Source organism: Lactuca serriola, chromosome 8, assembly GCF_051521515.1.
Source record: "Lactuca serriola cultivar US96UC23 chromosome 8, Lser_US96UC23_V15, whole genome shotgun sequence".
NCBI classification, from domain to species: Eukaryota; Viridiplantae; Streptophyta; class Magnoliopsida; order Asterales; family Asteraceae; genus Lactuca; species Lactuca serriola.
Genome location: NC_136415.1, coordinates 289,818,308 through 289,890,396, shown reverse-complemented (window position 1 = coordinate 289,890,396; position 72,089 = coordinate 289,818,308). Strand labels below are relative to the sequence as shown.

The following is a 72,089-nucleotide window of genomic DNA, read 5'->3' as shown; positions in this document are numbered from 1 at the left end:
CCAAAAACAAGGAATTTCACAAAAAAGAAATTTAAGGTTTCTGTACAGTGAAATGGTTGGTTATTTTTGGATAAATGTTCAAAAATGGTCATTTGGTGATTTGAGTGATTATCCTTATAATATATATGTGAAACTACCTAGCTATTTGCAAGATTAATCAACTGATAATCTAATTCTGATTATGATTTTAATTATTTAACTCGAAATAACTACTTAACAAAAGCATATCCAAACACCCTCTTGGAATCTACAACTAATGACATTTCTACCATCCTAAATGTTTTACTTTTGTTGAGATAATATTTTTGAAAAAGTGCCACTAATTATCAATTTTTTGAAGAACAACTGATTATATTACCTCTATTGCTTCTTCTTGATGCCACAGGATTGAGAAAATTGACATCAGAATACCTCATAAAACACCCTGTATTCAATGCACGCCCTTCAGACCATGGTAAACACTGCAACATCAAATTAGATGCAGTGTCTAAACAACTCCTACAAGAGCTTGAATTCAATGTCTTCCAGCATTGTGCCATTACATAAACTGATTCATTTCCATTTGCAGAAACTGTAACTTCTCTTGCAAAATAGTCAACATTAGTCAACGCATCAGTCACAGATTTCAAAACAGCCTGTCTTACTGAATCTTGAAACGGGTTACTATTCCTTGTGGTATTCCCACAAACAGCAGTGTCGTTAGGTCCAGAATACTCATCGAAGAAACTGTAGTTCTGGAATCGCATAAAACAGCCATCGAGATAAACCCTAGCTCCAGTGTAAGGAAAGCAACGGGAGACAAGATAATGGGCTGAATCATAACAGATGATGCAATCGCTTGTAGAAAGATCGCCATAGCATTGAGAAAGCCCGAAATTACCATCGGGTCCTGTGCCTGAATTTGCTGTTCCGAGAAGAGAAGATTGTACTTGGGTCCCGATCTTATCGGCTGTTTGGATGAAGTTTGAACTGAAGAGTATTGGGTTGTTTTCTATCTGATTATTGCATGATAATTGGATCATTTCGTTTCTAGGAGCCCCCTCTGATGTAGTTACTATAAGTAAAAGTATGATGCAGTTGATAAGAATAGATTCCATTGCTATCGATTTCTTCAAAGCGGAAGTGAATTGAACTTGTTGATCTGGGTTGATTATGAGAATATGATATATGGTTCGATTCCTTCTTCATTTGCAGACGAAATTGCTAAAATAGGTTTTCTTCTGGTAGTGAGGCTGTTGAACAAACAATTGTAAATTAGGTAAATTCTTTGAGTCGAAGCAAAGATAAAGATGATGATGATATCATGGACTATATTTATTGCAATGTTCCCAAATTAGAAAATTCAAGTAGAAATTTACTTGTTCACACAATCGAATAAGTTAATTTTGCTCATTGCAATTCACGAATTCCAACGTTTTTGTATAGATTCGATTTCATTCAAGCAATAAAAAATAGATATATTTTAGTCTCAAAAGTATATAATCAGATAATACATAATCGGTTGGAAACAAAACTGAAATCGAGCAAATAGCAATTTGCAGGTCTGGATCAAAAGTAAACTTGAAAAAAAAAAGGCAAAAACGATATCAATTCAAAAGAATTAAAGAACTAACCAGCATAATTGAAGTTTTCAGCTTCGATTATGGTTTTACATTCAAATCAAATGTATTGATGGAAAAAAAAATGAGAGAGGAAGGAAGAGTAGAACTTCAGCATCGATTGTAGTAGAAATTCAGCTGCTGGATCGAATAGAGCAGGTGTTGGATTTGAATTCTTACCATTTGTTGCAGTTTGAGTTGGAATGGAAGCCCTGTTGAAGAAGAGAGTACAAATGTTGATTTTTTTTGGAAAGCGGAATGATTCAGACAGGAAGGTTGGCTGCAGGTTGAAGAATCCATTCTATTCAATGGTTGTTGACGCTGACGCTATTGACCTATTTGGACCTTCAACACGTTTATTAGGTAAAAAACCATTTTCTAAATCGATTGGCATATATATATTTATAAAAAGTTTTTTCTTTTTCTTTGTTTTACTGTATCTATACTAAAAATACTAAAATTCTAAGTTGTTTTGTCTTAGGGTGAGATGTATTTGGTTTGTAACAGAAAAAACTGAAACTCAAATCAAATTGAAATTGAATTCATACCAAATCAAATTCCAATTCGTTTTTTTTTTTTTTAATTTCAAACAATACCGAATTTCAATGTTTCTTTCAAGCTCCCACCGATGATTCTCCGCTCCCTCACGCTACTTTATAACGCCAATTGTTCGGCTCTTTGGTCTACCTAACTGTCATTCGTGTGGACATTGCCTATGCAACTCCTATTGCTAGTTAATTTATATCATCTCTACGTACCTCTCGCTATATTATTGTTGTAAGAATTCTTCGATATATAAAAGGGTGAATGTTTTGTTGCTTACATTTTTCATCAGCATCCTCCTTGGAGCTTTGCGGGTACTCTCATGTTAATTGGAATGAAGATGCTATTGATCGTCGCTCAACAATGGGTGATTGTTTTTTCCTTGGTTCCTCCCTTGTCTTCAGGCATAGTAACCAATCTCTCACTGACTGCTCTTCAACAGAACTTGAATATCGTGTTATTGTTGACACCACCCAAGAACTTGTTTGGCTTCGATTGGCATGGGTATCGCTCAATCATCCAATACAGTTCTTTGGTGCGACAACTACAATGTCATTTGAATACCTCATAATGATATTTTTCACGAACGTATCAAACAAATACACATTGATTTTCATTTTGTTCACCAACATGTTCTTTATGATATTATTCGCCTTCTATCAATCTCTACCACTAATCAAACAGATCTCTTCACCAAAGCTCTCCTGCATGGTCGCAATTCTCCAAAGTCAAATTGGTCTCTCATCAAGCACCCCGAGTTTGAAAGAAGGGGGAGGGTGGAAGGGGTGTTAACGACATTTAGAATTTATCAACTTTTTTTTATATATGTTTTGTAATTAGCCTTTTCCTAAGTTAGATCAAAGTTTAAGTCTATAAATTGTCAATATAACTCATTGTAACAAATACATCATCAATACCATCTTTCATATCAAACGTTTTGGCATATAACCGTGGGAGTTTTAATTAACTTAAACCGTCAATTTCTATATGTAAACTATGATATCTTGTTGAAAACACTTAGAATATTTTAAATGTAAGTTATAAATTGTTGGGTCACCCAACAAGTGGTAGATCCAGAACAAAATCTAACTGGATCCAAAAAATACATAGAAATATAAAATTCTAAATAATATACTTTTGGGGTTTTTTTCAATAAAAAAATGTCAATGAGGATATTTAATGAAAAAATAGATGTCAAAGAGATGAGACTTTTGTAAAACTCATATTTTTTTTAAATGCTAGTTAGCGGTAATATGATAGAACACACCTCCAAATAGAATCTACAACACGTAAAAGGACTTGCATCCGCTACTACCCCTAACTAGTGTGATCCACGAGCCTTATCGGTCTGGCCATAATGACTCATGCTTCCATTCGGTTTGTTTGGAACCCTCCAAGGTCAACTTTAAAACTAGAAAACAATTTTATTTTGGCTATACTAAAATTTCAAAAAGATATTTTACGACAAAAAGAAAACACCAAATTACCAACCATTGACTAAACCACACAAGACAACAACAGGCAGCAACAATAATTAAAAATTGGTCACTTTCATGTTTAAAGCTATAAAAAAACAAACATAATGCATTTTTAATTGATATGTGATTTAGTTGATAGATAGATATATGTACTATTATAATCAACCAAATTTTCAACGGTTAGAATCTAAAAGTGTCTGTTATATTAAAAAAAAAAAAAAAAAAAAAAAAAAAAAAGATTAATATTATTTCGATAAAAGTATTCGTATGGGTGCAGAAAATGTATAAATGCAAATTCTATCTCGAAAAAAGAATAAATTTAAGTAAAATTAAAATTTGTTAAGTATGTGGAGTGAGATGTGTTGGAAAGGTCATACATTATATTTATAATCGAAAAATAAAATGGAGAGAAACAGACCTCTAATAATATACATTATTTTAAAATATATGATGAATATGTCATTTTAATTTAGTAAGAGGAGAAAGTTCTATTTTGTATAAAATATTAAAATTTTCTAATGTCTTATAATAATTATAACTTCTAAATATCGAGTTAAATTATAATAGTCTTTCAAAAGAAAATCATTTATTTGTTTTGAGAATTGAATATGTTGATTCTAACACACACACACACACACATATATATATATATATATATATATATATATATATATATATATATATATATATATATATATATATATATATATATATATATATATATATATATTTACTATCTTATAAAAGAAATCTCACTATTTCTAAAAATAGATTGAATATAATAATATTATTTTTTTAAGACGTTCAAATCATTAAACTAATAGTACAAGTAGTTATCAATAACATAATATTAAATTTTAACCTGTGTTTTGAATCCTTATATTTCTCAACAAATTCTATTTTTTTCCCTGAATTTCGGAAAATTCAAAATTTGAAACCATCAGAAAATACATGTTGATTCAAATATCCCTACTGCAGATGGCTCTTTCTTAACAGGTTTTTATTTTAATCCTTACTTGTAATTGATTTCATCATTTTTAACTTTTTGTATTTTTATCTTATAAATATATTGGGTGAAGGCTTTATTATATCAGGTTTGTTCCTAAAAAGGTTTTTACTATGTTTCTTTAATGTATTGGCTTTGCAGGTTCAAAGAACTCAACTAAGAGGACCAGTTAGAGCATTGTATTATCATTAGTTTGTATATTTTGGCATCTTACTTTTGCAATAAAGAACGGTTAAACACAAGATTTGACATGATTAAGGTAGTTTGTATATTTTTCATCTTGTTTAGTCTAAAAATGAAACCTTTTTCATCATTGGTCCTTATAATATCAAGTTTCATCACATGGACTTCCTGATTACGGTGATTATTGTCCTTATTATAAGGTTCTATATAGATTTTGTTCAATATTTTAAGGTTTCGAGAACCAAAATCAATATGAATCCTTGAATTACTTACCATCATTGAAAATGTTTTAATTGTGACAAAACTTGGTTTAAAATCACAATGAACAAGTTGACACCTGAGTATTTTGGCCTTCTCAAAGGCCTATTTATCGACTTTTGAATCACAACACTTGATATTCTAAAGGTTTATTTTTATAAACTATTATTTATATATTTTAGCATTTTACTTAGTAGGACATTAAATTAATAAAGGAATTAAGAAAAACGAAAAAAAGAGAACGATAAACAGTACAATATGGTTTGGGTATGTATAAATGGAAGTAATAACCATTTAGGGGGTGTTTGACAAAAAAACTTATTGCTTATTAGTTTATTAGCTTATAAGTTAATAAGTATGTGTAGGGTAACTTATGAAAAAATAACGTATTAGAGGTTCCCCACTGGAATAAGCTATTTTAATCCAAACATTTTTTAACTTATAGTGATGTGGAACCTAATAAGTTGTTTTAAAAAAGCTTAACCAAACACCCCTTTAATATGGTATGGTAATTCTCTTGAAAAATAGATGTCATTTAATATTCATTTTTCGAAATGAACGCAAAATGGTTTTAACTCTAAAGAGATCAAATTATTCGCCGTCCGCCGCTTTGCGCGGGTAGACGGCTAGTGTATATATATATAGGGTTAGATTATATTGTTTCCAATAACTATTATGTGCCAGAATGCACAGATCTGGATCATTGGATGAATAGAATCAACAATCATGATATGAGGGTCTATGATATTATAATAGGGTAGCATTTATCATATAGTCACACAATTTTTATCAAAAGGGTATTTTGGACAATTAACTACATTTATAAAAGGAAATTTTCGGATTTTTAAGGATGATTAATTCTCCTAATTTAAAAAAATATGAATTTTTTAATTAATTCAATTTCAATTTTTACCGATTTTATTCTATCAGAATATTTTTTTGTTAGCATGATACTCTTTTATAATTTTATTCTAACAGAATGTTACCGAAGAAAAAAAATTCATCAATAAGATGTTCAAATAACAAACATTCTAATATATTCTTATACATCCGAACTTAAATACAAATTCATACATATTCTTACAGACTAAAAGTTTTATACATTTTAATATAATTATAAAAATTCTAAAAGAATATAAACAAAAATGAATAACATTCTTAAAAAAAATAACAACATTCCGCTAGAATACTATCGTGTGCCATATTTTCTTCTTGAATTCTTGAATTCTGAAAGAATATTGCTGTTTTTGGATGTTGAATCTTGAAATTCTGAAAGAATATTTTTGTTTTTCTTCATTCTTTGAGAATGAAGTATCATATATCTTTTTTTCATAAGTTTCCTCATCATTCCTGCATCATCCTAACAACTGCACCTTAAGCATACAAATAATTAATTGCAATTCTTTCAGAATATAACAAAAATATTCTTACAAAATAAACTATTCTTGCAGAATGGTTTTAAATATTCTTAAAGAATTTGTAGCCTTCTTTATCACATCAACAACAGACTTGAAGTGGCACACAAACCACACAGGAGCCCACGTTTGACCGTTGTTCTTCCCGATTGAGTCCCTAAATCATTCCAATTGAGGTACAATTACCACTTTCATGGTTCGCATCACACATCCGATTTTGACATATGCCCCGATTCCAAGACCCATAACACAGCGAACCTGAAAAACATGAAGCACCAAATTGCGAGATGGAATTAACAATGCTTCGATAGCCTATGTCCTGACAGTCTTCAAGGCATCGCACCATTGTAAAGGCTTGTTCCAAAAACTAGATTAACAAACAAAATCGCCAGTTCATTGCAACAACAGCCTTCAATTGTTTAATCCAATTTTGACTTTTCATTCTTTGACCAACTGTTAGACAATTGTACATCACAGGACCCAAAAATCTTGTTCATCCAACACCACGTTAATACTTAAAAGATTAATTTCATTTAGAAATCATTAGCAATTTTAAGAAACAAATGAACTCAAGTCAACAGAAATAACGGGAATAAAAGAAAACGATGAACACAGAATGGATGAGCAACAAATTCAAGATACGTCTTTTACATATGGGTCGATTGTAATAGCTTTAAAGAAACGATCTATATTCAAACGTTTACAGACAATAGCATCAGTCAATCATCGAATTGTTAATTTTGACAAACAGGAAAGATTGACTTGAACACAGAATGAAGACGCAATCGGAGACTCAAAGAAAGAAAATCTTAATAATTGATTGGAGAAGGATAATTACCTGGTAATGAGTTTTGAATCTTCATGATTGATTGTAAAAGAAGAAGCAAAAGCCTTGGATTAGAAACGATGATGAGTTAGATTTAGGGCTAGGGTTAAGTAGTTGGTCAAAGAGATTTTTATGGTAATTCCCATTAATTAAGAGATTTTATTTTAATTATCATTCTAAAGTTACATAATTACCCTTATTCAATTTTTTAATTATTTAATTATTCCTCAATTCCTATTGGTGCATTCAGTCACACAATAGTTGTCAAAAACATTTGAACCTAGCTCTCTCTCTCTCTCTCTCTCTCTCTCTCTCTCTATATATATATATATATATATATATATATATATATATATATATATAGAGAGAGAGAGAGAGAGAGAGAGAGAAAGAGAGAGAGAGAGAGATAGAGAAAGAGAGAGAGAGAGACGAGTGTTATAGATGATACGAACTTGAATGTCAGTTGTGTGATGATCAAGCATCGAAGTGAGAGATTATTAGATATATAGACTTTTCATTAGGACTGAAACTTTAAAGACTGAATATTTTTTATTTTTGGAGCAGATCTCAAGATCTTGGGCGTGCCATGGGCGAACCAATTTCTTTTCTTTTTTGCTTTTTAGTCGGGCTTAGCCCTTTAGATGTTTAGATCAAACTGTCTCATTTATATACTTATGAACGGTCGTATGTGTAACGTTGTAACAGAAAAGTGTGTGGAGTAAAATATATCTCTCTCTCTCTCTCTCTCTCTCTCTCTCTCTCTCTCATCTGACGATAGATGTAGTCTATCGCAAGATAGTGTGAACCAGTTAAATCTCTGTGTTCCGTGTGCTTTGATTTCGTTTCTAATTTCTCGTATTTCCCATATCTTTTTTCGCTTGTCATTGTTCTTTGCCCAACAAAACATCCAAATGAAATTATTTATGGTTTCCCTACATTAACATACAAACAAACATTGAAAATGATATCAATACAAACGAATGCGGCAAAAGCGTACTACGACATATTGATACCTCCTAACCAATTAAAACCATATGAACGTTGTGTAATTTCGAGGCTGTTGTGTACACATATTTCCACAACGGAACCACATGTCTCATTTATATAGACAACAAAAAGAAGTTGCATGTGAAATTGATTGGAATGCAACTCAAACATCACAAACATCCAGCCAAATAGCCAAATAAAGAAATAAGAGTAAATTACACAAATGGTCCCTATGGTTTAGAGTAATTTACACATTTGGTCCCTAACTTATTTTTTTAACTCGGAAGGTCCTTACTTTTTGTTTTTGTTACGCATTTGGTCTCTGTCTTACCTAAAAAGACTATTTTCCCTTGATTTATTTATTTATTTAAATAAACGCACCCCTAACTCCACCCATCTTATCTTATCATACCTACCTTATCATTTTTCACTATTTAAATAATACTATTTTAGGTAAAGCAGGGACCAAGTGCGTAACAAAAACAAACAATAGGGACCAAGTGCGTAACAAAAACAAACAGTAAGGACCTTCCGAGTTAAAAAAATAAGTTAGGGACCAAACGCACAAATTACTCATCTACAATGAAACTAGAAGGTCAAAAACATCGAGAGTCAAACCATGAGTGCAGCCAGCCTAAAAGACGCCCATCCAAAGCTACCATAACCGAAGAAGAGCCATATACACTCTGTCGACAGTTGAACAACCAAAAACGATAACCAATAACCTTACAATGCCACTGGAAGGTCAAAAGCTTCGAAACCAAAATTATTACTATAACTCATCCAAAATTATTCTAGAATCAAGCTCATTGGGACACTCCACTTGCAATTCAAGCTCTCTTCTCGCGACAAGTAAACAAAAGGTTATTTTTAATTAATATTGATTGTTAAATTATTTGGTTCATTACTTTTTTTTTTTTTGTACAAATAGAGATATTAGACAGATAATTTATTAAGGTGGAATCACGTTTGTGGTTAGTTTTGGCTTTTTGCTATATTAATTACACTTCTATAATCGGAGGCTTGCCAAGACGTACAGATTTTAAAAGAGAACAACACTTGATCTGTTGATCATAAACAATCATTAATAAAGGTGGCCTAAAATATACAAGTTAAATTATATCGTTAAATAATATACAAGCTAATCATAAGATATACAAGTTAAACTATATCGTTTTCTATAATAAAAAAAAATAAAAGATGCTCCAAATAAAGAGATTGTCTAAAATATAAATCGGCCTAAAATATATTTATCGTGTGTATAAATGTATAAGTCAAAAAATAAGTTTGCGAGTGCACAAGATAGGGGGCGTATGATATAAATTGAATTGTCATAGCTTTAGCTCCAATTGTTGAAAAATTCTTGTTTCGTATGTTGATCATATGGATCTTATTCACTCAATGAGTTTGGATTCAACCCCACTGTAGTGGGTGTATAAATAATTAAAGACTTTTACAACCGTTTTCAAAGTTTCAAAGATGTTAACATTTAAATAATTATTTTAGTTTATCTTCAAAATAACTTATGCGTTCATATAAGAAAATTGCACAAGTCGATGTGCAAGATCTACATATATAAATGTCAATCCACTAAAAAGCTTTTGAAGTATTGAATGTTCAATTATTAAAGTTTGATTGAAAAGTAAACATTTGAGGGAGTAGTTGATTTCTTTGAATAAAAGACTGATTTTATTTGATTATTGTGATTGTTTATTATAAAGTTTAATGTGTCGAAAGGAACATAGTGGAAGATAAAGAGAATCTCGAAGGAACCTCAAAATGTAAATTCTACCCCTCATTTTTACAACTTTTTTTTTTTTTTTTCCGTTCAATTTCTTTCCACATATCTTAAGATATAAATAATATTATCTCATTTCAAATATATATATTTTTGAACCGCTTTGAAAAACACAAAAAGCTAAAAGGAAAACACAATTAGTTTACGTGGGTCTACGACAAGAATACCAATCTTGTATACACAAGACTATGAAGTTTGGACGCATCACTTTGAAGATTACGTGATTGGATCGGAGGATAATGGATACTTAATCTGGGAAGCGATTACTGCAGGCCCATTTGCTCACTCAAGCACATCTAAGATTGTTAAAACACAGAAAAAAATACAATCAGCTTGTCAATGATGTCAAAGATATTCCTCAGGATGAGAAGGAGAAGTTTCAATGCAACATCAAGGCCCTGAGGATGATAAGGTTTGCGCTGCAGTCGGATACGTTTCGTTTAGTGAGTTCTTGTGCTACAACTAAAGAGATCTGGGATAGATTGAAAGAATTATATTCCACTGACAAAGATTTGGAACATTCAATCCAAACTCTCTTGCTGTCTGAATTTGGTGACTTTAAGCAGAAGCCTGAAGAGAAACTTGTTCAAACTTTTGATCGCTTCAATCATCTTTTAAGTAAGATGATAAAGCATGGGATTGAAAGGCAAGTCATCGAACAAAAGGTTACTTTCATGAATGGCCTCAGACCCGAATGGATGGCTATTGTGTCAACAGTTAAAGCTCATGAACAGTTCAAGTCTTATTCTCTGGCAAAACTAGTGGGTATTTTGAAATCCCATGAGAGTGCTCTATCTAAGGAAACGAATGTGGTTTCCAGTCTGGGTTCTTTAGCTCTTGTCTCTAAAGGAAAAAGTTCGGTTGAAGAAGAAGAGGAATTAGATCTTGCAAATTATGATCTAACCGGTGAAGAATACACCATGATGGTGTCCAATCCCAGAAAATTCATTAAGAAGAAATTCCCAGCTAACAAGAACCGAAACTGGCAGGGTAGTTATAGCGCCGAAAGGATCAAGGAGGAACCGAAGATGGGGTCAAAGTCTAAAGAGTCAAAGAAGGAAGCAAAAGTTGGAGGAGACTCAGGATTCGACTGCTATTACTGTGGAGGCAAGAATCATTTTGCTAAAGACTGTATGTTGAGAAAGAAAGAAGAGAAGACGAATGAAGAAGATGAGGAAGTGAGCCTCCTGAGAAGACTGGAGGAAATAAAGAAAAGAAAGTATGCTGCTAATAATACTACCATGAATGCTTTAATTGTGCAGGATACAAAAAACAGTGATGAATTTGGTGGTGTGGAGGTCTGGTCCACAGATTCTGAGAATGATGAAGTCAGGAAGCCAACTCATGGAAAGGCTATGCTGGCAAAAGAAGAACATGCAACAGGAAGATGCTTTGTGGTGACCGAGGGTGTGTCCTAAATGAGAGGATACACAACCGATGGGGGAGTTGAAGATGAAAGGGAGCGAGAGGATAGGTGTTTTGCTGCCAAGCCTGTCAGTGCACATATCAACGAATGTGATGAGTTGATCAAAAAGATACAAAATATTCTTGTTTCTCTAAAAATTCCTGTTACTAATTATGAAAAGGAATTTAATAACTTAAAGTCAAATTTCTCGAGCATAAGTAGCAGTCTCACCCAAACCCGTGTCACAAATTCTAACCTAACTGATCAAATCAGCAGGATTTCATCAAAGAGTGAGGAACGAAGGATGTGGATTGAGCAAAAGGAAAAGGAGTTAATTGGATCTAAGGATGATTCTATTTATTTGCAAAGAGACAATCTTAAACTTCTTAAACAGCGAAATGTGTTTTGTTTAATTGCTAAGAGACTCTATTTTAACATCACTCAGTTGCATCTTGATTGTGAAATAGGAAAGAAGATACATCGCATGATTTTACCCTTCCTTGAATTAAAGGAGGATGAAATTGATGCTGAAGCCTACAACTGTGAAAGTGTTGTATCTTCTGACGAAGTTTCTCCAGCATATAAAATAGGTATGGACAAAATTGAATCCTACATAAAGTCCAAAGACCACAAGGACATGCTCAAAAATCTATTAGACGAAAATGATAGATTGAAATTGAGAACCGAAACTGTACAAAAATTTGACTCTTTGAATGCCAAGTTAAGTTCAGAAAACAAAATTGATGTTGAAAACGCATCTGAACTTAATGAGGATGATGATTTGAGTGAAATCTCTGTAGAGGATTTGGTGGTCTGTTCTGAATTTGCCAAAAGCGAACCTAAGTCACACAAGAACCTAATTTCTGAAAACTCCATTGAGTTTGCTCGTTCGTCTACTGACAAAACCAAAGTTCTCAAAGCCAAAGCTGTTATATACCAAAAGGTACAAACTACCCCAAACCAAGTCTACACAGTACCGAGTGTCACTCCACAACAAACTGCAGAGTTAACAACTATGATAGAAGAACACAATGCTGGAGGATGTGACAAATTTTTCTGGTCGGCCCCAATAGACAACGCTGATGAGACGTAGGGTCATTCTCAGAAAACTTCATGGAGAGTGAAAGGTAGATACATACCTGAACCACTAAATGAGCCTACAAAGTATGATGTGCCGAGCACAAGTGGCACTAAACCCCCATTGGACGAGCCGATGCAAACCACTAGTGATACCTCTTTAGCAAAAAGTGAATGTTGTGCTCAAACTTCGAAAAGAAAGGCCAACATTCACAGAAATCCAAAACAGGTGGCTGATAGAAAGCATCAAAGAAATCTGAGATACAAGAAGAATCTCTCAGAAAGAAAACAGTTTTGGAATTCCCAAAATCCTAACTTTGTAAGGATAGAAAGGAAGCACAAATCACAAGAGGAACCAAGGAACCGAAAGGGAAGTTTCAGTCCCACGTCGGGAATAAACCAAAAGAACGGTTTCGATCCTCACCAAAATAGCAACCAATAGAATGGTTTCGGTCCCTTTACTGAAAGGAGCCGAAAAGATGGTTTCGGTCCTTCGACCAATAGGAGCCGAAAGGGTAGTTTCGGTCCTTCACCCAACAACAACCGAAAGAACGGTTTCAGTCCTTCATTCAATAACAATCGAAAGGAGAGTTTTGGTCCTTCATCCCATAGCAACTGAAATAGTGGTTTCGGTCCCTATCCATACAAGTCCAATAAGGAAAACAGGGATTCCAAAGTCACTTCTAAGTTCAACTCTTCTCATTCAAATTCTTGTCCTTCAATTACTTCAAAGGGAAAAGGAAAACTCTACCCTGAAGACAACAATCTTCCGAAAGAGAATCAAAAGAATACTAATGTCAACACCACAAATTCCAGTCCTACTAAATCAACTAAAATTAAAGTTTTCACCATTAAAAGAAAAGATGAAACAACTTTAGTTAAACTCACATACATGGTTGATATTTCTCTTACTATTCCCTGTCCTGTAAAAGACTCACAAGGACCCAAGAAACTTTGGGTTCCTAAATCTGCTTAATATTTTGCAGGTTATTCGTGACGAGCAGTTTGATGAAGAATGGTACATCGATAGTGGTTGCTCGCGTCACATGACAGGAAGGAGGAACTGAGGGAGTTTCGTTCTCTCAAAGATGGTGACATTGTAAAGTACGGCAACAACTCATTTGGAACTATCAAAGGCTATGGAATGATCACTAATTGCGAGTTCTCTATAAGGAAGTAGCTTATGTTGAAGGACTTCAGCACAATCTCATCAGTGTATCACAGCTGGTGTTTGGCACTGGATTGAAAGTATCATTCGACGATGAAGGTACGGAAATTGTCGAGAAGAGATCAAACAACATTTTGCTGAAGTCAAAGCGAAAGGGGGAAATGTATCCTTTGAACCTCAACCCAATTCGAGGTAAACTAGCTGTGTGCTTACTCACAAAGGCTCACTCTGATGAAAGCTAGTTATGGCATAAAAGACTATCTCATCTGAACTTCAAGGATATCTACAAGTTGGTCTTGGGTGATCATGTTCGAGGTCTTTCGGTTCTAAAATTTGATAAAGAACATCTTTGTGCAGCGTGTGAAATGGGAAAGCAGAGTAGGAAGAGTCATCCTTCTATTATCAATACTAAGATGATAGAACCATTGGAGTTATTGGATATCGATTTATGTGGTCCATCGTCCATCGAAAGCATTGGGGGGAAAAATACATTCTGGTTATTGTGGACGATTTCTCAAGATTTACATGGGTTTTCTTCCTTAAGCAAAAGTCTAAAGCCACCCCAAAGCTTAAGCTCTTTATTAAACAGATAGAAACGCAACTAAGAAAGGTAGTTCGTAATGTGAGGAGCGACAATGGCCTGGAATTCAAGAACAAGGACTTTGAAGATTTTCTTGCTGAAAAAGGGACGACTCACAATTTCTCAGCCCCTTATACTCCACATCAAAATGGCATTGTTGAAAGGAGAAACCGATCCCTGTGTGAAGCTGCTCGAACTATGCTATGCTTCGCGTCCTTACCTTTGTATTTCTGGGCTGATGCAACTGCTGTTGCATGCTATACTCAAAATAGATCATATTTGAATAAGCGGTTCTCCATTACCCCTTACGATATCCTGAACAATCGAAAACCAAATGTGAAATTCTTTCATGTGTTTGGTTCAAGATGTTTCATTTTCAACTCTAGAGAGAATCGAAATAAGTTCGATGCTAAGGCTGATGAAGGAATTTTCTTAGGCTACTCTCTGAACTCTAAGGCGTATAGAGTTCTTAATAAATGATCAAAGAAAATTGAAGAAACATATTATGTCACCTTTGACGATAGTTATGTTAGGAAAATGAAATCAACAGAAGATGCATCGCAAGAGATCTTTCCAAAGAATGGTCAAGTTACTATCTCTATCTCGAATCTTTTCGATCAATTCATGATCCTGTTTGATGAGCCTCAAAAGGTGATCGACTCTGAATCAACTGCAAAAGACAACAAAGTTGATAATCTGAAACAAGTTATCGACGATGCTACTAAAAAGATGGCTGATGATCAATCCAAAGAAACCAAAAGAGCAGACGCAAGCGAACCTTCAGGTGACCGTCCTAATGTCCAGGGGGAGGGTCTAACTCCTCATCACAATCAAGGATCTTCATTCCAAGGGGAGAACTCATCGCCAAATACATCAAGCTCTACCGAAATTCCAACCAATAAAGGGGATACAAATGCTGGTCCTGAACAGGAGTTATTCTTCGAGGGGGAGAACACCAATGTCGGTGATGATGACATTCTGTCTGAACTAGAGGAAGAAATCAATGCTGAATTGGATCCTATCTATGATCCAAAGTTTCCTCCACTTATCAAATGGACCAAAGATCACCCTCCAAGTCAAATTATCGGTTAATCTTCAGAAACAGTGTTAACTCGCTCTCAAATCAAAGCGAAACAGGCTGCACTCTTTTCAAAAGTCAAGTTTTGTATGTTCAATTCCTTCGTTTCCAAAGTTGAACCGAAGACTGCTAACTCAGCTCTTGATCATTCAGACTAGGTTCAAGCCATGCAGGATGAATTAAATGAGTTTGAAAGAAACAAGGTATAGCGTCTTATTCCAACTCCAAAGGATGCTTTGGTTGTCGGTCTCAAATGGGTATTCAGAAACAAGATGGACAAAGAAGGGAATGTTATTCGTAACAAAGCGAGGCTGGTGGTCAAAGGATATTGTCAGGAAGAGGGAATCGATTATGAAGTAACCTTCGCTCCCGTTGCAAGATTAGAGTCTGTTCGTATCTTTCTTGCATATGCCGCTCACAAGAACTTTGAAGTCTATCAAATGGACGTCAAATGTGCCTTCCTCAACGGTGAACTTGAAGAAACCGTATATGTCGAGCAACTGCCAGGCTTCGTGAACGAGAAGTATCCCGATCATTATTATATCCTTGACAAAGCTATATATGGCCTCAAACAGGCTCCCTGAACATGGTATGAAACTCTCACCCATTTCTTAAAAATGTCTAATTTCAAACAAGGTTCGGTTGAACCAACCTTCTTTCGTAAGCGAGAAGGTAACCATCTTATGATAGTCCAAATTTATGTTGATGACATCATCTTTGGCTCCATGAATCCTAGCTTAATAGCTGAATTCAGAAAGTTGATGGAAACTAAATTTGAGATGAGCTCAATGGGTCCAATTAACTTCCTTCTTGAATTGAACATTAGACAGGGACCTGAAGGCATTTTTATTAATCAGGAAGCATATACCAAGACTTTACTAGCCAAATTTGGGATGATGGGAGACTCCAAAGTGAAAGTGCCTATGGCCTTTCGAACTAAACTTACACCCTCATTGGAGAAACCAGCAGCTGATATGACACTTTATCGACAAATGATTGGGTCTCTGATGTATCTTACAGCCAGTAGACCTGATATCATGTTCTCCGTCTGTTATTGTGCACGATTTCAAGCCAACCCACGAGAACCTCATCTTCAAGCCGTGAAAAACATCTTTCGCTATCTGAAGCGAACCTCCTCTCTCGGTCTGTGGTATCCAGCCAACTCAGGATTCTTCGTTCAAGCATTTTCAGATGCTGATTTAGGTGGATGTGGATTAGATCGTAAAAGCACCACTGGAGGATGTCAATTTCTAGATGGTAAATTAGTCAGTTGACAATCAAACAAACAAACCTGTGTTTCACTGTCCACTGCAGAAGCTGAATATATTGTTGCCGCATCCTGCACATCTCAAGTCGTATGGATACAAAGTCAACTCAGGGATTACGGGCTAAACAAGAAGAAAATCCCACTATATTGTGACTCTGAAAGCGCAATTAGGATTTGTCACAACCCAGTGCAACATTCGAAGACCAAGCATATTGCACTAAGGTACCATTTCATCAAGGATCACATTGAAGATGGTAACGTAGAAATTCACTTCGTCAAAACGACTGATCAATTGGCAGACATATTCACGAAGGCCTTACCTGAAGCAAGCTTCAATAAGATTCTACAAGGCCTAAGAATGATGCAAGCCGAATCTAGACCAAAATCGTCTTCGCTTCCATAAAGGTAACAAGCGAAATAGAGAGAACCGAAATGAACCGAACGTTCGGTCTATTTCGGGTGAAGTTCGACCATGAACCGAGCGTTCGGTCTATTTCGGGTTCGGTCCTTCTAAACTCGTTCGTTTTTTTAAGGCATTTTGACTGTATTCCTCTGTGCACTTTTTAAATACTTCTTTTATATTTATAAAATCCAAAAATATTTTTCTCTTTCGTTCGATTGGTAAATTCTCACAAAATACAAAAATATTTTTTCTTTTTATCTAATGTTTTTTTTTTGTATAAGTGTGCTTCTCAATGACGAAATTAAGGATGGTAAATGGTTTTCTTAGTTAAGAGTCCCTAGAAGCATGTTGTTGTATGTTGACTAAAGCCTCGAAAGATTTTGAGTGAAGCCTTAATAACATGATATATACCAATCATGTTTTCCCAATCCAGGCTATCAAATTCACTTTAATCATGAGCTACCTTACTCTACTCAAATTGAGTTTAGAGTTTTCTGCTTGGTCCTTCTCTTATTTAAAGTAGAGGTACATTCGCTTCTTATACCATCTCCATCATCTTTCTCCATTATAATTCGTTTCATCAATATAACCCCTGACACTTTCAGTTTTAACCACTGAGGTTTATGGTTATAACAAAACTATGTTCATGATCTTAGTTTCATGCCACTATGTACTAAGTGAAACCCAAAGTTCAACACCACTAATGAATTAACAGTGAATTCAAATATTCAAGATCTTACTTGTTATCTAATGAAATCTCTTTTTTTCTTTTGAGTTATCTTTATGAGCTTGGCTTTCACCAAGGCTTCTCTAACCCTAAAAGATCCAGTTTATTATTTTTTTTTTGAGATTTGCTTACTTTGCTCGTCACTATAAAGTTTATCCTACCTACTTGTTCAACATATCACAATGATCTCACAAGTACTTCATTCAGTTTCGGTCTTATGTCAAGTATCGAAATTATGAATTGAAGCGAAAGCCACCCCTTTTTAACCTTTAAAAGATGCCTTTCAATACTTCTCAACAAGTTATTGGTCGTTATTCAATGGGAAACCAAGCAAGCACTTTAATGTCTCTCTTGATTTTGAAGGAAGTGATTTTTGCCCAGAATCAATCATTTTATGTCTACTTACGACATCACAGATTATCCCTTAAATTTTGCTTTATTTCTTTATCTTTTACACCCTATGCACGAAATTTTTTAATTTTCCAAACTCTAGTTCTGTTCAGATTGATCAATAACGTGCTAAAGGCAACAAAGATTCAAACGTATTATGAAGAAACACTTGGGATAAAGTGGAAGCTGACTCAGCGGATATCCAAACGGTTTGGCGATTTGAAAAAGTGCATTTTATAGAATGGCATGTAAAAAGGAAACATCTTTTCTCTTTCCTGCGTCATCTTCGGCATGCCAACTGTTCAGCCATCAAGTCAGGCGCTATTTTTGAGATAATCCAAGATTTCAGCCGGATTTTTCTCTCTCTTCCTTGTACGTATAAAAGGAATTGGAACGGTACTCTCTCAACCTTTATCACTTACCAATTTCTCTCAAAGAACACCGGAGATTTTCTGCTACTGTTCATCATCTTCTCCAAGCTACTACAATGGCAGACTCGTCATCAGTTCACGATACTTCAGTTCGTCAACCTCTACTCACCATCAAACCCCAACAGAACATGATTATCGATCTCACCCCGTTTATCTATGAGCCCTACATGCTGTATGTGGTTGAGTGTCTTAAATACTCACCGCTTGTCGACATGCTGACTAAAGTCGAAGTTGTTCCAATGTCGTGATTGTCTTTTGTCTACTCTACTGCCTTCTTCGACAAGCTTAATGAACGAATTCACTTTGAACTCCACGATGAGAAGACCTCCATCTCTAAGCATCGATTATGTGCTCTAATTGGTCTTTCTCAAGATCCATCTCTGGTAAACCCTGACTCCATTACAACTGGTCAATTGTTTTCTATATTCTATCAGATGGGGTATACCGAAACCCTAACCATCATTACAAAGTTCAAGAAGTCCTGCCTTCCTCCTCAATGGAATGGCCTTTTTATGTTGTTGTTCAAGGGACTTTATGAGCGAAGCGTTGGCTCAGATGGTGCAAGCAAGTCCTTCATGACGGTGCTGTATGGGCTGTACAATGGGATTGACCTAGATTATGGGTCTATTATCTGGCAGCAGTTGGTTCAAAGCTTGGTCTCTTCATCCAGGCATTCTGAGATATCAAGTGGGGGGTTTTTGGTCTCTCATCACCAACTGGGCAATGGACCGCCTTCGTGTTCCAATAATTGCGGGTTTTTTGCTCTTATCCATTGCTACCTTTCATACGACAAAAATCATTGTCATTGATCCAACCAAGTTTTCTTTTATTGGATCCATTCCTGAAGCCATGCTCGGTCGTATATCTGCGTCGAGTAACGTTCTCCAACAGTATAGGAAGCGTCCATCGGTTGGCCCAAGAGAGCTTACGCCGGCTATGATTCGCTCTATTGAAGAGGCTGACAAGCCAGCCAAAAGGGGTAAGAAATCTGAAACACAGAAGGAAGGTCCTGTCATTAAACCAACTCAGGGGCAAACCCCCCAAGAAGCGAAAGTGTGATAAGACTGCAACTTCTCAGGCTCCACCGAAGAAGCAGAAGAAGCCTGCTAGGAGGCTTATTCTTCAATCCTCAAGTGATTTAGATTCAGAATATGTCCCTCCTAAGCACAAGAATGCTCCTCCTTCAAAATTTGAGAGCGAAAGCTCTGATGAAGAGGCTTCGGGCAGAGGTGATACTCCGCCTCGCTCCCCTACCCCAGAAATTCCAGTTCACTTTAATCCTCCTTCCCCTCCATTTGTAACCATCCCAATATCCATCCCTCCTATATCTCCTATCACCACCACTCAACCTTTCACTACAATTCCTATCCCCACTCCTATTTTTACAAATACCACTACTACCACTACTACCACAAAACCTCACTTTACTGTTCCCAATCCACCTGTAACCGAACCACCTGTCACAACCGAACCTCCACCTACTTCAAAACCCTTATCTCCCACACAATCCACTGAAACAACCCCTATTCTCAGCGGTGAGGATTTGGAATTTGATTCCACGTATTTCAGTCCTTACCGAGTGCAGAGCAATGATGATGACGATGCGCCTATTACAAAGCATCATCTCAAGTTAGTAAATGAAAAGCTTGATCAACTGCTTTCATCCTCTTCCTCGGGTGCCTATTCTGAAGCTGCATTGAAGGCCTTGTTCTCCTCTGTAGTCACCGAACACAGTGCTACTTTATCTGCTGCAGCTAAAGCAATCGAAGCCTCTACTTCCCAATGTCAACAAGCCTCTCTTGCTGTTGACGCCTCTACTAAGGAGTGCAAGGATGCGACCGCAAAAGTCGATAAACTAGTCTCTGAAGCTCATTTGTTTTTAGATTCCTTGCAGGTTGCTTCTGCTAAAAATGCTCAAACTGTCAATGCTTCAGTAGAAAACCTTCAAAGGTCTCTTCAATACCTGACTTGGAGCTCTAAGAAAATTACCGCTGTCAAGGTTATGAAGCCCTATTCAGCAGGGAAATTTATTAATGTCAAATTCAGGGTGACTCGAGGAACCGAAGGCTCAGTCTACCACTTTACCCTCGCTGATCTACCAAACCTTAATCCCCATGACTGGATACTCCTCAATAACATTCTTCTGTCGAATCCTCTGGAGTATCATCCAATAATTGATCATGTCAAGCGTATGCTTGTTTGCTACATACATGTGGTAGCGAAGATGGACCAGGAGATTGCCTCTACCATACACAAGCGAACAACGATCAAGACTATGAGAAGAGCTGGCAATGTCAATACCATGATCAAGGGGAAAATCGACTCAAAGTATCACACAGTTATGTTCCTTAGAGGCGAAGGTCAAAAATGTCTGTTCGTTCTTGTCGACAAACACCTCTTCTCAACGTCTTGCCAGGAGCACATCTTGGAGATCATTCAGAGGTGCGATCAGAACAGTGCTCCCGATAAGAAATTATTCACTGACATGCTGAGGTGGTACATACAGTTTACACAGACACTTCTCGCTATAATTCCTCGTTTGTTTAAAGTAATAAAGACGGTGAAGCCTACTCAGAGGAAATAATCTCTCGCCTCATTTGACGCAAAGGGGGAGATTGTTGGGTCTATTAGATTGCGTCATGGGCTCGGTCCTTAGCCCAGTTTGATTGCCGGTATTGGGCCTGTCCAACCGTGCATATTTTTGTACTAGGGTTTAGTATATAAGCTGCATGCACGCAGACTTAGATCATATCGCTTTCATTGTTTATTTTCTCTAAAGTTTTGTAAACCCTAGCTCGCCTCTACAGCGGAAGTTCTTCATCGAGCTCTGCTGAAATGTGGCTGTATTTTGAATCATAAGCATACATTTGATTCTATTCTGTGTTCATTCTTTTACTGTTCTTGACTTGTTTGATTTCAATATTCATTCCCGTGAAAGATCTAATTGATCTAGAGTTTAATCTCATCAACGGGCTAAAGAACACTCGAGCAAAATGTGATTCCCATCCTCCTACGCTTCTTTGCTACACGAACATAATAAGGCTTTAAGATCTATACCCCTTCTGTCAAAGTTACATATAGTAGGAAGCTTATTTATATTCAAAATATTAAGTAATACTATTTATTTATTACAATATATAAATAAATTTTAGTTATTGATTTTATTTTATTTTTATTTTTCGATATTCCTAGTTTATTTTTATTTACTAGTTAAAATTTAAGTGTAGTATTTAGTATTTCTAATATAGTAAACTATATTAAATATTCATAAATGTAAATTTTATTTTTATGTATCGAAGTCATAGAAAATTTTCAATACATATTAAAACACTTTAAACAAGACAACATGTTTTAAAAAGCTTATGATTGAAATATGTCTTACAAATATGATGACATACAATAATAAATCTGTACTTAACCCATATATTATAATAGCAATATAACAAAAACCGAGGGTGTGACAACCCGAAATATATTCCGTCATTTTTAATCCCTCCTTCCGTTAATAAGCCTCGTTTTATTAAACTACCTCTTAATCTTTTGGAAGAGGTTAATTAATGTGGGACTTTTATAATGACTTAGTAAGGGTTGAAACAAATTAGAAACACTCTCATTAATCCCTTGAAAATTTTTAGTTTCAACCAAGTCAAAATTGAAGAGAATTGTTATCGAGATTAAGAAAACGATTATGATTGAATGATTGAAAAGTAAGAACACAACGAGTAAATATTAATCGGATCTTATATTGATGAAGACTGATTACAAAGCTTTTAAGCAGAAAGAATACTCGAGAGCAAAAAGTCATTTCTACTTCTATCCTCAGTCCCTATTTATAGGAAACCTGAGTGTACAAAAAATATACTAAGTCTATTACAATACGCTTCGCATAAAACTGTGACTTAGTAAAATAACTAAAAATGCGAAACTAAACAAACAAACATTTCGACTTTTACAATTCATAACCTCTACAAAAATACGACCACTAAATCGGGTGCGACCAAAAGCCCCGTTTAACGGCAGTATCAGGTAGATTTCCACTGAGCCCCAACTCAAACCCCTATATAAGGGTGAGTGGAGTCCATTTGAGACTTTTTCACTCTCTCTCTACACTCCCTCTCTACAACTTATTTTCGAGCCAAAAATGCCCGTTTCGAGCCCCAAACGAGTAAGCAATCTACCCTAACTTGTTTTATAACCTAGTTAGCATACAAATTCGTGTGTAAAACATCAATTAGGGGACAATACATGTTTTTACAGCCCAAGAACTATCTTGGACTGTGAACACCCTTAAATGGGGTTTTTGAGCCCCACAACCCCTCAAAACTACCCTAAGGCTTAGATATGACTTGTGGACTTACACATTCGAGCTTAGAACACCTTGAACTTAACTTTTGGGGAGTAAACTTGAGTTTACTACCCAAGAACATGCTTGGGCCATAAACTCCTCTTCACGGGGAGTAAACTCGAATTCAAGTGTTAGAAATGCCCTCAAACACCTCCTATGGCCTTGGAAAATGTCTAGAAGCAACCCCCATTGAAGCAAAGGCTTTAAAAATTTAAGAAACCGAGGAAATAGGAGTTTACAACCATAAACCCCCATAGAATTGGTCTATGGGCCGTAAACTCCCATTAAGTGCCCAAATGATGCCCTAAACTCTTCTTTTGACTTGGAAAAATACATAGGATTTTATTCTCTACCCTTTAAGACCCTAAAACACAATAAGAAGATGCATATAGGAGCTTAAGTCCATAAACTCCTTGTTTAGGGCCGTAAACTCCTCAAATGGTCCATTTAGATGCCTTAAATCCACTCATATGCCTTATATTTGGACCTAGCATAAATCTACAAGTGATATAGGACATTTTGGCATCCTAGAACACCCTCACCATGAGTTTACAGCCGTAAACTCATGGGGAGTTAGTCCTAGGGCCGTGAACTCTATAAAGAGTATACTCTTGAAGAGTAAACTCCCTATCTAAGCCATACACACCCTTAAATGTTACCCGGGACACTCCAAGCACTTAGCCAAAGTGTTTTCCGTTGTTTAGGATGCGTATACGTGTTTAATTAGTATTATAATTACTAATTGTATGTAAACATATGTCACCATATGTTAATAGTTCACTAAGTGTGTCTAAGTCCTTACTTGACACCGAGCACCCAACCGACACCTTCATCGGATCCACTTACAACAGGTGAGTTCATACCCCCGAAATCACCTTTTTAAATGTTTTTACATGTTTTATGGAGTGGGGGGGGGGGGGGGAATACAAGTTAAACATGTCAGTTATCATATCAATCACATGTGATTGATAACCCGCATGCATAAGGATTTCTTACACTGTCAACTGTTTTACCAAGTATGATACAGTAAATGGTTTTTCTAAAACGTTTTTACTTGTACAAAGCTTTCCTCAAATTGACTCTCTCACTGAATGTTTTATCAAAATTTCACTTAAAACTTGTTTATGAAAGGTTTCCAAAGGAATTCTAAAGGTTTTCAAACTGATTTTACAATTCATAACCTCTACAATCTCCCCCTTTGTAAACAGTCGAAGCTATTCAGCCCATAAGCCTTTGAACAACTGAGTGAATTGTTTTTTGCACTTCTCCATACCAAGAAATCACCTTCTTAAGCTCCCTCTTGTCTCCTTCATTATTCTTCTTGCAGTTGTTCATATGAACAATAAAGTTTGTATATTGCGAAGAAGTATATCTTTCAACCTCCGAGACCTTGAACAAAAATTTCTTGGGTTTCCCCTTCGTATCTCTTCCTGAAAATACCATGCCAAAAGGTTTTAGGCATATTTCCCCAACAACATACTTAGATAATGCTGACTGGGTCAAGGTATCTTCCCAAGGAACGTTCACTTCTCTTCCCAAAGTAGTTGCAAGCTCTTCATCAGTTAAAGCCAAACAATCGAAGTAATTATCGATATAAGTCTTGACATGTGCGAACCCGATTCTAAACACTTCAGTTTCAGATCCTTTGAGATTATTCTCTTCCATATGTTTCAAAATAAGAGCCACTTGAATAAGATCATTGCAATTCATCAGAGGGAAATCAGCTATTGGGAAATCATACTGCTTGTTATCAGCTCGAATAACAAAATAACGAAAATTCTGAAGCATGTCTTCAAACATCGTATCCTTCTTGATCGTCAACACCTTATTGATCTTAATTAAAGACCATACTTCATCTGGATTCTTTCCCAATACAGCATGAAATCTGATTTTCATGTGTATGTAGTCATCAGCATTATCAAACTTCTCGCTAACCTTGTACTGAGCTGTTATGAAAAGCATTTCATTTATCGGAATATCCAACTGGCATTTGTCCGAATTCGCAATATCGTAACTTCTCTTTGGCTTTTTCTCAAATTCATACATCTCCCTTCCCACAACTTTCGACTCTATAGTTTCATAAGAGTATAGCTTCGCAAGATCTCCTTTATTCATTGTGGGAGGATCACTTGCCCTTTGTCTCATTATGCTTTGAACTTGCCTCATTCTTTCCAACTCAGCCTCTGCTTCAGCTTTCTTCTCCTCCTTCAACTTTTCATAGAAAATCCCTTTTCCTTTTCCCACATTATCAGTTGGAGGTTTCACACTAGAACTTCCTTCTTTTGACCCAATCATTATTCCTTTGGCTATTGGTCTTGTGGTTATTGTTGTTGAGGAAATCGGCATAGTGAATATTGGAAGAGTAGATTTGAGCTGAGTAGATATGACTTTCCCCACGGTCTTCGCATCATCCTCTTTACTTGAGTTTTTCTCTCCCCCTTGCACCCCTGTGAAAGCAGGTGGGGCACTCTTCGGTAGTAAAGAGGTGAAGTTCACAATCGGAGCAAGTGCCTTCTGAATTGCTTGTTCCAAAGTGTTGACTTTGAGAGACAAGAATTCAGGAGTGAGAATAGACGGAGATGAAGATTGCGAAATCAAGGCTTTCAACTCAGTCACCATTTGAATCAACTGGTCAAACTTCTCCATGTTTTCTTTGTGATTCGCTTCAAAGATAGGAGCAACAATAACTTTGTTGATGTCTGAGACAACTACATCAACCCTCTTCTGTACTTCAATCTGTTGAGAATTAATAGCTTGAAGCTCCTTCGCAATTTCAGTCTTTAATTCTTCAATCTTGAAGTTCACATCCTCCCGAACCTTCTTTACATCCTGCACAAACAGAACATGGCGTTCTTTTGCAACAACTTGTAAATCCTTAACAACTCCATTAAATGAACTTCCTTGAGCTTTAATGCGAAGCTCATTGTTCTTGTCTGTCTGATCAACCTTATCAAGTATTCTTTTCTCAGCAGCCTTGAGCATAACATCAACCTCCAATCCTGAGATAGATGACATTCTGCCAGAATCAGCTTGTGACTGAATAATGGCATTCAACTTTTGATTCAGGACTTTGAATTGCTTTCCTGTCATAAGCATATGACCAGGTATATCCTCCTCCTCTGAATCAAAGTGAATATCTTCAAATAATCCTCCAAAAGCTCCTCCTTCGGTTTCATTATCAGGCATGGGTTGCGAAGGTTGAGGAGTTTCAGGTGATTGTGATGGAAATAAGGTTGTAAATGGATTTTGTAGAGGATGGTCAAAAATGGATGAGGTTGTGGAAATTGTAGTAGTTGGAAGTGATACTGGTGGTAATGAAATGGGTAATGTAGCTGGTAGGCTAATTGGCAAAGTGGTTTTAACACTTATGATAGGTGCCTCCGTATCAAATACGTTGACAACCGTATCAAAAATAGGTACCTCCTCAGAAACTGATTTGGTAGTGACTATTTCAAGTGGAATGGGGTGTGTAGAAATTTGCGAAAAATTTATAATGGAAACAGGTGGAAGAGAAACGGTTACCGGTGTAGAAACAGGTGGAGTGTCTGGAACCACCTCTTCATCAGACGACTCATTGTGAATAATCAACTTTCGCTTCTTCAATAGAGTTTGTTGCATCTGTTTCGCAACATCCTGAGCTCGTTTCCTCTTTAATCCTGGAGAAACAGGAGCTGGAATATTGCGAACTGTCACCTCCTTACTGCTTACTTCTATTTTGCGAATCTTTTTCAATACCCCTGATTTTGAGGGTATTGTTTCCTTCTGCGATTTTGACGAGGTCTCCTCTATCTGAACCTCTTCTTCTTGACCTTGTTTCGAAGATTGAACGGTTTCATCCTTCTTGGTGGCTTTCTTATTCTTTAGGGTTTTGGCAGTTACTTCTAACAAGATCCCGGTCTGCACAACTGGATCAAATGCCTTCATGTATCGTATCAACACTTTGTGAGTGGATGATACTTTGCGAAGCATCACATCTGGGATGTGAGCAACATGAGTAAAAATGTTTTCATTATCTTCCACCTCCTTCGGAAATTGATACAATGAGAATTCCGCTACCTCAGCACCCTCTGGAACTTGAATTCCCTCTTTTTCATACACTTTTTCCAGAATAAGGCTCCAATACCTTGCGCATGAAATACCTTTCTCAGAATTAGTGTTTTCCAAACTTTTTACGAACTCCTTCCACAACTGAGTTCCGTAATCAACACTAATATCATAATATTATCCCATCACCATCGCGTAGACTTCCATACGCCCCTGTCAAGACCTACTGTTCTTCCTATCAAACATCTGAGGAAAATTCCAAATAGAAAATTCCACATACAAGGTAATCCAGACTTTCTGAAATCACTAATCTTCTCTAGTGCTGGCTGGTGACCCATCTCATTGAACATAAAGATTATTTGGGAAATAAGAGGTTTGAAAAAAAGAGGGTTGTTGGGAATGTTCAAGAACTCGATGAACAGTTTCTTGGTGAGTTTGACCCTTTTGTTGTTCATCAGATTAAAGGTAATAACATCAATGGCATAGTTGTATGAAGCCGATGATGCTGCCAATGACAACCAAGCCATTGGAACTGATAAAGAATTGAACATTACAGTAGACAGAGGAGATCTTTTCAAGGCAATGATTAGCATCTTCAATCCTTCTGGGTATGATGAGACATTCAGATCAACCAGATAGTTGGTGCTTTGGATCTTCATGAGTGATTGTGAGAGAACTTCATCAGTGTTTGATTGAGTACCGGCCATTGATAGGGTTTGAAAGAGATGAAGTTGAAGAAGTTTGAAGATCTTTAGGATTGTGAGATTTTTGTTCGCGTAACCGTATACAATGATCTTGATCCCCCTTTTATAGGTTACCCAAATTGATTTGAAATTAAAGCGGGATGCATTTAATGTTATCCGATGTGGCACCTTGAAAATCGGATCATGAGTGTAAAAGATAGCCATGCTGCAAAAAGTAACTGTCACATCTCCTAGAAAACCGGACAGAATACCAACCATCTTGAGTACACAGCCTGTCAATTTTCCTGTTATAGAATTTGAACCGGTAAAACCCTTCGCATAAAGGCACGACTCTTTCACTTTTGGGATGTAAAGTGAAATCATATGCCAGATTTGCTAAATCATCAGCCTGAGTTGGTATTACTCAGAACCTCAAGGATTTCGTGAGTGCAGTGTTCCAAAAAAATAAGATGAGAAACAATAAAAAAGATTTTGGAATTCTGTGATGTCAAAAATTCAATTTGACACAACGGCAGTTAAACCCCAGGCAAAGGTTGCTTCGTTAATCGTCAAGAGAGATGATCAACAACTTGTATAGTTTCCCGTGAATTACAATCGAATACTTTTTGATAAGTATCAAAGGGCTTCTTTTGAAAGATACTTTTGGGTTGGTTTCAAATTTCATTACATATGAACCTTAACATAAGGTGAGAAATTGTAACTGAAATTACTTGTATGACCAGTGTAGTCAGTGACAAGTTGGCTTTTCAAAATATTTATCATGACTAGGATTTGCGAATAAAACTCACACATAAATCATATTCATAAAATTTTTTGTACTGGATCTTGTTGGGTAACAAACATCGTGGGTTGTGAATGTTTGATCAAGACCACACATGCGAATTGAATATGATTTGGAGTTTCGAAATTTTGGTACTGAAACAAAAGTTTCGTTAAAATCTGGAACTATGTTCCCCATCAATTCCTTAAAGTTTATGATGTTTGGGTTTCACTTTCATCACGGACTCATGATGTCAGATCATAAATACAAAATTTTTGTATATCTAAGTCTCAATGGGTTTGATCAGAGACCTCTCGGACATACGTATTTGTGTGTGATTTGTGTGAAGAATTTTGAGATGAAAAAGATTGGTTATAAGATCGAATGTACCTCTGTTATTTGTGGACCAAACAGAAAACTCTTAACTCATATGAGAAGAGTAAGGTAGCTCTTTTGACTTATGCGAATACAAGCCTTTTGGGAAGAAATTTTCATGAGATAATTTCATTAAGGCTTTCTTTTCTCACACATAGAGTCATATGAGGCTTGAGTCAACATGCTGCAGCATACTTCTAGGGACATCCTAACTAGTTCAAATTAAAAAAAATGATACCTTCCCATAGAAACATATAAGCATGACCTCTTCGCATTAAGCCCTGGACTAAACTCAAACCACACTAAAGAATATTTTTGTGATTTTTTAATTTTTCAAAATTAAAAACATAACAAAATAAAATCTTTTTGGATTTTTGATTTTTCAAAAACGAAAATGAATAAACATAAAATGTTTTTGGATTTTTCAAGTTTTTCAAAAAAAAAATACAAAATGAATCGTAAACCTAACCTTAGTTGTCATGAGTGCAAATGTGAAGAAATGTGGATGCGAAGCCATGCGAAGCCTCTGGATGAACAGTAACATCTGAACAATTCTGACTCATAACTGTTGAATGAACCTTTCATGCTTGATATTTTGAAATTGAATTCGCATCAATCATCCCCAGACCTGCTAAAATTCTTACAAATGTTTTTTCATCAAGAGGTTTAGTAAAAATATCAGCAAGTTGTTCAGTTGTTTTAACAAAATGAATTTCAATATTCCCATCTTCCACATGATCTTTGATAAAATGATATCGAAGAGCAATGTGTTTTGTCTTTGAATGTTGTACCGGATTATGACAAATGCGAATTGCACTTTGCGAATCACAATACAAGGGAATCTTTTTCATGTTTATTGCATAGTCACGAAGTTGACTCTGAATCCAAATAATTTGTGGCGTGCAAGCAGCAGCTTCAATGTATTCAGCCTCAGCAGTTGATATAGCCACACAAGTTTGCTTCTTCGATTGCCAACTTACCAACTTCCCATCCAATAGTTGACATCCACTACTCGTACTTTTCCTATCCAAAGTACATCCTCCTAGATCAGAATCTGAAAAAGCTTGAATGAAAAATCCCGATTTCGAAGGATACCAAAGTCCTAACGAAACTGTTCCCTTAAGATAGCGAAAAATATTTTTCACTGCAGTCAAATGAGGTTCTCTGGGATTAGCTTGATATCTAGCACAATTACATACCGAAAACATAATATCAGGTCTACTTGCAGTTAAGTACAATAAAGACCCTATCATGCTTCGATAAAGTGTTAAGTCAACAGCAGGAGCATCTAACGGAGGAGTTAATCTTGTTCCCACTGCCATTGGTACTCTCAATTTCGTGCTGTTGGTCATTCCAAACTTTTCAAGCAAGTTCTTCGTGTATTTTTCTTGATTGATTAAAATTCCATCCCTGTTCTGTCTTATGTTCAATCCAAGATAATTATTAATTTTCCCATCATACTCATTTCAAATTGACTCTTCATTAGATTTTCGAATTCAATTGACAATGTTGGGTCAGTTGAGCCAAAAATAATATCATCAACATAAATTTGAACAAGCATTAGATGATTCCTAAATTTCTTGCGAAATAATGTGGGGTCAACTGATCCTTGTTTAAATTTAGATTGTTTCAAGAAGTTTGTAAGTGTTGCGTACCAAGCTCTTGGTGCTTGTTTTAATCCATACACTGCCTTGTCTAGAATGTAGACATGATCAGGATGTTCATCATTTATAAATCCTGGTGGCTGTTCAACATAGATTGTTTCTTCAAGTTCTCCATTTAAGAATGCACACTTAACATCCATTTGAAAAATATCAAAGTCTTTGTGAGCTGCATAAGCTAAAAATATGCGAACTGCTTCGAGTCTTGCAACAAGAGCAAATGTTTCTTCATAGTTTATTCCTTCTTGTTGCGAATAACCTTTAACAACTAGTCTAGCTTTATTTCGAATAATATTGCCATCTTTGTCGGTTTTATTTTTAAAAATCCATTTTAATCCGACAATTGAAACATCAGAAGGTTTAGGAATTATTCTCCAAACCTTGTTTCGTTCAAATTCAGCCAGTTCAGATTGCACAGCAACAACCCAATCTGAGTGTTCCATAGCATCCTTTACTGTCTTTGGCTCTATTTTCGAAATAAAGACATTAAACATACACAGTTCTTGGTTCGCATTCAATACCTCATTTTTCGCACGAATTTAAGCTCTTGTCAACACACCATCTTGTGGATTGCCAATTACCTGTTCTTTGGGTTGATTTCTTGTCCATTTCTCAAGTGGTGGAAAATCAGGATTAAATTCCAATGGTGCATCTTCATACATATCTTCATTTTCAGATCCTGCAATAGAAAAATTGTCATTTAGTTCATGAAACTCATCATTTTCATCATGATTAATTGTCTCTGTTTCATCATGCTCCCCCTCAACATGATGTTCATCTTGATGCTCCCCCTCAAAATGATGATCCTGTTGAATTTGCGAATGTTCCCCCTCAACTTGATGATTCAAATTTTCATTCTCCGCCTCGAAAGTTTGCTTTCTGTGTTCATTGTTAATTGTATGCTCCCCCTCCATACGAACTTCAGGCACACTTTCGCAAGATATTAAACTTGTAGTGATTGTTGAATCATCAGTATGTTTTGAGGATTCTGATGTTTGATTATCAGGAGCATTGTTTTCCGCATTAATTGCCCTGTCAGGAATTCCAAAAATTAAGTCATAATCAAAATCATTTATTTCAGAATTATCGATTTGTGTATCTGAATCAACAAGAATTGATTTATTTTCAAATTTACTATCCATTTGTTTAAGATAGTAATCATCAAAAGTTAAGTTGAAAGTTTCTTCAACTTTTCTTGTTCGCTTGTTTAGCACCCTGTATGCTACTGAATTTTGCGAATATCCTAAGAATATGCGTTCATTAGCTTTAGCTTGGAACTTTGTCAAATTATCTTTGAGATTCATTATGAAACACCTACAACCAAAAACATGAAAAAATTTGACATTAGGTTTTCGATTGTTAAGTATTTCATATGGAGTGATATTGAATCTTCGATGAAAGAATGATCGATTCTGAGTAAAGCACGCAGTTGAAACTGCTTCAGCCCAAAGATATTGAGGTAGATTCGCATGTGTTAACATGGTTCTGGCTGCTTCTCATAGAGATCGATTTCTTTTTTCAACAACACCATTTTGTTGTGGAGTATATGGTGATGAGAAATTATGCGAAATTCCTTTGCCTATGAGAAATTATGACAACCCGAAATTTCCATTTTGTATGAACATTATCTATTCAATAGAAGCTAGTCCAGTTTCAATGAATTTCAGACTTGTCCGAATAAGTTATGTACATTAGGGTTTACGTTTAAGGAGATATCAGGAGAGTGGATGCTCATAGGTTTGTGAAACTTGAGCATTTCAACACTTCATAATGTTAGAGTCTAATTCCAGAATAAAAATATTTTTGCCAAAAATATTTCAGGACTATAAATAGAATTTTGAACCAAATTATTCATTATTCACATTTCCAACTAGAGAAAACCCAATTTCTCTCTCACGGATCTTCGGGTTTTCATCCCAAATCGTGAGTCTACTTTCCTAGATGTGTTTTAATACTTGTTATATGCTTAATAACATTGTTTACATGTCTAAAATGAGAGATCCGGGAGTTTACCGCCCAAGAACGTTCTTGGGGAGTAAACTCCAAAACAAGGCCTAAAAGCTACCTAGTCCCATTTCCTTGTTAGGTAGCTAGTTAAGGACATTATGTATGATCTTTTAAGGCTAGAACACAATCAAGAACACTTAGCTTTTGGAGTTTACGGCACAAGAGTTTCTTGGACCGTAAACACCATTTTTCAAGGGCTTAAAGTGCCTTAAACACCCCTAAGGCTTTAGACTCTTACCCTCAAATACTTGTAACTAAAATGGGGACTAAAACACATCAAAATCATCCCTAAAAGGGAGTTTACGGCCAAGAAATGCTCTTGGGCCGTAAACTCCAAGTAAAGGCACCAAAGTGTGCCTAAAGTCCCCCTTAGCCTTAAACAAAAGCCTAGAAATTATCCTACTTGTGCAAGAGACTTGAAAGAATTAAAACATCCACCCCATGAGATTTTACGGCCGTAAACTCTAAGGGGTATGGTCTTTAGGCCGTAAACTCCTCAAAGGAGTGTTATCTATGCCCTAAACTACCCAAAGGATTAAACCACCAAGCTAGGCTTATTCTAGAATTCATTTAGCACCTTAAAACACCCAAAACCACCAAGATTGGAGTTCACGGCCGTAAACTCAAGGGTTTACGACCGTAAACTCCAAGGGTGGGGTTTTTTGGGTAGTAAACACTTATTCAAGGTTCTTGGAAGCTTTAAACCCCTTTAGCCTTGTCCCATAACAACTTAGGTGCAACCATTAGGACCTATAACACTTATACAAAGTGTTTACAAGTTCCTGAGTGTCCCAACTTATTTCATTAAGTTATTATTTGTCTAATTAGTTATATATATGCTCATTATATGATAACTAGGCTCGTGCGTGTGAACAAGTCTCTGTTTGCCACCTAGCACGGTATCCGACACTACAATCCAAACCACTCACCACAGGTGAGTTCATACCCCTAATCAATATTTTAAATGATTTTAAATGCTTTAATGGGGGGGGGGGGAATACAGGTAGAAACAAACATGTTATTTAATCATTGACATGTATTTTATAACTATGTTTGTCGTTTAACAGATTTCACATGCTACAAAATGTGATGCATGAAATGGTTTTACATCTTAAAAACACATTGTTACCAAATGTTTTACCTTTGAAATGTTTATTAAAACGACATCAAGTCATTGTTAATTATTGTTCAAAACCCATAAGATGTCTTACAAAACCATTTTACATTCTTGAACTAAACTATGCATATACACTTATATTCTTATATATGTATTGATGTTATAGTTTACATCTTTCATTTAGTTTCCCACACCCTTGAGTAGTAAGAGTGTATAAGCCTACATGATCAACCAGTTATATTACAGTAAATTATCATAGGGATAATTTGAAGATATCAAACATTACTTCTATTACAAGGAATCACACAAGAGTCAGTTCATTCATGAGTCTTTACTAGTACATTACCTGATACATGAGTACCTTTACATATGCTTACATGATACATGAACACGCTCACATGAACACATTACATGAATACCTTTAGGTAGATACATCGACCTGTGTATACTTACATGAATATCTGAACCTCGGTTCATTAGGATGAATTATTAGTACCTTCAGTAAATCGTCCTGCCCATCCCAGTTCAACGGGAGTCAGTTACGGGACTAACCATTCCTGGAACCTATTGTTCGCTACAGAGGTTAATTGGACAATCTTCGGATGTTCATTAGGTTATCTATTTCGCTTATAGCAAGGTAGAGTCAGTTACGGGACTAACCATTCCTGGATCCTACTGTTCTCCACAGAGGTTAATTGGACAATCTTAGGATGTTCATTGGGTTGTTATTACATATATTAGGAGACAGTTACGGGACTAACCATTCCTGGAACCTACCGTTCGCTACAGAGGTTAATTGAACAATCTTCGGATGTTCATTAGGTTATTTACTTCGACTACATCGATGTAAAGTCAGTTACGGGACTAACCATTCCTGGAATCTACTGTTCGCCACAGGGGTTAAATTGAACAATCTTCGGATGTTCATTAGGTTATATCTTTCGCGTCAGCGATGTTGTGTTATCCCCGGGTAACCCAAGAGTAATACTTTCATGGTTATATTTTCTTATTTACTTTATTTTGTGATATATTCACATAAGCGATGAGTTAGACTAGTTACTATATGTAGTAGTCAAAAGAAGGAAAAACTATCATTTTACAAACAAAACATTCGGGTCTTGGTAGAAGACTACATCTCAAACTGATAGAAAATAAGGGATTTTCTAGGGTTTTTCCTACGTACATCGACATTTTCATTTAACGTTTTACATGGCCTTCATAACAGATTTTCACAAAACAAAGGCAATGACACTTATATACTTATGAATTCACCAGCTTTAAAGCTGATACTCGCTTTCAAAATAACTTGTATTCTCAGGTCATCAGTAGACAGGTACGGAGGCCAGGTTTTGAGAAGACGGAGCAGACAAGTCTCGTCTTTTATTTTGATTGTATATTTTTGGTGTCTTACTACAATGAAAGAACACATGTATTAAAACTTTACTTATAATGCAATGAATGATGTTGTTGCTTGTTTATTATATTACACTGTTGTGATACTGTACATGACGTCCTCCACCCCTGAACGTTTCCGCCGTTCGTGGTTTTGGGGTGTGACAGATTGGTATCAGAGCATTGTTTATAGTGAATATAGTATATCAACCCATAAAAGATATACTAACTATAAATACGTCGGGATTAAAACACTCTGTCTCAGAGTTATACTTTTAAATAATAAAATATTTAACAAAGTATACGTGCCTGCATTCATACTAAAATCAGTGTCACAACGACAAGAACAAAAGTATTACGATTGTTGAATATCACAAGTAAGCTTGGGGATATATGGTCAGTCTTAGGAATGGCATAGCCTGATCAACTATGCTGGTCCGAGGAGTGATTAGGATATCCCCAAGAATGGTTGTGATATGGCAACAAGTCTACAAACTTACCAACACAACCATAAAGAAATACCATATGGGTATTTGGTCTTACTATAAGTACCTTAGTCAGTCGTCTATTTTAGCTATTCATTCTGTTGTTGGACTATGGGGATTAGTCCATGAGACACATTCATTAATCATTTATTCTTATCCATGTCGTCATCTTTTAAACGTATAGTTAAAGATGCCGCCACACAGGAATCCAAGGAGGAACCCAAACAACGAAGCACCAATACCACCACCTGTACCTCTTCAACCACCAAATCCTTTTGATGCCAACATGTTCCAGGCAGCTTTCACAGCAGCAGTTGCAGCTGCTGTGTCAACAATCAACGCTCCTGCCCCTAGTGGATCAGGAACATGTGCACCACCCTCGAACCACGGCGAGAGCCATGGACACCCTCGGGAATGCACCTACAAGGACTTCACTAACGCCAAAACCTGCCGCTTCAATGGAACTGGGGGTGTAATGGTGTTGAGACAATGGATTGAAAAGATGGAATCTATCTTTGAAATCTGTGCTTGCCAGGAGGGCAGCAAGGTTAAGTTCGCAGCTTGTACCTTCTCCGACCGAGCGCTAACATGGTGGAACAGCCATGTTAACTATCTAACTTTGGTGGTGGCGTATTCCATCGGCTGGGAAAAGTTGAAAGACATGCTAATGAAAGAATACTGTCCTCGAGGTGAAATACAAAAACTCGAGCAAGAATTATGGGGTCTACAAATGGTTGGATCTGACATCACTGCCTACACTAATAGGTTCTGTGATTTGGCAAACTTATACCCTGATATGGTTGCTCTCCAAAGCAAAAAGATCGAGAGATATATCTGGGGACTGTCACCCCAGATCCAGTCAAGTGTGATCGCTTCCAGGCCTATTACCTTTGATAGCGCCAAGGAACTAGCACAATCTCTCATCGATCACCGGAAACCTCAAAACACAACAATCCCTACACCTGTACCACAAAAGTCCAACCCCGATCCCAACAACAAGAAGGGGTGGAATAAGAGGAAAAGAGGGGCTCCGCAAGGATCCTCCAATAAGAAACAACTTGTGGCGATCAATGCTGCCACAGTGACTCCTGTTGTCCCTGCGAACCCCTACCAGCAAAAACTTATGATGGAACTCTTCCAAAGTGCACCAAGTGCAACTACCACCACCACGTACCTTGCAAGGAGATGCAGTGCTCTAACTGCAACAGAAAGGGGCATACAGCCCGTGTCTGCAGGACGCCAACAGCTCAAGCCACCCAGGTTCCTAATGCCAGTATGGGCCAAGCTTGCTACGGTTGTGGCGAAGTGGGCCACTACAAGAGGAACTGCCCTAAAGCAGGAATGGCTGGAGGGGTAGGAAGAGTTATGGCCCTAGGCCACGAGGAAGCAGTAGCTGATCCTACGATAGTTACTGGTACGTTCCTCCTCGATAACTCATATGCTTGCACACTTTTTGATAGTGGAGCCGAGAAAAGTTTTGTAAGTCACAAATTTGCACACCTGCTTAAACAAAAACCATGTGCATTAGATAATTCATTCACAGTAGAAATGGCTAACGGGAAAACAGAGAGTACAAACTGCATATACGTAGGTTGTACCTTAACTTTAGATGGCCATACTTTCAAGATAGATCTCATGCCAGTCACAATTAAATGTTTCGACGTTATCATCGGTATGGATTGGTTGAGTCTTCTTCGTGCTGACATTATGTGCTTCGAAAAAGCAGTTCGTCTTAACCTTCCTAACAATGAAACTTTAATTATCTACGGCGACAAACCTAGTACGAGCCTTCGCATCATTTCGTGCATTCAAGCCCAGAAGTGCTTGCGGAAGGAGTACCATGCATTTCTCGCACACGTCGTTGATACTAGTCAAGAACTGAAAGACATCCAGAAAATCCCAGAAGTACGCGACTTTCCCGACATATTCCCAGAAGGACTTCCCGGTTTACCACCACAACGCCAAGTCGAGTTCAGAATCGACTTAGTGCCAGGGGCTACCCCAGTAGCCAAATCCCCGTATCGTCTGGCACCGGCTGAAATGCAGGAACTTTCCAGTGAACTTAACGAACTTCTCAAGAAGGGATTCATTCGACCAAGCTTCTCACCATGGGTAGCACTGGTCTTGTTCGTCAAGAAGAAAGATGGATCGTTTCGCATGTGCATCGAATATAGAGAACTCAACAAACTTACCATTAAAAATTGTTATCCCTTGCCCCGCATTGACGATTTATTTGATCAACTTCAAGGAGCCAACTACTTCTTGAAGATAGATCTGCGATCCGGATATCACCAACTACGAGTGTTAGAGGAGGATGTTCCCAAGACAACCTTCCGAACTCGTTATGGGCACTACGAGTTTGTAGTGATGCCATTCGGATTAACTAACGTGCCCACCGTATTCATGGATCTGATGAATAGGGTGTGTCGTCCTTACTTGGATCAGTTCATCATCGTCTTCATTGATGACATACTCATCTACTCTCGAAGTAAGGAAGAACATAGTCAACATCTCCGTAAAATCTTAGAAACATTGTGATCAGAGAAGCTCTATGCGAAGTTCTCCAAGTGTGAATTTTGGATTCGGCGAGTCGAATTTTTGGGCCATGTGGTTAGCGAAGAAGGTATACACGTGGACCCCTCCAAAATTAAGGCCGTCGAGAACTGGTCAGCACCAAAGACACCTACTGAAATTCATCAATTTCTAGGTCTAGCTGGCTACTATCTCAGGTTCATTCAGAACTTCTCCAGCATAGCGAAACCTCTTACAACCCTGACCTAGAAAGGCGTGGACTTTGACTGGGAAGAGAAACAGGAAAGAGCGTTCCAGACGCTCAAACGAGCCTTGTGCACCGCCCCGATACTATCCCTTCCCGAAGGGATAGAAGACTTCATTGTCTATTGCGATGCATCCAATCAAGGACTCGGATGTGTTCTGATGCAGCGAGGTAAAGTCATCGCCTATGCCTCGAGACAGCTGAAGACACATGAGGTTAACTACACAACCCACGATCTTGAACTAGGAGCAGTTGTGTTTGCTCTGAAGATCTGGCGACATTACCTATACGGTACAAAAAGCACGATCTTTACAGACCATAAGAGTCTACAACACATTTTCGACCAGAAAGAGCTCAACATGAGACAACGACGGTGGGTCGAGCTACTTAGTGATTACATGTGCGAAATTCGTTATCATCCGGGTAAAGCCAATGTAGTAGCCGATGCCCTAAGTTGGAAAGAATATACTGGTCGTAGAGTCAAATCTTTGACTCTAACTATCCATTCACACTTGTCCATGCAAATAAAGGAGGCTCAGCTCGACGCTTTGAAACCTGAAAACGTGGCGGGTGAATCCCTTAGAGGGATGGATAAGAACTTGGAAGTCAAGGGTGGCGGAGCCTTATACCTCATGGATCGGATCTGGACACCGAAACACGGTGGCTTCAGAGACTTGGTCATGACCGAAGCTCACAACACTCGTTATTCCGTCCACCCGGGTTCATATAAGATGTATCTGGATCTTAAAAAGTTATATTGGTGGCCTAACATGAAAGCAGATATTGCTACCTTCGTGAGTAAATGCCTTACTTGCGCAAAGGTCAAGGTCGAATACCAGAAACCCTCCGGTCTCCTACAACAACCGGAGATACCAGAATGGAAGTGGGAGCGGATCACTATGGACTTCATAACCAAGTTGCCCAAGACGACGGGTGGACTTAATTCCATATGGGTCATCGTCGATAGACTGACCAAGTCTGCACACTTCCTACCAATCAAAGAAACAGACAAGATGGAGAAACTTACCAGAACTTACATTAGGGAGATTGTAAGGCTGCATGGTGTTCCTTTATCTATCATCCCAGACCGAGATAGTAGATTCACTTCGAGGTTCTGGCAGTCATTATAAAGTTCCCTAGGAACTAGGCTGGACATGAGTACAGCCTACCATCCACAGACCGACGGGCAAAGTGAGAGAACTATCCAAACCTTAGAAGATATGTTGCGTGCCTATGTGATTGACTTTGGAAAAGCTTGGGATATCCATTTACCCCTTGTTGAATTTTCCTACAACAACAGTTATCATACGAGCATAAAGGCAGCTCCATTCGAGGCCCTCTATGGCCGAAAGTGCAGATCCCCTCTGTGCTGGGCTGAAGTGGGTGATACCTAGTTAGCTAAGGGACGAGTTCCCGAAAGCACTCTCACGGGTCCGGAGATCATTCGGGAAACGACAGAGAAGATCGTTCAAATTCGTGAACGATTGAAAGCCTCTAGAGACCGACAGAAAAGCTACGCTGACAAGCGTAGGAAACCATTGGAGTTCCAGGTGGGAGACCGAGTCCTACTGAAGGTCTCACCCTGGAAGGGCTTGATACGCTTTGGAAAGAGTGGGAAGCTCAATCCAAGATACATAGGGCCTTTCGAGATTCTCGCGAGAATCGGTCCAGTGGCTTACAAGCTCAATCTACCGAAAGAACTCAGTAACGTACATCCTACCTTCCACGTGTCAAACTTGAAAAAGTGTCTATCCGACGAGACTCTTGTTATTCCACTCGACGAGATCGAGATCAACGAGAGCCTCAACTTCGTGGAGGAACCAGTAGAAATCATGGACCGATAGGTCAAACAAACAAAACAGAGTCGTATCCCGATAGTGAAGGTGCGCTGGAACGCAAAGTGTGGACCGAAATTCACTTGGGAACATGAGGATCAGATGAAACTGAAATACCCTCACCTTTTGCTTAGTTATTTGTAATTTCTTACTTGCTTAAATTCTAATTTCGGGACGAAATTCCTTCTAACGGGGGGATGATGTGACAACCTGAAATTTCCATTTTGTATGAACATTATCTATTCAATAGAAGCTAGTCCAGTTTCAATGAATTTCAGACTTGTCCGAATAAGTTGTGTACATTAGGGTTTACGTTTAAGGAGATATCAGGAGAGTGGATGCTCATAGGTTTGTGAAACTTGAGCATTTCAACACTTCATAATGTTAGAGTCTAATTCCAGAATAAAAATATTTTTGCCAAAAATATTTCAGGACTATAAATAGAATTTTGAACCAAATTATTCATTATTCACATTTCCAACTAGAGAAAAGCCAATTTCTCTCTCACAGATCTTCGGGTTTTCATCCCAAATCGTGAGTCTACTTTCCTAGATGTGTTTTAATACTTGTTATATGCTTAATAACATTGTTTACATGTATAAAATGAGAGATCCGGGAGTTTACCGCCGAAGAACGTTCTTGGGGAGTAAACTCCAAAACAAGGCCTAAAAGCTACCTAGTCCCATTTCCTTGTTAGGTAGCTAGTTAAGGACATTATGTATGATCTTTTAAGGCTAGAACACAATCAAGAACACTTAGCTTTTGGAGTTTACGGCACAAGAGTTTCTTGGACCGTAAACACCATTTTTCAAGGGCTTAAAGTGCCTTAAACACCCCTAAGGCTTTAGACTCTTACCCTCAAATACTTGTAGCTAAAATGGGGACTAAAACACATCAAAATCATCCCTAAAAGGGAGTTTACGGCCAAGAAATGCTCTTGGGCCGTAAACTCCAAGTAAAGGCACCAAAGTGTGCCTAAAGTCCCCCTTAGCCTTAAACAAAAGCCTAGAAATTATCCTACTTGTGCAAGAGACTTGAAAGAATTAAAACATCCACCCCATGAGAGTTTACGGCCGTAAACTCTAAGGGGTATGGTCTTTAGGCCATAAACTCCTCAAAGGAGTGTTATCTATGCCCTAAACTACCCAAAGGATTAAACCACCAAGCTAGGCTTATTCTAGAATTCATTTAGCACCTTAAAACACCCAAAACCACCAAGATTGGAGTTCACGGCCGTAAATTCAAGGGTTTACGATAGTAAACTCCAAGGGTGGGGTTTGTTGGGTAGTAAACACTTATTCAAGGTTCTTGGAAGCTTTAAACCCCTTTAGCCTTGTCCCATAACAACTTAGGTGCAACCATTAGGACCTATAACACTTATACAAAGTGTTTACATGTTCCTGAGTGTCCCAACTTATTTCATTAAGTTATTATTTGTCTAATTAGTTATATATATATATATATATATATATATATATATATATATATATGCTCATTATATGATAACTAGGCTCGTGCGTGTGAACAAGTCTCCGTTTGCCACCTAGCACCGTATCCGACACTACAATCCAAACCACTCACCACAGGTGAGTTCATACCCCTAATCAATATTTTAAATGATTTTAAATGCTTTAATGGGGGGGGGGGGGGGGAATACAGGTAGAAACAAACATGTTATTTAATCATTGACATGTATTTTATAACTATGTTTGTCATTTAACAGATTTCACATGCTACAAAATGTGATGCATGAAATGGTTTTACATCTTAAAAACACATTGTTACCAAATGTTTTACCTTTGAAATGTTTATTAAAATGACATCAAGTCATTGTTAATTATTGTTCAAAACCCATAAGATGTCTTACAAAACCATTTTACATTCTTGAACTAAACTATGCATATACACTTATATTCTTATATATGTATTGATGTTATAGTTTACATCTTTCATTTAGTTTCCCACATCCTTGAGTAGTAAGAGTGTATAAGCCTACATGATCAACCAGTTATATTACAGTAAATTATCATAGGGATAATTTGAAGATATCAAACATTACTTCTATTACAAGGAATCACACAAGAGTCAGTTCATTCATGAGTCTTTACTAGTACATTACCTGATACATGAGTACCTTTACATATGCTTACATGATACATGAACACGCTCACATGAACACATTACATGAATACCTTTAGGTAGATACATCGACCTGTGTATACTTACATGAATATCTGAACCTCGGTTCATTAGGATGAATTATTAGTACCTTCAGTAAATCGTCCTGCCCATCCCAGTTCAACGGGAGTCAGTTACGGGACTAACCATTCCTGGAACCTATTGTTCGCTACAGAGGTTAATTGGACAATCTTCAGATGTTCATTAGGTTATCTATTTCGCTTATAGCAAGGTAGAGTCAGTTACGGGACTAACCATTCCTGGATCCTACTATTCGCCACAGAGGTTAATTGGACAATCTTAGGATGTTCATTGGGTTGTTATTACATATATTAGGAGACAGTTACGGGACTAACCATTCCTGGAACCTACCGTTCGCTACAGAGGTTAATTGAACAATCTTCGGATGTTCATTAGGTTATTTACTTCGACTACATCGATGTAAAGTCAGTTACGGGACTAACCATTCCTGGAATCTACTGTTCGCCACAGGGGTTAAATTGAACAATCTTCGGATGTTCATTAGGTTATATCTTTCGCGTCAGCGATGTTGTGTTATCCCCGGGTAACCCAAGAGTAATACTTTCATGGTTATATTTTCCTATTTACTTTATTTTGTGATATATTCACATAAGCGATGAGTTAGACTAGTTACTATATGTAGTAGTCAAAAGAAGGAAAAACTATCATTTTACAAACAAAACATTCGGGTCTTGGTAGAAGACTACATCTCAAACTGATAGAAAATAAGGGATTTTCTAGGGTTTTTCCTACGTACATCGACATTTTCATTTAACGTTTTACATGGCCTTCATAACAGATTTTCACAAAACAAAGGCAATGACACTTATATACTTATGAATTCACCAGCTTTAAAGCTGATACTCGCTTTCAAAATAACTTGTATTCTCAGGTCATCAGTAGACAGGTACGGAGGCCAGGTTTTGAGAAGACGGAGCAGACAAGTCTCGTCTTTTATTTTGATTGTATATTTTTGGTGTCTTACTACAATGAAAGAACACATGTATTAAAACTTTACTTATAATGCAATGGATGATGTTGTTGCTTGTTTATTATATTACACTGTTGTGATACTGTACATGACGTCCTCCACCCCTGAACGTTTCCGCCGTTCGTGGTTTTGGGGTGTGACAGAAATGAATCAAGAGTTTGGTTTTTAAACTCAGAACCATTATCACTTTTAATTTTTGCGAACATTCTTTTTAACCTGAGAAAAAAATACCCATGTGAATCGAGAAAAATCATCAACAATAACTAAAATGTACCGCTTTTTATTGATTGTAGCAACAGTCGACGGTTCACATAAGTCAATGTGAAGAAGTTCCAATGGTTCTACGATTTTTGAATCTATCACAATCAGATGACCTTTTCTATGTTGTTTTCCTTGTTCACAAGCTGCACACAGAGAATCATTGTCAAATTTTAGTACAGGTAAACCTCGAACTAAATCTTCAGTGACAAGTTTGTTAATATTGCGAAAATTCAAATGTGACAATCTTCTATGCCAAAGCCAGCTGACATCATTAGATGCCTTTGATAGTAAACACACAGCAAGTTTTCCCACGATTATTTTGATGTCCAGTGTAAACATATCACCATATCTTTTGGATTTGAGAAGTACTTCATTTGTCTTCGCATTTGAAATGATACTTCCTTCTTCATTAAACACAACCTGGTTTCCAGTACCCACAACAAGTTGCGAAACACTAATCAAGTTATGTTGAAGACCTTCAACATAAGCAACCCTGTTAACAGTGAATTATCCATTTGTTACTTTCCCATAGCCTTTCACTTGACATTTGTGATTATTTCCGAATTTGACTACTCCTGCATTTTCCAAGCTTCGATAATCTCGCAAGTTTTCCTTTCTTCCAGTCATGTGACGAGAGCAACCACTATCAATATACCATTTCGCATCATATTGCTCGTCACACATCACCTGCATTTATTGAAAAAATTTATGAACCCAAGACTTATTAGGTCCTCCATTAGTATTTTTGAACAAATGCTTTGAATTTAAAAACCATGTTTTCAGTTTGTCTGTGACACTATCAATTATATCAACATCATCAGATCGAGATATTGAAATATAGTTGTTCAACAATTTTCGATTTTCATTGAGTTTCATCTCATCTTTCACAACATTCGCAACTTTGATAATTGGTTTCCATTTTTGTACTGGAACTTGCGAATTATAAGATGATGAACTACCAGTAGAAGAGTTATTTGCGAACTTATCAAATGAATTTTTTATTTGTTGCTCTGAAAACTTCCTATTTTGATATTGTCTTGCTTTCCCTTCAAGCCAACGATTGATCATACCTACATCACATTTTCCTTTTGTATACGAAACTTTGGTCGGTTTTGAGACTGAAGGATTTGGAAAATTTGGTTTTTAAAGAGAAAAGTTCGTTTTTGTTTGAGTTGTGACGTTCAAAGATGATGAATCATTCGTGAATTTGACAACTTTTTGAAACTTCTGATTTTTCACAAATTTTTGCGAATTCTCAAATTTTCGATTGTTGTCATATTTGCGAACAAGTTTATTATTATTTTTCATTGGAATCTTGTCAACTGAATATATTGGTTTATGAAAGCTTGTATCCTTTTGTTTATTTATTCTTTGAAATTTTGACAATTTTGACTTTGAAACTTGTTCTTTTTCAATTTTTGATTTATCATTGGACACAACTTGCCAAAAATTGCTTTTCTTGCTTTTCTTTTTGAAACATTATTTTCTGTTGAATAATTTCCAACCATCAATTTAAATTCATGAGAATTTAATTTCACTTCAACCTTTGGTTTTTAAACTTTTTCAAAAACTTTGTTTGCTTTTTCACCTTTAACTACCCATTTTTGTGATGATTTTTTGTCTTTGAAACACATAAGGATTTTGAGTTAAATTGTTTTCTTCTGTGTTTTGATTTGCGAAAAAACCTTCAATAGTTGATCTTTGATTATCTTTTTCAACCATTTTGTTGAATTCATGGTGAATTTTCTCAGCATTCGCAGTAGTGACAAAAACTTGATTTGGAAAAATGGTGTTATCAGTGCATACAAAATTTGGATATACCACAGTGTTGGTTTCCAAATAATGTGCACCTTTGTCATTTATAATTTTGTCAAATTCTTTTGTATTTTCAAACACTTGATCAATCACAACTCGTGGAGGTATTTCATGTGAATCCTTCACATCTCCTTTGTTTTCATCAATGTCATCAAATTTCCAGCTTTCAACTTCCACATTATCAAAATTACAATGTTGTGAAGTAGAGGGTTTTTCAATGTCATCTTTGACTATCGAATCAACTATAATTTCTTTACCTTTGATCTTAGATGTGATATTAATGATTGACAATTGAGAAAAATCAACCTCTTCTTCCTCTTCAATCTCACTGATTTCACTCACATTATCTGAATTGTCATCAATATCAGCATAATTGAGTTGAGAATCAAGATTTGAGGTTTCAGTTTTCTTTAAGATTTTCACTTGTTCATTCTTTGTCAAACTTTCATTAACAATACTAACCAACTCATCCGCATTCAAAAATTCATCAATTTTGACAATACCATATGCGAATCTATCATCAGGTATTTTGTCAAATTGAGCAATTGTGTTTTTGCAATCATAAGACACAACATCAATTTTTTCACGATCATATTCAAGAAAAGGTAAAAGTTTCCTATGTTGTTCTTTGCTAATGTCAGATGAATGATGTAAAGCAGTTAATTTTGCATACAAACGCTTAGCAGAGTTACAGTATATATTTCTTTGTGCTAGCAACAACCTAACTTCATTTCTAAGATTGTCCCTATCACAATTTACATTTTTGATTTGCAATTCAAGTTCGTCTACTCTGCTTCGTTTTATTTCTAACTCTCTTTGTGTCTCAACTAGTTGCATATTTAAATTTTGAGCTTCAGTACTAGCAGACACAATAACAGAATCAAAATAAGCAAAATTATCATCAAAAGAAGTAATTTCAGTATCATAAGCAGATAAAGGAATATTGAAAGATTCAAGAATAGCATGTACCTTGGTGGTCATTGGTGATTTGTCGGTGGATTTGGATACGAAGCACCTACCTGAAACATTCTCTTCGCAATTTTCTTCAAAGCTTGCGAACATTGCTCCATGAGTTGGATGCCTCATTTCTTCGTCATCGGATCCTGAAGACCATATTTGATATGTTCCAATTTCTTCCTCATCAGACTCACCCTTCGCAACAAGTGAAATTCCTTTTGTCTTCGCACGCAAATCTTCAATCTTTTCCGAATAGTAAGCTTCATCTTTCACTTTGTTCTTTTTCTCCTCTTTCTTTCGCAACATGCAATCAGCCGCGAAGTGATTTGCACCATTGCAGTAGTGACAATAGATTCCAGAATCACCTTTCAGTTTCTTCACATCTTTATCATCTTTTTGCTTTTCATCAAAATTTTCCATTTTCTTCTTCTCCTCTCCTCCAGCTTTTGAGACTCCACTCTTCGCATCATTTGCCTTTCCTTTTGGATTAAAAGGCTTTTTGAAAAACTTCTTAACTTTGTTGTTTGAGTAGAATGCTATAGCTTCATCATCTGAGTTCATTAAGAAGCCTTCATTGTCTGAACCGTCTGTTTCATTAATGTCAACTTCTGATACCTTTGAAACAAGAGCCAAAGGTCCTCCTATACTTTGTTTTGATTCTTCATACATTTCTGAAACTTCACTTTCATGTGTTTTTAGCTGATTGTAGAGATCATTCAAGCTGGTTGTATCAAAACTCTATTGATTCTTAATCATCATACTCACACTTCGCCATTCCTTGCGAAGGCCCATGATGAAAGTTAAATTGAACTCCATGAGAGACCTAGTGATTCCATACCTATTGCAGCGATACACAAGCTCATTCAGACGATCATAGTAATTTTCAAGAGTTTCAGCATCCTTTTGTCTGAATTCCTTCAGTTCAACTAGACATTGCATCACAGAGTTGATCTTCGTCTTTTCGCTACCTTGATACTTCTCTTTTAGAGTGATCTGGATCTCCTTGGCTGTTTTACAACTACGGATGTAATTGTAAACCACAGGAGGTAGAGCACCTCTTAATTCCCTCATGCATCTCTTTTCATTCTTCTTCAAACGGTTTTGCTGTTCAGCAACTTCAGCAGAAGTAGTAGACGGTCTAATTGCTTGAATATTAGCAGGAGCTTACACTGTTCCATTGATACAATTCCAAAGTTCTTCATCAATTCCATTTAAGTAATCCTCCATTCTATCAGCCCACTGATCATAGTATTCAGGGATTAACATCGGAATTTTGGTTGATGAACCAAGAAAGTGAGAGAAAGAAGTCATTGTATTCATGTTGAAGTTTGCCATTGATGAACACAGAAATTTTCAGAAAGCTTGAAAAACTTGATGAATTTGAGAATTGATCAACTGAACTGATCACAAATTACTAATTGATCACTCGACTAAACAATTCAAAGACAGAATCAATTCAAATCTGAAGATCAAATGTGATTTTCAAAACCAAAATGCGCGGAAAATTTTGAGTAAAGTTACTACTCAAAAAGCAAATGATTCTAACACGAAAATCAGATCGATGTAGTTTGAATCCTGCTCTGATACCAATTTAAGAGAATTGTTATCGAGATTAAGAAAACGATTATGATTGAATGATTGAAAAGTAAGAACACAACGAGTAAATATTAATCAGATCTTATATTGATAAAGACTGATTACAAAGCTTTTAAGCAGAAAGAATACTCAAGAGCAAAAAGTCCTTTCTACTTCTATCCTCAGTCCCTATTTATAGGAAACCTGAGTGTACAAAAAATATACTAAGTCTATTACAATACGCTTCGCATAAAACTGTGACTTAGTAAAATAACTAAAAATGCGAAACTAAACAAACAAACATTTCGACTTTTACAATTCATAACCTCTACAAAAATATGACCACTAAATCGGGTGCGACCAAAAGCCTTGTTTAACGGCAGTATCGGGTAGATTTCCACTGAGCCCCGACTCAAACCCCTATATAAGGGTGAGTGGAGTCTATTTGAGACTTTTTCACTCTCTCTCTACACTCCCTCTCTACAACTTATTTTCTAGCCAAAAACGCCTGTTTCGAGCCCCAAACGAGTAAGCAATCTACCCAAACTTGTTGTATAACCTAGTTAGCATACAAATTCGTGTTTAAAACATCAATTAGGGGACAATACATGTGTTTACGGCCCAATAACTCTCTTGGATCATGAACATCCTTAAATGGGGTTTTTGAGCCCTAAAACCCCTCAAAACTACCCCTAAGGCTTAGATATGACTTGTGGACTTACACATTCGAGCTTAGAACACCTTGAACTTAAATTTTGGGGAGTAAACTTGAGTTTACTGCCCAAGAACATGCTTGGGCCATAAACTCCTCTTCATGGGGAGTAAACTCGAATTCAAGTGTTAGAAATGCCCTCAAACACCTCCTATGGCCTTGGAAAATGTCTAGAAGCAAACCCCATTTAAGCAAAGGCTTTAAACATTTAAGAAACCGAGGAAATAGGAGTTTATAGCCGTAAACCCCCATAGAATTGGTCTATGGGCCATAAACTCCCATTAAGTGCCCAAATGATGCCCTAAACTCTTCTTTTGACGTGGAAAAATATATAGGATTTTATTCTCTACCCTTTAAGACCCTAAAACATAAAAAGAACATGCATATAGGAGCCTGCGGCCATAAAATCCTTGTTTAGGGCTGTAAACTCCTCAAATGGTCCATTTAGATGCTTTAAATCCACTCATGTGCCTTATATTTGGACCTAGCATAAATTTACAAGTGATATAAGACATTTTGGCATCCTAGAACACCCTCACCATGAGTTTACGGCGTTAAACTCATGGGGAGTTAGTCCCAGGTCCGTGAACTCTATAAAGAGTATACTCTTAAAGAGTAAACTCCCTATCTAAGCCATACACACCCTTAAATGTTACTCGAGACACTCCAAGCACTTAGCCAAAGTGTTTTCCGCTGTTTAGGATGCGTATACGTGTTTAGTTAGTATTATAATTACTAATAGTATGTAAACATATGTCACCATATGTTAATAGGTCACTAAGTGAGTCCAAGTCCTTACTTGACACCGAGCACCCAACCAGCACCTTCATCAGATCCACTTGCAACAAGTGAGTAATACCCCCGAAATCACCTTTTTAAATGTTTTTACATGTTTTATGGGGGGGGGGGGGGAATACAAGTTAAACATGCCAGTTATCGTATCAATCACATGTGATTGATAACCCGCATGCACAAGGATTTCTTACACTGTCAACTGTTTTACCAAGTATGATACAATAAATGGTTTTTCTAAAACGTTTTTACTTGTACAAAGCTTTCCTCAAATTGACTCTCGCACTGAATGTTTTATCAAAATTTCACTTAAAACTTGTTTATGAAAGGTTTCCAAAGGAATTCTAAAGGTTTTCAAACTGATTTTACAAAAGAATACCAAGTCATCATTTTCTTACGCATAAAGGTTTTTCCAAAGTTTTCTTCCATATTTTTATACTCCTACTTTGTTAAATACTACTGCTTCATTATGCTTCTACTTAGTTAATACTCCTACTTAGTTAAACGCTATTACTTTATTAACGCTTCTACTTTGAGATACGCTTATACTTGTTTACGCTTTTACTTCGTGATACACTCTTACTTAGTGATACACTCCTACTTTGTAAACGCTCCTACTTATTAACGCTTCCACTTATTAACGCTCCTACCTTATTTATGCTACTACTTCACGAACCACTCTTACTTTATTTGTGCTACTACTTCACGAACCACTCTTACTTTATTTATGCTACTACTTCACGAACGACTCCTACTTTATTAATGCTACTACTTCGTAAGCGCTTATACTCTATATACACTTTTACTTCGAGAAACACTCCTACTTTATTAATGCTACTACTTCACAAACGTTTATACTTTATTAACACTCCCACTTCGAGAAACGCTTCTACTTTGTTAACGCTTCTACTTAGTGAAGTGTATGCCTATACTTGTATAGCTATACAAATAATGGTTAAAGGACTTAGGAAGGCTAGTTCGCCCTATTTCCTTTTCCTCGTTTGGATGTGGTCTGGTGGGATCGGATATCCATCCGAAGGTCGTTTGATCATTAGTTATATAACAGGCATGCATGTATAGACATATGGGTTTTCACATCGGTCGGTTCAGTTGTGAGTCTCTATTGCTAGCCCAACACTTTCATCAGAATTCACTATTTGGGATACATCTTCAGGACACGACCTTCTCCGTTGTCTAGTTGGTAACCAGAGTCTCTTGTAGGGAGAGTGGACATTGTGTATATAGATCTATACGGGATTGACACCCCCGCACCCTGACTGCTAGCTACAGTCAATGGCCTACCAAGCCAAGGGATGACAAATGTCATACTTACACCGACGCTTGCAAGGCGTCAAGTACTCTAGTGTCGATTAGTATGGTTACGAGTATCTCCATGTTACCTTATAATTCATGGTCTTAAGGTAACGATATTTAACATTGTATGCTGGAAACACACTCTTAGAATTACACTGTTTTAGACCTTGCCAGCTGTATCTTTCATTTGATATTGTCTGGGGTCTGTATTCACTGTTTTAGACCTTGTCAGCTATATCTTTCATTTGATACTGTCTGGGGTCTGTATTCACTGTTTTGGACCTTGCTGGCTGTATCTTTCATTTGATACTGTCTGGGGTCTGTATCTCCTTTTGTTAGACTGTGCCAGGCGGATCGTTCATTCGATTCTCCCCTGGAGTCTATGATTTCTTCTGCCTTAGTCAGCGTTCTTCACTACTGAGGCGTATGTTATTTTCCCTGATATTCTCCTTCTTTCTTTAAAATCAAATACCGCGTTTTGATAATGATAGTGTTTAAGGGAAAATCACTTTTACAAACATAACTCTATCCACTCTTGGTAAAAGACTGCTTTTAATTAGAAAATATAAGATTTTCTGGAAAGGACTCTAATACACTGTAGACTCTAAAACTACTACTTTTATAAAGTTATTTTGAACTTACACAAATGACACTAAATACTTATGAACTCACCAGCATTTATAAAAATGCTGATACTCGCTTTCAAAATAACTTGTATTCTCAGGTCAGCAATAGACAGGTACATCTCAGGAGCTTTTGGTGAAGACAGTTTAGTACCAAGCTGGACCTATATTATTACTTGTATTACTTTGATGATTCTATACAATGTAAGCTATATAAAACTATTACTATTAATGCAATGGTTGTTGTACTTTGATTACTATACCGCATATGTTGGGGTGTGAGAGATTGGTATCAGAGCATTGTTTATAGTGAGCTAAGTATATCAAATCATAAAAGATATACAGCCTATAAATACATAGGGATAAAACACTCTGACTGAGAATTATACTTTAAAATATAACCATATTTTACCAAAGTATAAGAACATCCAAAATCTAAACACTCGAAAACAAGTATCACAAGAAGAAAAAGAATAAAAGTCTTCGGATGTTGAGCATTACCGTCAAACCTGGGTAGTTATGTAATCGTAAGCTGGAATAAATGTAACATGATCAACTACATTTATTCGAGATGCGATGAACGTGTGCTTGGGAGTGATAGTGGTGTTGCAACAGGTCTGAAACTTACCAACTAGGAATGATAGAGCCAAACATAAAGTTTAAAATACTATGGGAGTATTTTGGATTACTAAAAGACTCACATTAATCCCAGAATCATATTCAGAAGATAAGAACAAACAAGAAATAAAAATTCCATAGGGGTATTTTAGGATTCATAGACAACCTTGTGTGAAGAACTAAAAAGATCCTTATTGATATACCTACATTTACAGAGGGTGTACTCCCAAAGTTATTTATAATAAGGATCCCATAGGCTAAGAATGTGTGGTTTCGCTCTACTTCCTTTTCCTCGTTGGGATGTGGATATAGCGTAGTATCACATATTCGAAGGCCTATCAGATCTAAGTTATATATGATTTGTATACACTATGTAATCGTAGCAGGACTCGATATGGATCACTCAGTGAAATGTTAATAATCTCTTAGGATTCTTTAGACATTTCCATTCTCGCACGAACCCTGTAGAAAACCCTATCCACTTCAGTGCTTGACAGAAGAGTTGATTCAGACCCAGAAGAGGTTCATTTAGAAGATTTCCAGTTCAGAAATAAATGAACCAAGACAAGACTATTGAGACCACCAAGTGCCTATATCTTTTTAGGGACATCGGTGGGAAATTCGTCTAAACTTCCGAGATTTCCAGTCATCCATCATGGAGTGATGACACTCAGAGTTAGGATTCGGAAGTAAGGCGGAGTAGAAATTCAATATGTCTATAGGAGAAAAAAACCCTAGGTAACTATCTGAAGAAAACCAACGCCGGTCCCAATCAAAGATACGAGGTAGACAGAGGGAACCAGTACATGGAACCCGAGAAGTGTCTTTTCCTCATGATTCGTCATGCTAATATACCCATAAAATAATGCAATTTAGTGAGTTAGTGATTACACTACTCACGCTATGTGTTAGGTAAAATGCCTTTTCCCGTTGCAAGTAATACGATTAGAGCGGATCCCCACACCTCTATTAAGAGTATTTAGCCATAAGTCTACATGAGCCTTTCTTCCCGCGGTCTTCGTTCCGAATTGTTCTCAGATCTTTCTAAACCGGAGAGTGAACCTTTCCCAGTATAAAGGTAACTTAGTAGGAACGATTCCCATCTTATGGCTTTTTCCGATACTCATACTCCTACCTTTACCAGGACTACATCATAGGGACGTAGGTCGACACTCAGGCAACCAATATCCGAAGCACGGGAAACATTTATGCCTAATACAGTAAGGACATATATGTCCAGGGTTAGCAATCATCTCTCATCAGCTTGTGCTCCTTTCCGTATAGGAAAAACCATGCCTCTAAAGAAGCGTAACCCATCCGCCGGTAAGAAACCAACTCTCCTACTCGATGAAGCTAAATTCCAAGCTGCAGTCGCGGAAGCCGTTGTAGCTGTCATGGCTCAACTGAATGCTAACAACGCAAATGTTAGCAAGAGCCCTATCGGGAATTCCGATCTTAGTAATGGACAACAGCAACCAACCTCTGTGTACCCAGCCACTCGAGAACCTCAACCAAATCCACTGAAGAGAAAACTCAAGATCGAGGAGGAAAGTACCTCAGCTCAAGGACCTTTCGAAGGGCAATGAGCTGAGAAAGTCAATACTCCGTCCAGCCCTTCCATCCCGGCTTCAAGGAGACCATACCTAGGAAACCTTCCCCAATGCAGCAAGTGTAGCTACCATCATCAGGGTATATGCCGGGAACTCTATTGTTCTAGGTGCAATATGAAGGGGCATACCGCTCGCGTCTGCAGAACCCCGGTTGAGTTTATTATATCAACCACCCATGTGGCGACCAGTACAGTTTGCCGTCTATGTGGCGAGGTTAGACACTTCAAGAAAGACTGTCCAACGGAAAGAAACGACAAGGACACAGGAGGAGTCTGACTCTAATGCTTGGGAGAAGCATCAAGGAACCCGGTAGATTTTTGGTACGTCTCTCAATCTCAGATAACTAACCGAAAACATTAAAAGAGTAATCCTAAATGTAATTACTTCCCCATTAAGGCGAAAGTCGCAGCACTGTTATAAAATTTAAAATTTCATCAGGTAAAACTATAATGGCTAGATATATACGTTACGACCATGTATAATTGAGATGGATAGACCTAGAGTGAGTGAATGCCGCCTCATTTCCTGTTCCTCGTTTGGTTGTGGATTTAAGGCAGAGTCGCTCAGTCAACAATCCTCCCCACCTTAATTATACATGCCTAGTATATATTAGGCGATTATAGAAATGCCTCGTGAGAATCCATTCATAAAAAGGAACTCTACTCTCTATAGTTTCGCATCGACTCTATCGGTCCAACTATCCGCGACAGTGATACACGGGACGAAACCCGAGATACCTAGAACTTATGTGCTCGTTCGGCACATGACTCTATCGACCCTCCTACTGTATCATGTGAAGTGTGCCAACTTCGACGACTCTATCAATCATGGTTCGACTTCGTGCAACCATGTGTAAATCCCGAGTGCTGTGTAAAAAGAACTTTCTCCGTAGCCATTTCGGCAAATAAAGGTTCTTCCGAACCTGAAAATAATAATACTAATAATACATAATGCGATCCGTCAGCCTTCCCTCTTACCTCGAACCTTCCGAAGTACCCTGGAGAAAGGTACCGCGCGCTGTTAACCAACCCTTCTTAGACAGATAGAAACTGAAGCGAAAGACACTGCAAGTATTTCCAGAAGACGATAACCACCCGAAGCATACTCCGTAGATCCCCTGGAAAGACCCTTCGCACCTCGCAATCAGGTTTGTGAATCAAGAGGATAGAACTCATGGGACTGACTACTATAACTAAGTATATGCATAAGGGTGGTATATAATTGAGATAAAAATGATTTAAGATGTGTGCTTCGTCCCAACTCCCTGTTCCTTGTTGGGTTGTGGGTCTGGGGTGGAGTCGCACAACTGAACATCCTGCCGACCTCAATTATATACGGCTCGCATACACCAAGTATTAGTGGTTAAGACAAGTATGAGCTCTACCACAAACCTCATAGTAAAACCCTTCATCCTATTCCATAGAATAGGAGCTAGAGTCAAGAAAACCCCTGCGGGTTGAGCTGCTATAATGACCACAAATCCGAAATTTGTTGTCGTCCCGGTTAGACCAGTATAGTAGCTAACACCCTCGGTTGGTAAAGAAATATGAGTCGTAAGAGTCAAAGACATTGACTATGACCATCCGTTCATGCTTAATCCCACGAATTAAGCATCTCAGCGGATATTCCGGAAATCCGGAAGCTGCGATAAGTTAAACTCTGAGGAGAGTGGATGAGGAGATTAAAGTTCCGCGTAATGGAACCCTATACTCAGTAAACAGAACTTACATTTAATTACACAATTGATTTATATCTCCTTTAAGCATAAACAGAACTTACATTTAATTACACAATTGATTTATATCTCCTTTAAATCTCTCTGTGAAATATGTCTTCGTATTAATACCTGTGATACAAAGAAAACTGAGTGGGTCAGGCTTGGGAGCCTGGTGAGCATATACCTGTGATAAAAAGAAAACTGAGTGGGTCAGGCTTGGGAGCCTGGTGAGCATATAGGGTTTTCATCCCACAATGTTATATCATATATTTATAAATATAGAACATTCAAACTTGCACAATTTCACCATATAAAGGCAACTCTTATCCCACCCCATCGATCCTCATAATGACACGATCTAAACTCTCGTATCTAAATTTTTCCTCTTTACCTGATCCCTACTCATGGATCTAAAACTATCCTCTTCACCGATCCATACTCACAGATCTAAAACTAACCTTTTTCACCTGATCCATACTCACGGTGTAACAACGGAAATTTTTAAAACAAATTTTTAATTTCTTAAAAATATATTTCCATCCAAATAAGTCATAAAGATCCAATGTATCATGTCATAATACAAATCATATAAATCCCAAGATGATAAATCCTCCATCAATGTGTACAGATCACGCCGGCGCCTTCCCACGGTCCTCGTTGGTACCTGAAACACATATCACAACAACTGTAAGAATAAATGCTTAGTGATTTCCCTAAAATACAACCTACGCACATACGCCTTTCCAGGCCCTGACCTTCGGGTCCATGTGTCTCAGGGGACTTCCGTCCCGACTAGGTAAACCTTCCGGTCCTACCCACGGTAACCTTACGGTCCACATTACAATGCCTTCCGGCCCATAACATATTCGCCTTCCGGCCCATAACATAATGCCTTCCGGCCCATATCAAGCATATCATACATGGCACATATAACGATTACCTTATCACACTCAACACATATATCTCATACCATATCCAACCTTCCGGTCACACAGTCAAACCCTTCCGGGTATAGTATAGTGAGAAGACTCACCTCGTGGAAAGTCTAAGATCTCGTGTCCTCGCTAACACCGACCCCGAACGACGGCTCAACCTCGCCTAAACATAAAAATATCATTTATGACACAAGGACTTCCACCACTTAGAACTTTACTCCTTATCATCATTCCTCAGAGGGTAAAGGACCATTTTACCCTTCCTTGACCTAAAGTCCTCAAGTTGACCAAAACCCTAAAAGTCAAAAAAAGTCAAACCTTGAGAGTATGCGGGGCGTACGTCGCCAACCCTTCCCTGATCGGGGTCTCCACCTAGTACGCTGTGCGTACTGGAAGTTACGCCCAGCGTAACCCCCAGAATCAGCCACTCTCCATTTGGTCTTAATCGGTTAAGCCATTACTTCCACTTCTAGATCCGACTCGTCTAGTGTGTCTAAACCCATAAAGTCGAGACCTTTAAGCCTTGGCACGGCTGTAAAGGCTCCAACATCACATAACAACCCTTTATTCAAACTCAAGGACCTAGATCTCATGCATGGTGCAAACCCCACGTCCAAGATGCCATTTTTATGAGTCTACAACCCCAATAGATCAGAAATATGAAGTATCTAAGCTTATGGAGGCCATTTGCACAAAAGTCTCCACCTTTGGGACTTAAACCCTAGAAAATGACCTTTTAAGCATACAACATGAACCAAGTGACAAGATCCGAACTTTATACCTGGAAATGAAGCTTTAGCCCTTGCAAAGTTCAGATCTACACTTGAGCACCACTTCTAGCCTCTCCAACAAGCTCTTCTTCTCCTTTGCAACCTTGAAATGACACCACCAAGTTTAGAATACACATACAATGGCCTAAGAACGAGGGTACACTCTTTTTAGGGTTTCACTCTGAGGGATGGTGGCTGAGAAGACCAGCCACATGATCCTTTTATAGCCCCATCAAAGGAATTTAGGGTTTGGGTCTGAATAAGTTACGCCGGGCGTAACCTTGGGTACGCCCCGCGTACCTGAGGGGAAACGCGTCCAAATGAGGCGCGCGAGTACCCGCGGCGTACACCTTGTACGCCCAGCGTACTCGCCTACCATGAAAACCCTAAATCATCAACTTAACCAAGATGTAAGGCCAAAAGAAGAATACCTGGATTTCGGGCTGTTACAATTCTCCCCCACTAGAATCAGACTTCGCCCCCGAAGTCTCATACTGAAAACAACTCTGGATACTGATCCCGCATCTCAGACTCGGTCTCCCATGTCAGCTCGGATCCCTTTCGATGTTGCCACTGCACTTGTACCAGGGGTATTTCCTTGTTCCTCAAAACCTTAACTTTCCGATCCCTGATCGCTACTGGTCTCTTCACATAGTTCAGGCCTGCATCCACCTAAATATCATCTAATGGCACCAATGTCGACTCGTCGGCAATACATTTCCTCAACTGCGAGACATGAAAGGTATCATGAATCTGCCCCAACTCAGCAGGTAGCTCCAACCGGTAGGCTACCCGGCCCACCCTAGCAATTACCCTGAAGGGTCCAATATACCAGGGTCCCAACTTGCCCCTTTTCCTGAATCGTATCACCCCTTTCCAAGGAGAGACCTTTAAGAGCACAAGGTCGCCAACCTGAAACTTGAGCTCGGACCGCCGTCTGTCCGCATAACTCTTCTGGCGACTCTGTGCAGTCAACAACCTCTACCTGACCTGCTGAGTCTGCTCGGTCGTCTGGAGTACAATCTCCGTGCTACCCATCACCCTCTGCCCCACTTCTACCCAACAAATGGGGGTGCAACACCTCCGACCATACAACAACTCAAAGGGTGGCATACCAATGCTCGAATGATGGCTGTTGTTGCACGAAAACTCCGCTAAAGGCAGATAGGTGTCCCAGCTCCCTCCAAAATCCAAAACACATGCACGGAGCATATCCTCAAGCGTCTGAATCGTCTGCTCGCTCTGTCCGTCTGTCTGCGGGTGGTATGCGGTACTGAAATGCAGTCTCGTACCCAACTCCTCATGAAACTTCTTCCAAAACCTGGAAGTAAAACGCACATCACGATCTGAAACAATCGACATCGGAACCCCATGCCGCGATACCACCTCCCTCACGTATAATTCTGCCAACTTCTCCGCAGAAGAGCTCTCGCTGATGGCTAGAAAATGAGCGCTCTTCATCAATCTATCCACGATCACCCAAATCGCGTCGACTCCCCTCGCAGTCCGTGGCAATTTGGTGATAAAATCCATGGTAATCTGTTCCCACTTCCATTCGGGAATCTCTAGCGGCTGCAACTTACCCTGTGGACGCTGGTGCTCGGCCTTAACCTGCCGACAAGTCAGGCATCTCTCAACAAACCATGCAACATCCCTTTTCATACAGGGCCACCAATACTCCTTCCTTAGGTCCAAATACATTTTCGTAGCCCCGGGATGAATCGAGAATTTCGATCGATGCGCTTCCTCCATCAAAATAGTACGCATACCGCCCACAAACGGTACCCAAATCCGACCCTGAAAAGTCATAAGCCCTCGACCATCCGTAAGGAATCCTGATACCTGACCCACAACCCGCTCCCTCTTCTGGTTTTCTGGTTTCACAGCCTCAACCTGAGCTCCTCGAATGGTATCTAAAATCAGGGTCATCACCGTCAACCTCATACAAATATCTCGGATCGGGGCGCTTTCCGCCCTACGGCTCAACGCGTCGGCCACCACACTAGCCTTACCCGGGTGGTACAGGATCTCACAATCGTAATCCTTCACCACATCCAACCATCTCCTCTGTCGCATATTCAGGTTTGGCTGATCCATCAAGTACTTCAGACTCTTGTGGTCCGTGTAGATGGTACACCGAACTCCATAAAGATAATGCCGCCAAATCTTGAGGGCAAACACCACAGCCCCCAATTCCAGGTCGTGGGTGGGATATCTCGACTCATGAGGCTTCAGCTGCCTCGAAGCATACGCTATCACGTGCCCCCTCTGCATAAGCACCGCCCCTAAACCCGATATAGATGCATCACAGTACACCACAAAATCCTCCATCCCTTCCAGGAGTGCAAGCACCGGGGCCTCGCACTATTTCTGACGAAGGGTCTCGAATGAGGACTGTTGCTCTGGTCCCCACGAAAATGCAACACCCTTTCGGGTCATCCTAGTAAGTGGCATGATGATCTTGGAGAAATCCTTGATAAACCTGTGGTAATATCCAGCCAGACCCAGAAAGCTCCTGGTCTCTGTGGGCGATCTCGGCACTTCCCATCTCATCACCGCCTCTATCTTGGCCGGATCGACCAAAATCCCTTTCTGGTTAACGAGGTGCCCTAAGAACTGGACCTCTCGTAACCAGAAATCACACTTGGAGAATTTAGCATACAGCCTCTCCGACCTCAGAACTCCAAGAATCTCCCTCAAATGCTCCTTGTGCTGTTCCCTAGACCTCGAATATACCAGAATATCATCAATGAATACGATCACCGACCGATCCAGCATCGTCCTGCACACCCTGTTCATGAGATCCATGAACGCAGCTGGGGCATTGGTGAGCCCAAAAGGCATCACCACAAACTCATAATGCCCATAACGAGTTCTGAAAGCAGTCTTCTGAATATCTTCATCCCGAACCCTCATCTGATGATAACCCGACCTCAAGTCTATCTTGGAGAACCAAGATGCCCCCTGAAACTGATCGAACAGATCGTCGATCCTAGGTAACGGATACCGGTTCTTAACCGTCAACTTGTTCAACTCCCGGTAATCGATACACATCCGGTGTGAACCATCCTTTTTCTTGACGAACAAAATCGCCGCTCCCCAAGGTGAACTACTCGGTCGAATAAAACCCTTCCCCAACAGCTCCTGAAGCTGCGAGGATAACTCCTGCATTTCTGGTGGAGCAAGACGATAAGGCGCCTTGGCGATGGGCGCCGCTCCCGGAACCAAATCGATACGAAACTCCACTTGCCTTTCCGGAGGCACACCTGGTAACTCTTCGGGGAACACATCCGAAAACTCGCATACAACAGGAACGTCATCCACCGATTTGGGCCTTCCCGCGGCCACTCGAGTGTCCGTCACGTAGGCTATGAATCCATTGCAGCCCTGCTGCAAACTCTGCCTCGCCCTGGCAGCCGAACAAAACGCCGACCCATACCGGGTCCCCTCGCCATACACCGTAAGCACTCCCCCACTAGGGTCTCGAATCGTCACCAACTGTCTCTCGCAGTCAATGACTGCCCCAGACTTACTCAACCAGTCCATGCCCACGATAACACAGACATCCCCCATCGCTATAGGAACCAAGTCTATAGGGAATTTGACACCAAAAATCTCGAGCACACATCCTCGAATCACGTTTGCGGCATATATCACTTTCTCATCAGCTATGGAAACCCTCAGAGGTTGACTCATCACTCTCGATCAATACGGAGGTGCTGACTAAAAGCCAGAGATATGAAAGACCGACTCGCACCCGAGTCAAATAATACTAAAGTAGGTACAGAGTTCACAAGAAAAGTACCTACGCATATCATGAAATATGCACAACATCTCATAAAAGAACAATAAATACATGAAAGAATACATACCAGCCACAACATCAGGCGCCGCGCGGACCTCCTCCGCAGTCAACTGGAAAGCTCTCCCACGAGCCCTCGGGGCCTCGGCCTTCACTGGTCGAGTCTCAGTAGCCCTGGCAGCAGATGCAGATCCCTGGAGAAGCTGAGGGCACTCGGCCTTCCGATGGCCGGTCTGATTGCAATGAAAGCAAACCATAAACCCCTTGGGGCAATCCCTAGAAATGTGCCCCTCCTTGCCACACTTGTAGCAAGCACCTGATCGACATGTCCTCTCGTGACCCTTGCCGCACTTTCCGCAAGTGCGGCCCTTCTGACCTCCCGTCCTCGAATCGGCGGACTTGGTTCGCTTGGCTGCCGGCTAAGACTGAGCCGGCCGTCGATCCACCCGTTGAGACTCGGCCTCCTCCCTGGCCTGGGTCTCCAACTCGATCTCACGCTTCCTGGCATTCACCTGAAGCTCAGCAAAAGTCTGGTATGATGAGTTCGATACAAACTCCCGGATATCCCTCCCCAGCACACCCAAATACCGGCTCATCTGAGCCTGCTCCGTGGACACCTGCTCGGGGTAGAACATCGCCCTCTCATGAAACTTCCGCGTGATCACCGTGACAGAATCATTACCCTGTTTGAGGGATAAGAACTCCTGAACCAACCGTTCCCTCTCTACCGGGGGAACGTACTCGTCTCTGAACATAGTGGTAAACCTCTCCCATGTCACAGCTAAAACCTCTGCCAGAGTGAAGTTCGCCGTCACGAACTTCCACCAATCCTTTGCTCCCAGGCGGAGCTGGTTCAAGGTGAACCGTACCCTCAGATGCTCCGGACATGAACAAGTGTAGAAACATCCCTAGATATCAGCAATCCATCTCATCGCAGCGATCGGATCCTGCGTCCCGTCGAACTCAGGTGGCTTCATGTTGCTGAACTCCCGGAACAGCAACGAGTCACCTCCCTGTGGTCTGGCAGCGGCCACAGCTGCGGTAGCTGCAGCGACTGCAGCCTCAGTCAACGCGGCGTACCGCTCATCAAATGTCTCCATCAATGTGGTCTTAATAGACCCAAACATCTCCGAAATCTCAGCCCGGATCGCTGCAGCCACCTCCTGATGAATTATCTGACGAATCTCCTCGTCACTCACACTGCTCGTACTGGGTCTGTGGCGTGGTCCAACCATGATGCCTCTGAAATACGACATAGAAATATCAGAGACTCTATCGAGCATAATCGCACTCGATAACGCAACCCTACTCAGTCTCCGATACCCAGGGATTCTTACTTCGGTTGCCCACTGACCCGGTGTCTTCGGTAGTACGGGCCCAATACTACCGACTACACCGCATCAGCATTCACCCCAAGTCCTCCTCCCCAAACCCCGGATCCTGAGTACTCTATTCTTGCCATGCACTAGCTACCCATTCGCTCTCAAAGCACCTCATAGCAACAGATTTCCCTAGACTAAGGCATCATAAATCAGGCCACTCTAGTCCTAATATGAATACCTAGTCTTCTAGCATGCGTATCATATCATATCATATTTCATAACACATATTGTAAGGGTATTTTGGGGATTTTTACCGTTCGGGCGCTGGCTGATCGTACACACTGCTTCATCCTTGGTTATCACAAAATCCTTTATAAAAATTTTATGCTTTTGTTTTTGAAAGATTTCCTCAAATCCTCGGTTTGAGTTCAGTTACGCCCGAAGGTGCACCCGAATCCCTCAAACCAAGGCTCTGATACCAACTTGTAACAACGGAAATTTTTAAAACAAATTTTTAATTTCTTAAAAATATATTTGCATCCAAATAAGTCATAAAGATCCAATGTATCATGTCATAATACAAATCATATAAATCCCAAGATCATAAATTCTCCATCAGTGTGTACAGATCACGCCGGCGCCTTCCCACGGTCCTCGCTGGTACCTGAAACACATATCACAACAACTGTAAGCATAAATGCTTAGTGAGTTCCCCAAAATACAACCTACGCACATACGCCTCCAGGCCCTGACCTTCCGGTCCATGTGTCTCAGGGGACTTCCGTCCCGACTAGATAAACCTTCCGGTCCAACCCACGCCAACCTTACGGTCCACATTACAACGCCTTCCGGCCCATATCAAGCATATCATATATGGCACATATAACGATTAACTTATCACACTCAACACATATATCTCATACCATATCCGACCTTCCGGTCACACAGTCAAACCCTTCCGGGTATAGTATAGTGAGAAGACTCACCTCGTGAAAAGTCTAAGATCTCGTGTCCTCGCTAACACCGACCCCGAACGACGGCTCAACCTCGCCTAAACATAAAAATATCATTTATTACACAAGGACTTCCACCACTTAGAACTTTACTCCTTATCATCATTCCTCAGAGGGTAAAAGACCATTTTACCCTTCCTTGACCTAAAGTCCTCAAGTTGACCAAAACCCTAAAAGTCAAAAAAAGTCAAACCTTGAGAGTACACGGGGCGTACTCTAGATGTACACGGGGCATATGTCGCCAACCCTTCCCTGATCGGGGTCTCCACCTAGTATGTTGCGCGTACTGGAAGTTACGCCCAACGTAACCCCCAGAATCAGCCACTCTCCATTTCTGGTCTTAATCGGTTAAGCCATTACTTCCACTTCTAGATCCGACTCTTCTAGTGTGTCTAAACCCATAAAGTCGAGACCTTTAAGCCTTGGCACGACTGTAAAGGCTCCAACATCACATAACAACCCTTTATTCAAACTCAAGGACCTAGATCTCATGCATGGTGCAAACCCCACGTCCAAGATGCCATTTTTATGAGTCTACAACCCTAATAGATCAGAAATATGAAGTATCTAAGCTTATGGAGGCCATTTGCACAAAAGTCTCCACCTTTGGGACTTAAACCCTAGAAAATGACCTTTTAAGCATACAACATGAACCAAGTGACAAGATCCGAACTTTATACCTGCAAATGAAGCTTTAGCCCTTGCAAAGTTCAGATCTACACTTGAGCACCACTTCTAGCCTCTCCAACAAGCTCTTCTTCTCCTTTGCAACCTTGAAATGACATCACCAAGCTTAGAATACACACACAATGGCCTAAGAACGAGGGTACACTCTTTTTAGGGTTTCACTCTGAGGAACTCGAGTGCGAAGGTCGTCATGCTTCGCTGTACGCGGGGCGTACAACAGTACGCTGGGCGTACTTCGGATATGCCTGGTGTGACAACCCGAAATTTCCATTCTGAACTACCTATATCAAGACAATAGAGTTTAGAACAGTTTCAGTGAAATTCCAGACTTCGGGTATAAGTTTGACATATTTCAGGATTTACACTTAAGGAGATATCAGGAGAGTGGTTGCACTAGGGTTTTGTGCAACACTATTATTCCAACACTCTATTATATTAGAGATCATTTCAGGAATAAAAATATTTTCTGCCAAAAATATTTCAGGACTATAAATAGATTTTTGAACCAAATTCATTCATTATTCACATTTCCAACTAGAGAAAAGCCATTTTCTCTCTCACGGATCTTCGGGTTTTTATACCAAAACGTGAGTAACTCTTTCTACTAGTGTTAGAATGCTTATTATGTGCTTATAACATGATTTAGTTGGCTAAATCATTAGATCTAGGAGTTTACTCCCCAAGGTGTTCTTGGGCGGTAAACTCCCGAAACAAAGCCAAAACCGACCCTTGTGTTATACAACTGTCTTAGACTTATATGTATGTGTGTTAGGGACAAGAAAACAACCATAAATCACCCAAGTTTGGGAGTTTACGGCCCAAGAATATCATAGGCCGTAAACTCCAAATTCAAACTCAAAATGGTACTTTTAAGGCTCATAAAGCCTTAGACAATTACCTAGACTAGTTCCCATTTAATCTAAGGCCTTAAGCACATCAAAGAACACAAACAAATGAGAGTTTACGGCCCAAGTGTTTCTTAGGCCGTAAACTCCATAGAAATGGACCAAAGGGTATTTTTAAGACACCTAAAGCCCTAGACCTTTACATGGAATTGTTTCCCACTTAATCTAAGGACCAAAGCACATCAAAATCACATTTCAAAGGGAGTTTACGGCCATGACATGGTTCATGGGCCATAAACTCATAAAAGGGGCACCAAAGTGTGTCAGTGGTCTTCATATGCTTGGAATAAAAGTATAGAACCTATGCCACAAGTGCAAGAGACTTGAAAGCATCAAAAACACACCATACTTAGAGTTTATGGCCGTAAACTCTAAGGGGAATGGCCTTAGGGCCATAAACTCCTAAATGGAGTGTTTCTACACCTTAAACCCTTCCAAGGACTTAGCCACCAAGTTGGAATAATTCTAGGAAGCATTAGGGACTTCAAAACACACCAAACCCCCATGGTTGGGAGTTTACGGCCGTAAACTCAAGAGTTTACAACCTTAAACTCCATGTGTGTTGGTATATGAGGAGTAAACTCATATATGGGGTCCTTTGGACCCCTAAACACAAGTGCCTTGTCCTACAATAGCTTAGATGCAATCCTTAGGGCTTAAAACACTTATGTAAAGTGTTTATTTTGTCTAGGATGTCTTAACATTATTAATTAGTGATTTGAGACTAATCCAGTGCATATATGTGTGAATATATGTTCATTAGGATCGTAGTGTGTGTACAGGTCCTCACTTGACACCTAACAATCCTACGCCGTCCAGTTCATCCGAACTACCAACAACAGGTGAGTTCATACCCCTTAATCAATGTTTTAAATGATTTTAAATGTTTTAATGGGGGGAATACAAGTAGGAAACAATATGTTATTAAATCAATCTTATGTATTTTATAACTGTGTTTTCACTCAGTAGATTTCACATATTTCAAAAGGTGACACATGAAGTGGTTTTCTATCTTAAAATACCTTGATAACAAAAGTATTAGTTTTGAAATGATTATTAAAATGACATCAAGTCATTCTTAATTATTGTTCAAAACTCCTAGATATCTTGCAAAACCATTATTTTACCTTCTTGAATCAAACTATACTTATGCGCATATGTTCATATATATGTTAGAGATTATAGTTTTCACCCTTCATTTAGTTTCCAATACTCTTGGGTAGCAAGAGTGCATAAACCTACGTAAACAACCAATTACCTTCCAGTTAGCTATCATAGGGATAGTCATAAGATATCAAACATTATTAATATTACAAGGAATCACACAAGAGTCAGTTCATTCATGAGTCCATACCAATACCTTACATGATACAAGAGTACACTTACTTAGGATTACCTGATACATGAATATGTTTACATATACTTACCTGTTACATGAACACACTTACATGAATACCATACAGGAAGACTGTTACTTAGGTGCATTATCCTGTATTTACTTACCTGGATACTTGTACTTAGAACTACGAGGATGATTTATTAGTATTTACTGTGTAAATTATCTTTCCTACCCCAGTTCAATGGGATAATTCGGCGGGACTGACCATTCCGAATCCCACTGATTAGCACCAGTGGTCGATGAATATCTACGGATGTTTAAGGTTGTCACTTATTTAGTAGTCAGTGACAGGACTAACCATCCCTCTGTCCACTGTTGCAACAGTGGATGAGATGTGAATCTTCGGAGGATCATTAGGTTGACGATCTGTATTAAGAGATCGATGCCGGGACTAACCCTCCCTCCATCCTTCTGCCGCTACAGAGGATGAGTGGACAATCTTCGGATGTTCATTAGGTTATATGTATTACGTTAGCCCTAGTAATTCGGGATAACGGTTACATTCATCTTGTTAGCACCAGTACCTCCGGCTAACACTTGCATGATTATATTTTTCCTGTTTACTTTATTTTGTGATACTTTCACATAAACGATGAGTTAGACTAAGTACTCTAGTACTAGTCAATAGAAAGGAAAAGCTATCATATTACTTACAAAACATTCGGGTCTTGGTAGAAGACTACCTAGTCATTACAAAACAATCGAGTCTTGGTAGAAGACTACCTAGTCATTACAAAACATTCGGGTCTTGGTAGAAGACTACTTAGTCATAACAGAACATTCGAGTCTTGGTAGAAGACTACTTAGTCATAACAGAACATTCGAGTCTTGGTAGAAGACTACTTAGTCATAACAGAACATTAGGGTCTTGGTAGAAGACTATCATATCATTTTCATATTTTACTTTATTTTGTGATATATTCACATAAACGATGAGTTAGGCTAAGTACTCTAGTACTAAACAACCAAAGGAAAACTATCATGTTACTTACAAAACATTCGGGTCTTGGTAGAAGACTACATTTCATACTTATAGAGAATATATATGGGTTTTTCTAGGGATTTCATACTTACCTCAACATTTTCTTTTAAAGGTTTACATGGCTTTCATAATAGATTTTCATAAGCAAGACAACGACACTTAATTTCTTATGGATTCACCAGCTTTAAAGCTGATACTCGCTTTCAAAATAACTTGTATTCTCAGGTCATCAGTTAGACAGGTGCGGTGGTCAGGTTTTTGAGAAGAAGGAGCACAGACAAGACTCGCCTTATTTTGATTATTCATTTTATTGTTGTACATTATGAAAGAACACACATGTATTGAAACTCTGCTTATAATGCAATGGATGATGTTGCTGCTTGTTTATTATATTACACTGTTGTGATACTGCACATAACGTCCTCCACCCCTGAACGTTTCCGCCGTTCGTGGTTTTGGGGTGTGACAGATTGGTATCAGAGCATTGTTTATAGTGAATTAAGTATATCAACCCATAAAAGATATACTAACTATAAATACATGGGATTAAAACACTCTGTCAACGACTTTGTACTTTTAAATAATAAAATATTTAACAAAGTATACGTTCCTGCATTCATACTAAAATCAGTGTCACAACGAGAAGAACAAAAGTATTACGATTGTTGAATATCACAAGTAAGCCTGGGGATATATGGTCAGTCTTGGGAATGGCATAGCCTGGTCAACTATGTTGGTCCGAGGAGTGATTTGAATATGCCCAAGAATGGTTGTGATATGGCAACAAGTCTAAAAACTTACCAACACAACCATAAAGAAATACCATAAGGGTATTTGGTCTTACTGTAATTATCTTAGTCAGTCCGTCTATGTAGCTATTTCTTATATCCCCAAATTCTCGCGTAGATAACATGGCTGAATTCCATCCCCACGACAACCCGTTCCTTCTGAACGCGGTTTATTGCTGGATGGTTTGGAGAAGAACCAGATAATGATCATCCAATCCATCTAAATGATCACCATGCTGAAGACCTTTCAGACGATGCCATCTCCGAACCCGAGGTTGAGAACCTACCCTAGGAAGCTCCCTTTCCAATTCCTAACCCTCGTCCGACTTTTCATGGCCCGACGCCTGAGTGGGTGGAATGTTTGGAAACGTGGAACCAAGGACAAGATCAGCCCATGCCATTTAATGGTGACCGAAGCCTCTATGACCTGAGCAATGGGGGCTCAGCATACATAATCATGCCAATTCTGATCCGAAGAGTTGCCCGAAATGAAATTCAGGGCAGGACAACTCTACAACGTATCGCACAAGTTGATACAAATGGAGGAATGCACATGTTTCACACCAGTCGCCTTGAACATGCTCGTGAGAGGTCTGAGAGAGACCATGAAACCTTGCTGCATGCACTGGCTGAATCACGAGCCGAAGTCATGGAACTTCGGGTGCGCCAGAGAGTGTACGAAAGACACCTACTTGATGTGGAACGCCAACTGGCTGAACTGAGAGTTCACCAGAGGGATGACCGTCGCCAGTAGTAAATGCGTTACGTTATATTCCTTACTAGAAAGGAATCGTGTTCCTGTCTAGGCCCGAGGTGGCATTTTCTATGAAACTATCTTGTACTGTAAGTACTTTGGTTAGGTCTTTTTACTGTCAGGAACTATCTTCTCTGATTATGATGTAAGACCTTTTTACAAGGTCATTTTCCCGAACTGGTACGTCATGAATATCAAAGATATTGACAGTCGGCTAACTTCTGTGTCGTTCTTTATTCGAATACTCTTATCAGACTTTCTTTAGAGTCTATTTGAAACATGCTCTAGTCAAGTAATTGGACTATAGCCATTTAACTCCGGAGACATCTCCAAGTCTCTGGTAATGTTTGAATCACGTTATTAACCAACCAGCGATACCTCGGATAGAACGACAGACATCTTGAGACCATCGCATGAACTTACTTCCGATCTTTACTAGGACTGCATCATAGGGATGTAGGTTGAACTTTCCTGAACATACTTCCATTCCATACTAGGACTGCATCATAGGGATGTAGGTCGAACTTTAGAGAACATACTTCTATTCTTTTCATGAGCGATCGAACTACGTTCAGATTCAATCATTTTCGCTCACAAATTAATTTTCTTTCAGTAACAGAATCATGGCTCCCAAGAAGAACGATCAGCCCATCAACCAAACACCAACTCTTCAGATTGATGCAGCTACCTTTCAAGCTGCAGTCTCGGCTGCCGTGTCAGCTATTCTGACCCACCTGAACGCTAACGACGCAGGTGTTAGCGGGATTGTTAACAATCATTCCAATCCAAGTATCAAGCGAAAGTCTTGGACTAACTTTAAGGACAAGTCGCTTCGAAGGCCGAACAAGAAACAACCACCAGTAACAACCTTCACAGCTACGACATCAGTACCTCCTACTACCATCCCTTCGGGCGTCCCAATGGTCCCCAAACCAGCCAAACTTTATGCTGGAAAACTCCCAAAATGCATCAAATGCAATTATCACCACCATGGACCTTGTAGGGAGATGCAGTGCTCACACTGCAACAGGAATGGACATACTGCTAGTCACTGCAGGATCCAGATCCAACACATTTCATCAACCACCAATGTCCAAACCTCTCAGATATGCCATCTATGTAGCGTCATGGGACACTTCAAGAGGGACTTTCCATCGGAGAAGGACAACGGCAAATCCGGATGAGTTTGTCCTCAGAATGCGAAAAGGCAGTTAAGGAACCTAATATAGTATAGGTTCCCTCCAAATCGTTAGTATTTAATATGTACAAAAACATGTTTAAAACTAGTGCAACCAGAGTCTTGTCTTTTGCGAGATTCCGGCCGTTAAGGGACTCTCGGGCTGCGTATACTTGTCTTTTGTAGTATACCTTGTTTCGCAGCAATAGTCTTGTAATAAATCCTAAGTACAGTAACTCTGTTAATGGTTGCACTGTTGTGTTTTGTCTGTAACGCCTTATGTTCAAATCTAATGTCTTTAGTTTCCATATGTTTCCGACTTTATCATACGACTCGAGTAAATTAATCCTCGAAATACCAGCTCCATACATACATCTCTTTCTCAGAAATCGTCTTTTAGCAAAGCCGTTATATCAGAACACCGAAGTACTCATACAAGGAGTACCTTATAGTTCTTTTCCTTTCCGAAGGAATCCCCACAGTATTACTCGTGCAGTACGTCAAGTTCAATTCCAGGATTCATACGGTTGATCTATCACTGAGGAATGTATACATGAGAGTGATATATAATCAATGTTCTATAGGTTTAGAATTGATGATTCCACTTTAACTTCTTTTCCCTCGATGGGATGTGAGATTAAGGAAGAATCAGTTATTCGACTACCTTATCAGTCTTAATTATATACGACTCGTATACACGAAATTGTGATCATTGAATCATGTATGAATTCTAATATGAACTTCAGGACGAAGACTGTCAAGGAGAACGAGTAATTGCTTTGGCATAGGAACAATCTTAGAACCCAGTATGACTCTTATAACCAGATCACCTTCAGTCTAAACACCTACGGAAGATATAAGAACAACCCGGAAAACACAACGAACTACTCAAACCATAGAATTAGAAGATCATGATTCTCACCCTTGAGAGCTCCGACCTTATTCTTACCAGAAGTCGACGGAGTGCATTCTATGTACCTCGACAACCGGAGACTTCATTTAGATTTCCTTTAGAAATCGTTGTCTCTGCCTCGCATAGACGAATTGATCGGGAAAATTCGCCAAATTCTAGGTCTTACAGACCTACTATCATAGTCCATTCGGAAATCCCCACAAATTTCAGAAACCCTTTAGACTTTGACCCAGCAAGGGATGGCCCTTGACTGGGAAGTAAGCGAGAGAAAGAACATTTGGAATTCCAAGTGAGAGACCAAATTCTTTAGGAAACCTCACTCTGGGAATGGCTTAATACGCTTCGTAAAGCGTGGAAAGCTAAAATTCAATATGGTTAGGACCTCCGAGATTCTTACCAGAATCGGTCCTGCATTTCACAAACTAGACCTACCCCGCGAACTCAGTATCACACATTTTCCCCTTCACATCTCGAACTTGAAACAGTATCCTTCCATTAGGACCTTCGTAATCCCTCTTGACGAGATCGAGATTTATGAGATCCTTGCTTTCGTATTAGAACCGTAGTGACCCTCGACCGAGTGGTCAAGCGGACGAAGCAACGCCGTCGCCCATTAGTGAAGGTTCGTTGGGATACCGACCGAGAACCTGATTTCACTTAGGAGTGCGAGAACCAATCGATTAGGAAGTTCACATAATGACTCGATCATTTATACCTACTTCCTTATCTAAATTCTAATTTCGGGACGAAATTCCCTTTAACAGGGGGATAATGTGATAACCCGAAATTTCCATTCTGAACTACCCATATCAAGACAATAGAGCTTAGAACAGTTTCAGGGAAATTCCAGACTTCGGGTATAAGTTTTGCAGTTTTCAGGATTTACACTTAAGGAGATATCAGGAGAGTGGTTGCACTAGGGTTTTGTGCAACACTATTATTCCAACACTCTATTATATTAGAGATCATTTCAAGAATAAAAATATTTTCTGCCAAAAATATTTCAGGACTATAAATAGATTTCTGAACCAAATTCATTCATTATTCACATTTCCAACTAGAGGAAAGCCATTTTCTCTCTCGCGGATCTTCGGGTTTTTATACCAAAACGTGAGTAACTCTTTCTAGTAGTGTTAGAATGCTTATTATGTGCTTATAACATGATTTAGTTGGCTAAATCATTAGATCTAGGAGTTTACTCCCCAAAGTGTTCTTGGGCGGTAAACTCCCGAAACAAAGCCAAAACCGACCCTTGTGTTATACAACTGCCTTAGACTCATATGTATGTGTGTTAGGGACAAGAAAACAACCATAAATCACCCAAGTTTGGGAGTTTACG

At 38.6% G+C, this 72,089-nt stretch overlaps 1 protein-coding gene across 2 annotated transcripts in view; it reads right to left on the bottom strand.

Annotated features, from left to right (window-relative positions):
- LOC145065762 (cysteine-rich receptor-like protein kinase 2) overlaps positions 1 to 1,936 on the bottom strand; it is a 4,606-nt gene extending 2,670 nt beyond the window's left edge. Inside the window, exons 1-2 of one of the 2 annotated variants that reach the window (XM_079012831.1) lie at positions 1,614 to 1,936; positions 359 to 1,232 (exon numbers count right to left, since the gene is read on the bottom strand). In XM_079012831.1, the coding sequence (XP_078868957.1) occupies positions 359 to 1,097 (739 nt within the window). In that variant the 5' untranslated portion in view covers positions 1,098 to 1,232; positions 1,614 to 1,936. The remainder of the gene's footprint in view (positions 1 to 358; positions 1,233 to 1,613) is intronic. The other variant, XM_079012830.1, reaches the window with a different exon arrangement.
- Between the last annotated feature and the right edge of the window lie 70,153 nt (positions 1,937 to 72,089).